Raw genomic sequence first — 72,089 nt, 5'->3', positions numbered from 1 at the left:
CGTGATTCTTTCCATTTCAAGCTCCGGACAAACTGCCCTTCCTGCGTCTTTAACTTGTTTCTTTGATTACTTTTTCAGTGTCTCTCAGGAAAGTTTTTCCTCAATTTGGTACTCACTGGTCCAAGCCCTTGCTTCTATCCCTTTCTCCTTGCTCTTTTTTCTTTCTTTCTTTCTTCCTTTCTCTCTCTCTTTCTTTCTTTCTTTCTTTCTTTCTTTCTTTCTTTCTTTCTTTCTTTCTTTCTTTCTTTCTTTCTTTCTCTTTCTTTCTTTCTTTCTTTCTTTCTTTCTTTCTTTCTTTCTTTCTTTCTTTCTTTCTTTCTTTCTTCTTCTTTCTTTTTGAATACACCATCTTCGAGAAACTGCATCAGATGGAAATCTCCTAAATTTACTGTTCTCCACTCCTCACTTTTTTCTTGGCTGTCTACTCAAATTTCTCCCTTATACTTTTGCAGTAATGTTTCATATATTCACTCTTTTCCTCTAAACGTTTGCCAAATTATGCAGCTGCTTCCTCCTGAATATTGTCAAGATCCACCCTCTTATCTATCAAAAGGGGAAAAAAGACTTCATTTCCAAACCCCAAATTCCAGTTAAACATATAAGAAATGAAGAGTCTCTAGACAACTACTATCCGGTCGACTTTTTTTTTTTTTTTTTTTCTGCTTCATTTTATAGTCCCGACTTCCACTTGCTTGGCTCAGCCTAGGCCAAGGCAGCCACAAACATCATTTCCCTTGCTTCCATTCCACTATTCACTTGGGTGCCCTGTCCAGGCAGGAGTGCAGCTAAAAGTTGTACACTGCACACCAATAGCCTTTTCCCTCTTGACCAGGGTAACCAGGACCGGGAGGACCTATAGAAGAAACATCCTCTCCATCTATTCTTTTTTTTTTTTTTAAAGATTTTATTTCTTTGATAGAGAGAGATCACAAGTAGGCAGAGAGGCAGGCAGAGAAGGGTGTGTGGGGGGGAGCAGGCTCCCTGCTGAGCAGAGAGCTTGATGCGGGGCTTGATCTCAGGACCCCGAGATCATGACCTGAGCCTAAGGCAGAGGCTTAACCCACTGAGCCACCCAGGTGCCCCCTTCTCCCTCTATTCTTATTCTTCCTGGTCAATAAAATAGACATCTCCAGCCTGTTTGTAGTAAGAGGAAGAAGTGCTTTTTTTTTTTTTTTTCTTTTTCTGGCCACTCTCATAAAAGGAGGGATGATACTTATTTGGTGTGACGGTGAGGGTGGGGCATCGAGCTGTCTGCTGCTGGGTGAAGACCTAGAAGATCGCAGGCCTTTGTGGCCTCCTTCCTCTGTCTCTGTTAATAGGACCCTTTGCATTCAAAAAGGATGAGGCAAGCCAGGATCTTCCAGCACCTCATGGGGCAAATGTCTGTTTTGCAGGTCTGAAGTCTCTGAGTGTGCGAAGGGTGAGTGAGGAGTATCCCGAAGCCTACATTGGCCTCAAGTCCAAGCTTTACCTTCAATATAGTTTTACTAGTACAAATCATATTTTTAAAAGCCCCTTTATCTATAATTGGATTTGGGCTCAAAGAAGACAGGAGGAATGATTATAATCTTAACCTCCAATAAGACCAGGTTTTCTATTTCCTTTTATTTCCTGATTATTAAAGTTATATGTATCTAAAACAATAATCATCTTTATTTCCACAACTCATTGCTTTCTCCTTAGGTATGTTCATGTCAGTCCTAAGAATTAAAAGGCATCTTATGCCCAACATGATTCTAGCAGCAATTCCATGAGAGGGATGGGGTTGCATGGAGCTAATCACATTCTACAGATGGGGAGACAGTCACAACGAGGCAAGATGAAATGTTGTCGGTGAGACCACTTCTGCGGATAGTAGAGGAGCAACTGATAACATTATCTCATTCCTAATGTAGGAGGTTGGCCTGTCTCTCTTGCTTTGCTCTGCTCTACTAAGCACAGTGAACTCTCAGACAATATTATCTCAAGATACATTGAGAGTTTTTTTTGTTGTTGTTGTTTAGTTTGGGAAAATATGAATTGAGTAATTCTACAACTCAAGAAGAGAGGAATTAAGAAAAGACATGGTAGGGCTCTTGAAGAGACTAGAGCTCATTTATCAAAGCCTAAATATAAGTAGATAGGTAGGTAGGTAGGTAGCTACATACAAATATACATATGTAATCTTCTAACTTTTCTGACTTTATTCCTTTAAATTAAGCTTCCCTGGTCTTATTTTCTTTTCTAGCATTCTATTCATGTGCTTTTGCCTGCCGAGTCTCCCTTAGTTTGTGTCTTACCTGGCTTATTCGGATACTTATTCACAACTCATTAGCCAACCTTGTGCCTCAGGCAAATAATTTCATGTTTCTGGACCTCAGTTTTCTCAAATCTAAATTGACACCATTAAATGAAACCTCTAGATTCCCTCTAGCTTGAACCATGAGCAGAGTCAGGTAACTCATTTGAGAAGGAGCTGAGACCCAGATGCTCTGGCTAGTGAATGTGGTCATACCCATTCCATTAAGTATTCCTTCTACAAATTTAAAATGGGGTTATGCAGTCTCCTGGAAAAATATTTAAATAGTACCCAAGGTTTTAATTTTAGAGGTTCACTATTGTAAAGCATGTCTAATAAGCTGGGGGGCGCTGACTAAGGCCATATCATAGAAAAAGTCATTAAGGACCTCCAAGGGAATTCACCATAAGTGATAAAAATGTGAAGCACATACAAACTCTAAATATTAAAGGAGGGTCATATTTCTGTCAATGGTTTGGTGAATGGTAGGAAAGTTCATTTGACACTAGTCATCCTTGGCATAAGCTATATGCTCTGGGAGAAAATAACATATGGGAATGGACAAAGATTTTTCACTATGCTATAATCCTTTAGGATACACGAAGTCTAACTCTGGGAACTTCTTCCAGTTAAAAACAAAAACGTTGCATTCTTTTTCATTTCTTAAAATCAGTAATGTGAATCTCTGATCTTAAAGAACGGTGGTATTCTATCAGCTTGCTGCATTCTTATCCTATCATCATCAGGGCATTGCAGAGTTCCAGCTCCAGGGACCTCATGGCACAGCAGGTATAGCCTCTGGAGCAGAGCCGTAGCTTGACCTGAAACCACTGTGAAACTGCTCAGACCGGAGTCCTCGAACTTGTCACCACAGTGACAATGATCCAGATGATTAATTAGTGCATGTAAGCATTCTAGTGGGCATTCTAGAAATTTCTTGAAGAAAGGGACTCTCTAAGACTGGCTTTCCTGTGGTCAAAAATAAGGTAAGCATTAATGTTAATTAGAGAATCTCCAATAGATCCATTCATTCCCCATCCCTTGCTCAGCTCTGTACGACATGCAGTCTCCTGCAAGCTGTACTTCTCAGTCATCATCCTCTGGCTTCTGGGGGCTTGCGCCAATGAGAGGCACTAGAAGGAGATTAGAGGGTGGAAATCGGGAGAAACCAGGGTATTTCTCCCTCTCTCTGTGTTCTTAGGTGGCATCTCTGGCAGTGATTATGTATCTTGGATGGCTTCAGTTGCCATTCAAAAGGCCTGTCAAGTTTCAAAATCCACAGGATGATCCTCAGTCTTCTTCTCTTTTTCCCTCCACTCTAGGGGTAGAAGCAGTTTCTTATTACCAATCTCTGGCTTGCCTCAATGTCCTCTGGTTGACTTCTTAGCCTTTTTTATTGAGTGATAGAACATAATCAATAACATAATCAATTCTCTGCATTAAATTTCTCTTTATTGAATAATCAAAGTGTTTTCTGCTTCCTGATTAAATCTACTGATACATTGATGAAGCCCGAGAAACCTAATGTTTTAGTCAGCTATTGCCACAGTAGTGCTGCATAACAAACTCCAGAGTTTGTTATGGTCTTAACATAACAGATTTTCTTCCTATATTGATGGATCTATCGGGCTCCAGGCTTCCAGATGAGTTCAAGTTTGTGCCATACGTCTCTCCTCTTTTTTGGACCAGTGGTTATCCAGAACATATGGTATGATTCATGTATCTTCTTCTAGAACCAAGGTTGAAAGGGCAGCAGCTGCACTGGGAACATGTTAATCTCACCATAGATCATCAAAGGACAGAAGCTCAGTTGTGCAAGCTCATTTCTGCCCTGGTCACATTACTTAATGTCTCATTGATTAAAGCAAGTCACATGTCAGGGCACAGAATCAAGAGCCAGAAGAGTCCATTCTTCCCACCATAAAGCCAGGCAAGGGTGTGGCTATATGATTTTAATATGGGGTGTGGCTATATGATTTTATTATGGGGGAAGAAGCAGTTGGAACCAGTAATCAAATCTACCACATTTGGCTGAAAGTAAGATTCATCATCTCTAAGAAAATTGAAAAATATCATTATTTATTGTATCTTGTACAAGTGGTGGCTAACTCATAAAAATCTGTTGTACTTATAATCAAGGTTTTATTTTTTTTCTGTTTCTGGACACTGATGTTGATGTGTAATTTAGAAGTTAGAGTCCATTTTTTTTTTTTTTTACCAAGGACCTTTTTACAAAAAAAAAATAAAAGAATGTCATTTATTATCTCTCAAATTAAACTCACCATTCTATCTGCTTCTTTCTGTGGCTGAGGCTGGGTCTCTGTTGACCACATCTCTCTGCTTTGCCTGCTGATTCCGTGCTTGGCTTTGCCAGCAGGGGGTGCTACAGGGGACTGCCAGACTAGGGCAGGAAGTAGGGACTTTCTCTTTTTTATTTGCTTCCTGTGGGCTTCCTTTCAGCACTCTCTCCAGGGAGTATAACCCAGCAAAACTCTTTATCTCAGCAACAGCAGTTCATTCCAGTGGCTGCCGTTGGATCCAGTTTCCAGTGTTCGCAACACTCCTAGCACTAGCAGAATGGCACCCCCCTCTGGGAAGATTTCCTCCTCCAAGTGTCTACATTTTAATAATTCCAACTTCTTCCCTCTGCTCTTTCTCTTTAAGGAGTGACAGCTGCTTCCAGCAGTTGTTACTTCATCTTACCTTAGTGTTCTCTTTTTCAGTTAGCAAATCTTTTTATCTAATTAATTATTGTTAATATCAAATGCCTTCTTTTAAAATAACAGGCGAAACCACTATCTCCTATCAGGAGATACTTTTTCATAGAATCTGTACTTTTACCTAATAAGATTCTGCTTCATCTTTAGCGAAGACACACATTGCCCCTCTGCACCCCCCCCCCCCCAAAAAAAAGAGAAGATAGAAATAATGTAGGAGGGAGAAACAGTCCATGGCTGGGGCCAGGCTGGCAGAACTCAGCTGGCTTTTACTAAAGTTCTCCAGGGATACAGATTCCTTTGCATTAGAAAAGCTGAAGATCTTTTAGATGACTCAGGAGACTGGAAATTAGTGTGGGCAAGAGAGCAAAGGGGTAACAGCCTTCTCTTTAACATAATAGAATAACTTTTAATTTCTTCTTTGGGACCTCAAAATTATAAAGTAAATAGATTTTCTGCAAAGTGGGTTTATTATGACTATCAAGTTCCAATCATCTGTGTATCCAGTAGTTGTATTCTAAATAAATTGAGGCATGGCCCATCCTGTACTTTAGGGATCTCCTGGAGGCTTCATCTTGTAGGCATGATCCACTATTAACTCAATCTCTAGCCCCCTTTTCCTCCCTTGAGGATGGCAAGTGGGGCTGAAAGTTCTAAGCTTCTTGTCATGACTAGTCCTTCTGGTGACCAACACCCATCCAGGAGCCTGCTAAGAGTTGCTTTATTAGAAATAAAGATGCTCCTATCACTCGGAAAATTCTAAGGGATTTGGGAGCCCTGTGTAAGATGCTCTTATCATTCCCATTACTCAGGAAATTATTGGGGTTTTAAAATCTCTCTGCTATATTGACATCAAAGACCAAATATTAGCAGGAACTGAGGGCAGAAACCAATATATTCTTATTTCTCACACATTCTCACTGTGGACCTTTATATATGTTATCCCTACTGCCTCAAATGATGTTCCCACTCTTTTTTAACTTTGACAGTGCTTTATTTTTTTAATTTTATATTATTTTATTTTCAGTGTTCCAAAATTCATTGTTTATGCACCACACCTAGTGCTCCATGCAATACATGCCCTCCTTAAAACCCACCATGAGGCTCACCCATCCCCCTACCCCCTCCGTTCCAAAACCTTCAGTTTGTTTCTCAGAGTCCACAGTCTCTCATGGTTTGTCTCCCCCTCCAATTTTCCCCAACTCACTTCTCCTCTCCATTTCCCAACGTCCTCCATGTTATTCCTTATGCTCTACAAGTAAGTGAAACCATATGATAATTGACTTTATCTGTTTGACTTATTTCACTCAGCATAATATCCTCCAGTCCTGTCCATGTTGATACAAAAGATGGTTATTCATCCTTTCTGATGGAGGCAAAATACTCCATTGTATATATGGACCATATCTTCTTTATACCCTCTCTTAACTTTAAATCCTTTTCCCCTGGCTAATTCGTCCTTGTCTTCTTTCACAGTCCTCCCTAGACTAGGTTAGATGCCCCAATTATGTCCTGCTATATTGGCATATTCTTATTTTTTTATAGCACTCATCACAAAATACCAAAATGACTACTTTTCACGTCTATATTCACCACTAAAATGTAAACTTGGGAAGAGAAATGTGTGTGTTTTCTTCTATTGTGCCTCTAGTTCTTAGCGCAGTGACTGACACATCGTAGGCACTGCAGACTAACAATGTGCTAGGTTTATGGGGGGTGGTAGTGGCAATCAAACACACATAGATTTGTGACTTGTCTATCATACTTTGCAGTCCGTGTATCTAGATCAGTGCTCCCCAGTGAATTTGATAACATTTGGTAAAGGACTATACTTGGAGAAGCAAAGCTATGGCAAATGTATGCAAAATGGAGCCCTGTGGCTAAGGTCTTGAGTAGGAAAGAAGTAAATGAGGCTTACATGACTCCATTCTACTAGACCTGACTGCCTTTCTCCTCATCCTTTATATCCTGGGCTTTTCAACTTTCCTTAGCCAAAATCTATTTCTTGGAAAGCATACATATTCCTTAGCTAAGGAGCAGAAAAGTGTAAACAACCATATTGTTTAATATTGTTTAATATTATTTACACATTTGAATAAGGAACAAAGACTCTGTTTTTTGTTTTTTGTTTTTAAATGAGAGAATAAAACTCTTATTGTGTGATGTCAGGTTTAAGAAGCTAGTGAGGAAACAGGAGACCACACTCACAGGCAACCACAACCTTGACTCACTTAGGAAGTACAACCCCAAGAAATGGCACCTGGGACAGGTGGGAGCATAGACATGTTTGTTGAATCAATAAAGTCAGACTAGTCTAGCATATCTTTCAGTGAAAAGAAAAAATACATATGAATTGTGTGTGCATAGACTATCTGTGCCATTGTGGGCATTCTGGATTTGTCCATGAGACCCAGAAAAACAAAACAAAACAAAACAAAACAACCCCCAACACATTCCTATCTACAAAGCACTTGCTCACTCTCTATGAGAAAAACTGAAAATAAAATATTGTTAAAATAGATGTTGTTCTGGCTGAAAATTTGCACATTTGGTAAATGATTCTCTCTATTAGGTGGGCAGAAACAGGCACAGAAAACTCACTGGGAACAACCATCAGCTATGGGATGCTTGGAGTTAAAATAGGGAGAAGCATGAAATTCTGTGCCCAATTCTTGGCATTCCCTCACCATTAAGAAAGATTTTATCATTTCAAAGTGAAGAGATTGACAGTCTCTGAGTTTTGGAAACTTTTCTTGAAGCTCTTGGTACTTCCAAAAATGGGTGGTCAGTAACACTGTAGAGAAGACCTCCATTGTGGAGGGTAAGAGTTGTCATAAGCATTACAGAGAACAGAAAGGACAACATGCTGTGCTCCTGAGCGTTCATTATTTTGGTGAGGACGCTGTCATTCCTTATGGTTACCCTGATGAGCACCAAGCAATGCTGATGGATTAGTAAGTCTCGGACCCTGACTCTAGTATTCCATCAAGGTTAGATATGCTCTACTCTGCTGCCTTTTGGTGGTTTTGTATTTGCTTCGCTCTTTTCCTGTCTTTTATACATGCCTCCATGTGACACTTATTGATATCACCGTGGCTGAGTTTGGGCATGCTTCCAAAGAAGCTTGGATTTGCTCTTACTTTTCCATCCAATAAATTCATCTGTTAAGTATTGGGAGAAGAATTCTGGAAACTCCATCACTAGTTGGCAGCTATCACATTTCTTAGGAGAAGAAAAATCTTCAATCTAGTTGGAATCATATTTCTTGCGCTGGAATGGATTTAAGACAAAAAATATATTGCACTTTTGGGCATGGACCTTGATTTTTCAACATATATCTTCCATGTGTTAGGAACTGATGATGCACATTTTTCTCCCCCTTGGGGATCTTCTTTTCCTTAAGGCATTAAATTGCCTATTCAGATGTATGAAGTACCCACTACCTTGAATGAATGTGCTAATTAGCAAAGCCAAAATTTATGAACATACACTGAGAAGAAAGAGGAGATTAAAGTCCTGTTTTATTTAGGTATTTTATGTTTACGAAAAGGAAAACAAATTAAGGTAATGTAATTCTTCGTCTAGCTGACAATTTAGAATCAAAAGACAGTCATGAATTGTGTGAAAGGAGGAGACCAAAACCTGTCTTTTTTTTATGCCTCTCTGGCAGATACTTCATAGCAATAATTCTTAGACTCTGGCATCCAAGGGCCCCTGAGAGAACCCACATGTTTAGCCTTGCCCAACCCTCTGTCCATTGCCTAAACTCCTCTATCCAATTGCAATTCAGTTGATCTTGTAGGTTACCACCACCAAACAGTTCTTAAACCTAGCCAACTCTAATTACTATTTACTTTTGTGACATTTCGTTCTCTAACTCAATGGTTCTCAAAGTGTGGTCTCTTTCCCAACAGCAGCATCACCTAGTAGCTTGTTAGAAATGCACACTCTAAGGTACAATTCCTATTACGTAATAAATTTTGGGTGGTACCCAGCAAGCTGTGTTTAACAGGAACTCCAGGTGATTCTGATGCCTGCCTTAACTAGAAAGATCTTGCTTCCTAATTTGAAAACGAAGATTAAAAGACTGTTCTTTGGCCTGACTCCAAGGTAGTAAACAAGTAACCACAGAACAAGTATTAAACACATACTAATCAATTAGTGATAGCCCCATGCTTCTGAAGGTCAGCCAATCAGCAGCGGCATCACTCCAGGAACTGCTTCTGAAAGTCAGCTAATCCCTGAACTTCACAGCTGAAAGTCAGCCAATCTCTAAAAACCCCCACTTTGTAAAGTCTGCCAATCCTTGAACACCATGTTCCTAAAACCTTTATGATACCAAGTTTTGCTTTGTACAGACAGATTACGATTTGTAAGAAATAGCTCTTGATTGCTTAGTAAGCAATAAATTCATCTTCTTTGTTTCGCCTACATGTGATTGGAAATTTCACCCATCAACAAAAGCGTTATTGGTGATTTTGAGAGTCAAGATTTATATAGTCCCCCTTATCCTTGGGTGACACCTTCCAAGACTCCCAGAGGATGCCTGAAACTGTGGGTAGTACAAACCCTATATACAATGATTTTTTTTATACATACATACATACATACATACCTCTGATGAAATTTAATTTATAAATTAGGTACAGTAAGAGATTAATAATAATAACTGATAATGAAATAGAACAATTATAACAGCACACTGTAATAAAAGTTATGTAAATGTGGTCTTTCTCTCTCAAAATAGTTTACTGTACTGCACTTACCCTTCTTATGATGCTGTGAGTTGATAAAATGCCTATGTGAGGAGATGAAGTAAAGTGAATGACAAAGGCATTGTGGCATAGTGTTAGGCTACTATTGACCTTCTGATGATGTGTCAGAAGGAGAAACATCTGCTTCCAGAATGCAGTTGCCTCTGGGTAACTGAAAGGTAGAAAGTGAGCCTGCAGATAAGGGGACACTACTGTATTGAGAGAAGATTTGCCAGCATTATTGAAATTTTGGTGGTGAGGACAATACATGATGTATCTTGCCCAAGACAAGGAGCAAGTATGAATCAGATAGCAGATTTATTTGGTAATCAGAATATGTAAGAAAAAAATAAGAAATGAGATATAATAATTATTTATTACTATACAGGCATTGTTATTATAAATAAGGACTATTCACTTTATAAAAAGTTGTGATATAATAATCAGGAGAATAGGGGGGAGAAGAAAGGAAGTCATGAGGGTGGTTTTCGTGCTAAATCATAATTTTCAGTAACAGGAAGCCAAGGGGGGAAAAAAAAAGTAAATGGCAAAGTTGAAAGTAGATAAAAATAAATGATGCCACAATGAACATCAAGTAAATTTTAAGGCAACCTGGGAACTTTTGGGTGAACACATGCCTGTCCTTTAAGATGCTGGAGATACAAAGGTCAAACTGTCAGAAGAGACAGGCTGTAATTAATTTCAGTACAATCCAAAGAAGAAATTAATTAATTCTGACAGTAGTGATGTGGTAAGAAAAAGTCACAAAGAGGAAGTCATGTGAGTTAGGCCTTTCAAAGATGAGTAGGCACTTCCTAGGCAGACTGAAAGGAGAAGAACATTCTAGGGTGAGAGAATAATGGGGCAAGGGCAGGAGTGTGAAAATAAGAAGGGGATTTGGGAAACAGTGAGTAATTGAAGGAAATGGATGGAAGTAAGTCTTTGGAAAGATGATTTAAGGCCAGGATATGAAGACCCTATACACCATGATTGGGAGTTTAAATTTATCCTGAAGGCATAATTTTCATTTTAACCTGAAGCAATAATGTTAATTTTCATGTTTTGGTATATAACCTTAAGCTGGAACAGACTCATTTTTACTGTTCTCAGTAGGGGTGTGGTATGCACTGTACTGTGTCCCTCGAAAGGCATATGTTGAAACCCTAACTACCAATGTCATTGTGTCTGTAGTAAGGAAGTAATTTAAGGTTAAATGACATCATAGGGTAGACCCTAATCTGATAGAATTAGTGTCCTTATAAGACGAGACACCAGAGAGCTTTTCTCTCTCTGTCTCTCCTCCACCCACTCCCTTTATCTCTCTCTCTCTTTCCCACCCACCCCTCCCCTGACCCCTCTACACCTCTTTATCTCTCTCTCTACTGCAAGAAGGCAGCCATCTGCAAGCCAGGAAGAGGACTCTCACCAGAACCAAACCACACTGATTTTGGACTTCCAACTTCTAGAACTATAAAAAAATAAATCCCTGTTGTTTAAGCCACCTACTCTTTGGTATTTTGTTATGGCAGCCCAAGAAGACTAAGAGAGGTACTATTGACATTGGTTGGAGCAATACTTTACTGTATAGGACTCTCCTGTATGTGGTACATTATATAATATTTAGTCTGGTCCCCAGCTATGAAATTCTGGTAGTGCTACTCTGTCACCATGACAACCAATATGTGCTCCTACAGAACTCCAAATATCCCTTAGTGGGGGATTGTAATGTTTCTGGTAGAAAACCACAAAAGGAAGCTATAAAGAAGAGTACTGTATTCAAATATGAACCATTGGTACTTCATGATCTCTTAGCAATTTTAAGGGAGGGCTTTTACTTACAGGAGTAAGACAATGTGATATAACAAAGAACAACCTTGATCATTCTTCCCAAAAATCTGTGGGGTTGGGATGAGGTCTTTAATTTTGAGAAAGCAAAAGTGATCCCTTGTCTTGTTGCCAAATGACTAATACATCATATACTAGTGAAAAACAAACAAACAAAAAAACAACAAGCCCTTTGCCTCTTGAGATAAATAAAACCAAAACAAAAGAAAACAGTAAGGGAATATACTGATTAGCACTAATCTCCACAATAAATAAAGTCTTGAGTCTTTTGTATTAAGTTGCTCACCCTTTAGGAAAAAGTTATCCCTAATTTTTCCAATACTGAATTTGGCCGATATGTGATACTTTGAAGATAGAATAATTGTATGAAGAAATTACTGTTTATCTCACCCAAAAAAAGACTGAATTTAATCTTGGTAAACTTGTGAGGTTTTTCTTTTTCTTTTCTTTTTTTTTTTTTTTTTATTTTTTTTCCAAAACTGCGGTGTCTTTTATTTGGAGAACCCAAATTTTCTGAACTCCTTTTAAAGCTCTTCAAGTAAAAATACTTTAGAATATTTTAACCACAGCTGAAACTTCATCATGCTCCTTTACAATTAGAGGCAATTATTTTCTGTTTTCTATCACCATAGATCTATTTTTCTCTTCTTGGACTCCATATAAATGGAATCAGTCACTATGATTATTTTGTGTCTGGTGTTTCTCATTCAACATGTTTTTGAAACTTGTCCATATTGATGTGTGTATTGGTAGTTTTTGTTGTTGTTGTTGTTTGTTTTTTTGACAAGTGGTATTTCAGTGAGCGGATATAACAGAGGTTGTTTACCTATTCTTCCATTGATGGACATGTGGCTGTTTCCAGGTTTGGCAATCATGAGTAAGTCTGTTAGAAACACTACTGTACAAGTCTTTTTGTGGATATAAACTTTCATTTCTTATCTAGAAGTAGAAATGTTGAGTCATGGAGTAGATGTATATTTAACTTTATAAGAAACTAAAAAAGTTTTCTGGAGTTTCTGTATAATTTTACACTCCACCAACAATGCATGAGAATTGCAGGTGGTCCCCATCCTTGCCTTATGTGGTCAGTCTTTTAAAGTTTTATCCATTTGAAGGTTGTAAACAGTATTGCACTGTGGCTTTAATTTGCATTTCCATGATGGCAATGATGCAAAACGTCTCTACATGTGCTTTTCATAAATCTCTTTTTAAGTCTTTTGTCCATTTTTATTGGGTCATTTGTCTTTATATTGTTGATTTATAAAGACTTTTTTTATATTTCTGGATACAAGCTATTTTTTAGATATTGTATTTTTTGCCCAATGTGTTACTTCCTTTTCATTTTCTTGATGGTATTTTTGATTAGCAAGCATTTCTAATTTAATGAAATCCAGTTTATTAATGTCTCCCTTTTCTGTATAATGCATTTTGTGTCCCAAGAAATCTTTGATTATCCCTAAGTCATGAGGATATTCTCCCAGGATTTCTTCCAGAAGTTCTATAGTTTTAGCTTTTACACTTAGCTCTATAATCCAACTCAAATTATTCCTTCTGGTATGGCGTTAGTAAGGTCAAGTTTGCCATGTATTGAGTTTTCCATGAAACACATTTGCATCCAGGAGCTTTATTGGGGAGCACTCACAGGAAAAATACTTCTGAGGGGTGAAGGAAACATGATTGGGCAGAGAGAGAAATTAAACAGTTATGCAAAAGAGGCTCTGGGGATTTAGGATGGCTCTTCAACATTGTTACAAATGATGCAAGAGGGCTGGGCCTTTGCATCTCTCTCTACATTAGCCAGTTATTGGATTCCAGCTCTCACCAAAGAGAGGTTGCAACATTGGTTGACAGAACAATTTCTGGAGAGGAAGGGACTCAGCTGTGAGCCATCAGCAGCCAACACTTCAGTGGTAGAGAAACAAGTCTGAAGAGGGAATCTGGAGAGTGCACCATAGCAACTAGCACCATTATAGCACCATTGCAAGGGTATTTTTGTTTTATTTTCCATATGGATATTCAGTTTTCTTCCCACTATTTGTTAGAAAGACATTTCTTTCTCCCATTAAATTGACTTGGTGCCTTAGTCAAAAATCAATTGTATGGGTAAATGCCTCTATGCTATATTCTCTTTCATTGACCTATTTGTCTCTCCTTATGGTAACATCAAACTGTCTTAGTGACTACAGCTTTATAGTAACTTCTGATATTGGGTAGTGTAAGTCTTCCATACTGTCAAATTTGTTCATTTTCAAAATTGTTTTGGCTCTTCTTGATCATTAGCATTTTCAGAAAAATTTAGGATCAGCTTGAATTTCTTCAAAACATTGTTGAATTTGTTTGAGTATCTCAAACCTATAGATAATTTTGGGGAGAACAACATTGAATCTTCCAATAATGAACACCATAATTAAACACCTAAATGTGAGACTTGAAACCATACAAATTGTAGAAGAGAGTACAGACAGTAATTTCTTTGACAACCACTGTAAAATATTTTTTCTAGATATGTCTAGAGGCAAGGGAAATAAAAGCAAAAATAAACTATTGGGATTACAACAAAACAAAAACTTCTGCACAGCTAAGGAAACAATCAATAAAACTAAAAGGCAACTCACTGAATGGGAGAAGATATTTGCAAGTGACACATCCAATAAAGGGTTAGTACCCAAAACATATAGAGAATTGATACAACTCAATACCTCAAAAGCAAATAACTTAATTAAAAAATGGCAGAAGACATGGACAGAAATGTCTGTCCATGTCTTCTGTCCATGATATTTCTCCAAAGAAGATATCCAGATTGCCAATAGACACATGGAAAGATGCTCAACATCACTAATCATCAGGAACGTGCAAATCAAAACTACAATGAGATATCACCTCACACATTTCAGAATGGCTAAAATCAAAAACACAGAAAACAAATGTTGGTGACAATGTGGAGATAAAGGAACCCTTGTACAGTATGGGTGAGAATACAAACTGGTGCAGCCACTGTGAAATACACTATGGAGGTTCCTCAGAAAGTTAAAAATAAGACTACCCTATGATCCGGCTATCATATGACTGGGTATTTACCCCAAAACTACAAAGATACAAATGCTTATAGCAGCATTATTTACAATAGTCACATTATGGAAATAGCCCAAGTATCCATTGATAGATGAATGGATAAAGAAATGATATATATGTACAAGTGAATATTATTCGGTCATAAAAAGTATAAAATATTGCCATTTGCAACAACATGGATGGAGCCAGACAGTACAATGTTAAGCCAAATAAGTCAGTCAGAGAAAGACAAATACCATATGATTTCAATCATATATGGAATTTAAGAACAAAACAAATGAAAAAAGGAAGAAAGAGAGGGAGAGAGAGGGACACAGAGAAACCAAGAAACAGACTCTTAACTATAGAAAACAAACTGATGGTTACCAGAGGAAAGGTGGGTGAGGGATGGGTGAAATAGGTGATGGGGATTAAAAAGCACACTTACCATGATGAGCACTGAGTAATGTGTAGAATTGTTGAATCTTTATATTGTACACCTGAAACTAATATAACACTGTATGTTAACTATACTGGAAGTAAAATTTAAAAGTTCATAAAAAATAATGAATATCATGCTGTTTTCTTTTTTAAAAATATTTTCTCCCATTTTATTGTTTATTTTCTTAATATTTTCAGTGTTCCAAGATTCATTGTTTATGCACCACACCCAGTGCTCCATGCAATACATACTCTCCTTGATACCTAATTTTTGTATCATATGTTTCTCCCCCTTTGTATTTTCTTTACTTTCTCTCAGCAATCTTTTGTAATTTACTATGTGTAGTCTTGCATATCTTTCATTAACTTAATTTTCAGATACTTGATTTTTTAGATAATATTACAAATAACATTTTAAACTTAACATAATTTTCCAATTGTTTATGGCTAGAATGTAGAAATATGACGGATTTGCAAATTGCGTATCATGCTAACTCTAGTTCTAGCAGTTTTTGGCAAATTTCAAAGAGTGTTGTAGTTGTAAATCATGCTTATAAATAGTGACAATTTTATTTTTTCCTCTTCAATATTTATGCTTTTTATTTCTTTTGTTTTCTTATTGTTCTAGACTAGACTTCAATACAATGTTTAATAGAAGTGGTAACAGTATACATCCTTGCCTTGTTCTGGATCAGAGGAAAAAAAGGTGTTTGTGGTTTCATGATATATAATATTACTTATAGGTTTTCCATATATAACCTTTGTCACATTGAAAAAATTCACTTCATTCCTTTGTTGAGAATTTCTGTTTTAAATAGGCATTGAATTTTGTCAAATGCTTTTTGTATATATTAAGATAATTGTGTTTTTTATTCTTTTTTTCTGTTAGTATCAATTATTGATTTTTCAAATAATAAACTAACTTTATATTCCTGGAATAAAATCTACTTTGGCATGTTTTGATGTATTGCTAGATTGAATCTGCTAATATTTTCTTAAGTCTATCCAAATCTATATTCATGCGAGATATTGGTCTGTAACTTTAAAAAACATTTTTATCAAATATTGTTGGGGTTATGTTAGCATCATAAAAATGGTAAGTGCTCACTTCTATTTTCTGAAAGAGTTTCCCTCTTAAAATCTTTAATAGAAAAACTGATAAAACTTGGAATTTCTTTGTGGAAACATTTCGATTGTAACTTCTATTTATTAGATATAGAGTTATTTAATATTGTATGTCTTTTTGTATCAGTTTTTGCAAGTTGTAATTTTCAAGGAATTTTTCCAAGTTCATCTAGTTGGTGTTGGGAGATAATTCTCCATGGATTTGTCAAATTTCTGTATGTTTTGTGAGCTGAAGCACTGATAGCATTTGTCCCAGACTGTCTTTTGAAAATATTTGTATGGCAAGTCACCTTGGAAGATAGAAATGATTTCTCTGTCTGGAATAGAGGGCAGGTTGGTTGGTTGTCTGGTATAATAAAGATAATGTCTTTCTCTGGGGCAAATGTCAGGCGGGCTTGCTTGCAGTTCCTTTTCAAAGACTGGAGTTTTTCAACCTCAGGTTTCCTCAGCCATGACACAAAACAATTGCGTGTGCAGCATCCTTGAGAATTACTGTGTCTCCTAATGGAACTTAGGATCGAGGGAGAATCTGCTCAAACATGAAGCTCATGAGACTTGCTGTGAGTAATAAAATCCTTTGTCTCTGATCCAGGAGTCTTGTGTCTTCTGCTGGCATACACAAAACTGGCAAGCTAGTTCATTAGCTTGCAAATATATTGATATCTTTACAGTTCTTGACAATTCAGTATATTTTGTATTTCTTGAAAATTGGCATAAATTACTTATAGTACCCCTTCATTATCATTTGGGTGTGGATTAGTAAAAAAAAAAAACAAAAAAAAAAACCTGCCTTTTTCATTTAATTTATTGTTCTTTGTCTCTTTGTGTGTGTGTGTGTGTGTGTGTGTGTGTGTGCGCGCGCGTGCGTATGTGTGTGTGTGTATGGTGTTTATTTTGCTAGGGGTTTATCAATGTTATTAATTTTTAATGACAACTTCTGACTTCATTTATTTGCTCAATTTTGTCTTTTTTATATCATTAATTTCTGCTTTAATATATTACCTTTATTGTACTTATTTTGGGCTTAATTTTCTCTTCTTTTCTTAGGTCCTTATGAGGAAACTTAGATAATCAATTCTTATATCATTTTTATTTTCTAATAAAGGCATTTAATGTAACAAATTGCCTTCTAAGATTGCTTTAATGTACCTCACAAATTTTAATATGTGGTATTTTTATTACCATGCATTTTCAAGTACTTTCTAATTTCTCTTGTGATTTCTTCTCTGACCCATGGGTTATTTAGGTGTGTGTAACTAAATTTCCAAATATTTGAAGATTTTCTAGATGTCTTATTATGATCAATTTCTAATTTAATATTATAGTGGTCAGTGAGCATACTCTGTATGTCTACCTTGGTGAATGCTCCATGTGCATTTGAAAAGAATATTGCAATTATTGGGTATTGTTCTAAAATATCAATTAGTTTTGGGATTGATGGCAATTTTCACACTTTCTATATCATTACTGATTTTGTCTATTTGTTTTATCAATTGGATGTTAAAATTTCCTATTTCTACCTTTTCATTTTTTATTATGTATTTTTTAAAGATTTTTAACTTTTATTTATTTGACAGAGATCACAAGTAGGCAGAGAGACAGTCAAGGGGTGGGGGGGGGAGCAGGCTCCCTGCTGAGTAGAAAATCCAATGCGGGGCTTGATCCTAGGACCCTGAGATCATGACCTGAGCTGAAGGCAGAGGCTTAACCCACTGAGCCACCCAGGCTCCCCTTTTCTACCTTTTTAAAAAAAGGTAAATTTACACATTTTGCCTTTCCTTCTCTTGGATTTTTGTCCATGCATTTTGAAATGTTTTTATTAGGAGCACGAATGTTTAGATGATTATTATGTTCCCTTGATGACTCAAGGTAATACCCTTGATCTTGACATTGACTTTGTCTGTATTATTATAGCTGCACAACCCATCTTAGAGACAGTGCTTGTATATTTTGTCTTATAGCACATATTTACTTTTCACCTATCTGTGTCTTTGTATTTAAAGTAGGTTTCTTGCATGGCACCTGGCTGGCTCAGTTGGTAAAGTATGCAACTGTTGATCTCTGGGTTGTGAGTTTGAGCCTCATGTTGGGTGTAGAGATTCTTTAAGGAAATTTTTTTAAAAAGTTATTATAGTGGGATTCTTGCAAACAGCATAGTTATGTCTTGTATTTTTAATCCAGTCTGACAATCTGTTTTTTAGTGGGAGTATTTAGTTAATTTAAAATTAATAGAATATTTGGTGTGGTTGGATCTGAGTCTATCATACTACTCTTTGTTCTGATAGTTACATTTATTCTTTGTTTCTCTGTCATTTTTGGATGACTTCTCTTGGGTAAATTGAATATGATTTTTTACTTATACATACCTCCTCGATTGACTTTTTAGCTGTACTTTTTTTAGTGTTTGCTCTAGATATTAACACATGCATCTTTAACAAACCATAGTGTGTCTACAAAAAATATGAGATCATATCACACAGTGGAAAGAATCCTACAATGGTATAAAGAAGCTTATGCCCTCCCTCAATCCTTTGTGTTCTTGTGGTTATAAGTTTTACTTACACGAATGCTATAAATCAAAGTATACATTGCTATTATTTTTGTTTTAGACAATAAATAATTATCTCAACATACCATTTCTGCTGCTCCTCATTCCTCCTTGCAGATACTCAGAGGTGAATTCTCTCAATTCTCCTGCCATGCCTCTAGTCTTCTGAGTACTAGCCCCATGAACTTAGTGAAGGACTGTGGGAAAGAGCTGTTGAATACATACTTGCTCTGTGACTGGGGAACCTTGGGGTTCAAATCTGCTGTGCCAGTATACATGTATGAAACCTCCACAAAAACCCAAAAGGACAGTGTTCAGAGAACTTCTGGGTTGGTATACATGTGATGATGTGGAAAGGTGGCACATCTGGAGAGGGCATGTAAGCTCTGTGCCCTTTTCCCACCCCTTGCCCTAGGCATTGCTTCCATCTGGCTGTTCCTGAGCTACATCCTTTTGTATTCTTATGGTAATCTAGTAATTAAAATGTTCCTCTGAGTTCCATGAGCTGCTCTAGCAAATTAGCTGAACCTGAGGAGGGAGTTATTGAGATAGGAGCACAACATCTTGCAGCTTCCAAGACTTTGAGGATGACAGATCAAGAGCCTCAAGTGCAGGTGCAGAGCATGCACTCTCCTCTTCCCTCTCTGCCCCAGGGTATGCCCAGACTTATTATAATACATTTGCATTGTGGGTACAGCCCCCATGGAGAAAGGCTGCCAGGACTATTCAGGTACTAACCTTGTAGGGTCAAAAACTCCCCACCCAACCTGTGGGAGGAGTTCCCCAAATGATTGGAAGCAGCCTCCTTTAGAGACCACCCCACTAGGAGTCACAGCACTTCCCAGCCCAGAAAGCTGCCGCAAATATCCAATCCCAAAACAATCTAGGGCTTGTTCCATCTCATGAAACCTGCCTCTCCCCACCTTGAGCCCCTCCCCCACCTTGAGAGTGTACTTCTGCTATAATAAACTGCTTTGGGCTTGCTACTTTCCTTCTGGCTATCTTTAGTCTGAGAGTAGATCCTCATGTAAATCTTCTCATGGGAATCCAAGGACCAGGACCTCCCACACAGCACAGATTGTCCTACTGATAACAAGGTCTCCAATCTATAGCCGATCAGTCAGAAGCACAGGTGGTCACCTGGGCTTGCAATTGGCATCTGAAGTGGCAGAGGAGGCAGTCTTTTAGGATTGAACCCTTAACCCATAGAATCTGATTCCATCTCCAGGTAGAGAGTATGAGAATTGAGTTGAATTGTAGGACACCCAGATAGTGTGCAGAAAATTGTTGGATATATGGGGAAGAACACCACTCATTAGAAATTGGTCTCAGAACATCCCTTGTAGGCCAATAAAAGTACATTTCGATTTTGTCTTTTTTTTTCCCTCGCCCTATCAGATAGTATATCAGATTTTCCACTCTGCCAGGGATAAAGGTGACCATAGGTCTTTTTCCCCCAAGAACGTCTGGTCACTTTGTGGAACGTAGTTCATTTAGATATCTTTGGGTTCTTATCTCTCTGACAGATGAAGACAAAAACACCCACAGCTATGATTTAGTAACTTCTCTGGAGTGCTCTTGTTGCTAGAATAAAAGCAACAGTTTCTCGTGACTTTTTACATCCTTACAGGAAGTGGCAGTCACCCGCTGTCACTTCAGATTTATTTGTGGAACTCAATCCCTCAGTGAAAATTGGTATAAGCCTATGACTTCTGTGATCATTTTCAGTTAATAAAAATGTCTTACTTACAGTCAGCAATTCAAACATTTAGTCTAAATTAATAATAAATACTTAAAATTTCATTTAAATTTCCCCTTTCTTGGGTCCAGCTTACTGCAAGCTGGATACCAGTAGTGGAAGAGGGGACATCATTGGCTTTCTCTTACCTGCCCTGTGCTTCTGCCCTTCCTCCTGTCTTTGTAATCTGCTTTCAGACCCCTGCCAGGTGGAGACAGTGGGAAGAGTGAAGAGTGAGGGAGCAGAAATGCCTCACTTTACCAACACCAATTTCTGGTTGTAGGGGATTTTTTTTTTTTTTTAAACTCAGCTCTTCCTTGAGATCTTTCATGGATTCTTGGAGACCTGTCTCTGTCTCCCTCATTATCAGAGAATCTCCCACCTGACTTATGCTCCATGAAGTTAGTTAGATCCATCTCTATTGCAATGGTTCTTCAACACTTTCCTCAGTGCTTATCACTCTGGCTTCAGTTTGGCTGTGACTTTTGCTTCCAGGTGTTCCTGGTGAACAAAACTTGAGACTTTCCATGCTGTCCTTGCCCTGAGGAAACACATTCTTTGACCAGCTTTAGGAGAGCAGCTTCCCCTGTAGCTGTCTTTGTTTGTTTCCTATGCAGCGAATCACACAACTCTTACCTTTAGGTTTTCTAGATGGACTGTATGGCCATGTATCAAACTCTCTCGTCAACCATCTTGAAACATCTTTCTTTGTCACAATGTGTAGTAAGGATCCCCAGGACTCCCCCCTTGGGTACTAGTATTCACAACCCAAGACTACAGTCTCCAAAATACTTGCTAATCTCCAAATCCCAACCTCTTTGTAACCTTTCTGTGGGTGAGAAGCTTAATAGTTACAAGCCTGATTGTTCACCTCCCTTAGAAATTATATGATCTTCTACTTCACTTTGGGATTGTGAAAAACTAGATAATAAGCCAACATAGAGTTGCTTATGCTAAGCCCCTTGTTACCAAACCAAGACTTTACTTAATTACAGTCTTGGTTCTCCCACAAATGGAATCTTAAACCAGCCAGTCAGGAATTGCCTAGTCAGCACTAGCGAGGTAATCTGCCTGATAGACCCCAGCTATCCCCTAAAGGAAAGTAACCTTGTGATAACCAACCTACTTTTGTCTAGTATAACTTCCTTATTCCTGTTCCCTTCTGCCTATAAAAGTCTTTCATTTTGTACAGCTTTTTGGAGCTTCTTTCTGTCTGCTAGATTAGAAGCTGCATGATTCATGAATCATTAAATAAAGCCAATAAGATCTTCAAAATTTATTCTACTGGATTTTGTTTTTTAACAAAATATAACATCGTGGTGCCTCAGTGAAAACTTGCATTTAAAAAAAAAAATCCTGTTCTACTTGAAGTCATGATAAATTGAAAACAACCACAGTCTGGCAATTAAAGGATACTACAGTATAACTATTCAAAATAATATTCTGTAGCACCCTCCAAAAAAGAATGAGGACATTCTTTATTTGTTGATTTGAAATGATCCCTAAAATATAGTGTTAAGAAAAAAAAAAAAAAAAAGGAACAGTGTGTAGATACAGGATGCAATTGCTATTTTTAAAAAAGTGGAAATAGATATGTTTTTGCTTGTGTTTAATAAAATATCTCTGATAGGATACACAGGAAACTGGTTGCCTCTAGGGAGGGATATTTGGTAGCCAGGGATAGCTTTTTTTGTTGTTGTTCTTTTTGAAATTTAAACCAAGCGAATATATAATTATGTTTAAAAAAAAGATAATGTTAAATTGAAAAAAAAAATGCATGTACAATGAGGAAGTGAAGATTACAACTGATTTCTTTCCAGAGCTTGCGTGTGAAGGAAAGAAAAGAGCAGGAGCCAGAACTGGGTGCAGGGTTAAGGAGCGATGTTTTATTTTTTGCAGCAGAGTCATGGCTATTCCATGACTTGTGTAAGACTGTGACAAGATTTTGGAAACGGCACTCTAAATTATGGCTTCTTGGAATATTGAATATTTTAGGCTAAAAGAATCTGAGAAAACAGTAGAATCAGGAAGGTTACTCTGACCTTCCCCCCACTGGTGTCCCCTGCTAGAGGTCATAAGATCCCATATGAGAGGTGTCCTCTCTATACCTGGAGGGAGGGAACATCCTCATCTGCAAAGACAAAGAGATGCCAAGAAGAATCCTAACAAACAGGTCTTAGTAATTCTCCCCAGTTTATTGCACTTTCTTCAAACTCTCTGACCTATCATAGTTCTACATAACTGCCTGCTCTTCAACCCAAGCATGAAAATACTCAGATCCAACTGTTTCCTCAGGTCCTCATTTCCTTATGAAGGCTCCATGTCACATAAAACTTGTATGCTAGAAATTTGTATGGTTTTCTTTTGTTAACCTTTCTTTTTGTCAGTTTCACATTCAGATTCAGCCAGGGACCCCAACAGGGTCAAGGAAAACTGGCTCATTCTCTATAGCGATTATATTGACTCATGACATCCTTCTCCCACCCAGGAGTTTATTGACACCCACTGATTTAGGAGAGACTTAGGGTCCTCCTGAGAAATCTTGAGCTGTATCCACAATGGGGATTCAGACGTATACGGATACGTCTCCCAAATGGTGTTTGACTGGAGAAGTGAGAGCAGAGACTAGAATATTTGACAGGACTACCATCAAGAGAACTCAAAGAAGCTATGTTCTGAGTTTGTCATTCACAAAGAAAATAGTGTGCAAAGAGTTGTACAAAGTTGTACAAAGCTTCAGGTCTGTTAGGGACATGCTTGGTATTAGGCTTCTTAAAAAAACATTAGGGCAGAGGTTTGGGAGCCATAACCTTCTCTTCTGTCTGCACACACAGTTGTGCAGGCACCATGCAATGTACTGCTGCTAGTGTCCACATTGAAAACATTGGCAGGCAGAATGGTAGCAGGACTCTGCACCCCAGCATGGAACCCTAGCTCAGCAGAGGTGAGGCCAGCAATTAGACATATTGCAGATTCAGCTGGAATCTTCAGAGGCTGCTGAGCTGGAGACAACAGTGCCAATAGCTCTCCAGCAGTGGATGATAGAACCTCAACACAGGGGCAGGAAGTAGGCTGGGAGAGGTAGGTCTCTGGCAAGACAGCAGCCACAAACACAGCTTTTTCATGAATATATGTAAGATCTCCCTTCCTTTCGGGGATCTCACACATACTGGAGACAGAGGTAGGTGGAGGTTGTGGTTAGACTACTTGGCAAGGTGCAGGAAAACATTTGTAAACTACTTTCTTTTTTTAACCTGGTGCAATTTGAGTTCAATCTGGAAGCTGATGAAACCTGAGAGCATTTGGGTTGCATAATATTTTTTATTTATTTATAATTTACTTTTTGTGTAATAGAGACTTGTATATGTTCATTAGCTGTGCTTGAGTAATTAAGAGGAAGAGCTTGAACATAAAATAATATAAATGAGGGAGGAAATAAACCAATTTGTCAAGGTCTCTGGTCCTAGAATTGGGGGTAATGGTGGAGAGATAGGATCCAAAAAAGGACACCTTTTCTACAGAATCAAGAGCGGAAGTGAGGAGTAGCTGCCATGGAAATAGATTTTTAAACATGGATTGGACTTCCTCAGTGCAGTCAAGGGCTGTCTCATCTGCTGAGAGAAGAGTAAGAGAGATGAGTGGACTGGGGGTCTTGAGGAGAGCCATAAAGGTTTAGCTACTCCTTTTGGGGAATTGTGGTTGACTAGACAACTATAAAATAAGTGTTGAGTGGTGCCAAGGGCCCCAATGGAGTTGAAGACCATGAATTTTAAGTGAGATAGCCTTCCCTGACCCCATAAGTCTCTAGATTAGGTACATTCCTGTGGGCTTCCACAGGTGCTGTATTTCCATATGGTAATTACTTATCACACTATCGTGTAGTTGTTGAGCTTCCCCCCTCAAGAAGGAGGAGACACTCTCTTATTCACTGTTTTATTCTTTTCTGAGTCTAGTATAATTTCTTCTACTGTTTTTAGTGCATAGCAGGTGCTCAACAAATATTGGCTGAATAAACATCAACAATATGGCAGTTGTGAGATTTCTCCCATCGCTCTCAGATGCCAGGGTAGAGAAGCAAAAGAGGTGGATGGTGTAAATGGTCCAGAGTGATTAGAAGATTTTCAGGTGGGTGTAGCAGGGGTTGAAGGAGCTGGCAAGAACCTTGTTGACGCATGCTCCATAAGGATTGGGTTGGACAGGATTTGAGAGGTGGTGCATGCCAAGGTGAGGGAAAGGTCTGGGGCAAGACCATGGGAGTGGTATGTTTATGGGAATCATTAGAGCTGGAGCAGGGCTGGGATGTGACCTTGGCAGGTCCAGACGTGCTCCTGGCCTTAACATTCTGCTTCTCAGTGCATTCCTCCCAACCTAGTAGGAACCTCCCACCACCAAGGATAAGGAGGAGGAAAAAGTTTAAACAACAAATAGATCCTACTTGAAAAACAGATTTGTGAGTGGGAGATGAAAACAGACATTGGAACTTGATTTTTAGATGACAATCTTGACATTAAATTCTTACAGAGAACTTTTCTTTCAAGTAGTTGACATGAAATTTGCAAAATCATGTCATTATACTTTGAAACTCTCCTACCCTTGGGTCAGTATTACTATATTGGCTTTGAAAGTGGGGACCATACCCGAGTCATCCTTGTAGGCCCTGGGCCTAGCATATGGGGATGTTGTCCAGTATGCTGGCATTGACCTAAAGTCTATCCCCGGGTCTTGCACCCAATTACTGTATTAATAATTATAACCTATTTCCACTGACATCCCAATCAGTTAAATTTACATGCCTGTTTTTTGAGCTATCCAAGAGCTTCCTCTCTAGCTTACAGATATTCTATTTAGGCAATACAAGTCAGAGCAACAAGACAAGCTTTGTACAGATTTCAGAACTGTATGAGTGAGGAACCCTCACAGGTTCTGGAAGATTGCATTAAGAACAAATGTCTGCTGGGATATGAAATGTCACATCACTCTAACAAATAGGTTCTGGATATCCTCTCTTGGAAAACCCTGAACAAAGGGAAAATATGTACTCTTCCCAGTCTCAAGAATTTTACAGTCAGGTGGAGAATGGTGAGAATGACACAAATAACTATAAAGGGAGCAGGATTGTGAAAGAGACAGAAGGAAGAAAAAAGGCCATGGAAATTAACAAAGAGAAACAGCACTCTGTGGTACATAAAGGGCCTTCATTAATTGTACTATTATAAACAAACAACTTTTATAAGTTGCATATTACTAATATATTTTATATTGATGAATAGTAAAATTGTAATAAAATTATGGTATTAAATTATAAAAAGAAAAGTTAGTTCATAGAATGCCATAGCAATTCCAAGGAATATAACTAATACATTATATGAAATTAATACTTGAAGATCAAGAAGCAATACAGCAGTTGAGAAAGGAGTTATTAAATGATAAAAGATGTCACAATTGAATATTAATGTGGAGGAAAATAATTTAAATCCATGCCTCATCACTAAAATTTCATTAAGTTCCAAATGAGTTAATGGGTTAAATTGTATCACAATCAGAAGAAAATAAAAGAGTCTATTTCTCCCACCTATGAAGAAGAGATATGTGTCTGTTATAAATTTTATATCATTTAACAGAATAAATCTAGGAAATATGACACCTTTCTCTTAGAATGGGAAAATGATAAGACCAACATATAATACAAACTTACTATTAAAAGTAAAGAAATTTTACATATATATATATGTAAATAAAAGTAAAGAAATTTATATATATATATATATACATATATATATATATATATATCTCCAAAATGTAGCAGCTTAAAATGATAACCATTTATTTAGTGCCTGAGTCCATGGGTTGGTAACGTGGACTGACTCGCTGCTCCTTCTGCTGGTCTCTGCTGGCTTATTCAGGCATCTGGGGTCAGTTAGGTGGTCTGGCCTCTAAGGGTTGGCTAGCTGTCGGCTGACACGATGCGGCACCTGCTCTCATCATCTGAAAGTCTCATCAAGGTTTGTTCATGTGTGGCAGATGGGTTCCAAGTGCAGCCAGAGGGCAAACTCCAATGTACAAGTGCCTTACATGTCTCTGCCTGCATCACATTTGCTATTGTTCAATGAGCTAAAACAATCACAAGGTCGGTCCCAGAGTCCATGTGGGAGGCCACTGCCAAAGTGTGTGAAATCAGCAAAGGGGCATATCTGTGGCCATTTTGTCATCTACCTTACATCATAATTGGCAAAGGAGTCTGGCAGCTGTACCAGAGAGAACAGCAGATCATGGTATGGAAAGTTCATAACAGTACTAGTGATTAAAGAAATGCACATTAATGTTGGCTTCTAGCTTTTTTTTCTAGAGCCGGAGACTGAGGCCCAAAGCTTTGTTAAGGTGGTGCAAAAGATGACTTCCCAGCCTGCTAACCAAGCAAGGTCTTTGATGCCAAGTCCAGCAATAAAGGGTAAACCTGGGTTCCAAGTTCCAGCTCCAGCATTTTCTAGTGGTATCACTTGTATAATATTACTAAGCCTCAGTTTCATTTCTATAAAATTGGAAAATAATACCTATTACATAGGTTATGAGGCTCCAATGAAATCATGTGATAATACTCTGCAAGTGTCCTGTTCCTGCTCAGGTCATGCCTCCTCCTTCCCTTTTCTATGATGTGATCTTATAAAACCAGCAACAAAGGAAAGTAAAACAAGAAAAACTCAAAGAAAACACAGGAGCAAAATAAATAGATAAGCCATAGGGGCTAAGAAGAAACCAGTAACCCTTTATACAGTTATTAATTCATTAATTATTGAGTGCCCTTTCTGGGCCTGGCCCATGCTAGACAATGGAAATATGTCCCCTGCCCTCATGGATAGTCTAATGGCAGAGACGGACAATAACCAAATCATTACATCAGTAAGTATGAAATTGTGGCCTTAATTAGTGCTAGAAAGGACTCTTTTGATTAGTGCTAATAGGACAGCATATAATAGGAAGAGATAACCCAATCAGGAGTGGGAGCTGGGCAGGGAAGACGTCCCTGAGAAATGAATGGGATAGAGTATGAAAGGGATGGAGAAGGTTATCTAAACTAGGGTAGGGCCATCAGAGGGGTCAAACCACATGGCCCTAGGAAATGACAAGTAATCATCTTACTCCTTAAAGCAATGTGAAGTCAGGGAAAGATATAGAGAAATTTGGGATTTGAAAAGCTTCTTCTGGAATCAGAGGAGAGAACAGATCAGAGGAGAGAATGAGTGGCTGTAGGCAGGTGAATTAGGAAACTATAGCCAGAGTCTTGTAATTTCTAATTTAGTTCAATTTTCCATAAAGCATTGTAAACCTATTCATTCTACTTTGATAAGTCCTAAGGAAATATACCCCAAATACTTATACATTCATCAAAAATGATCAATGACTAATATTAGACTAATAATGCCTAATGAATAAAGTTAACTAAATGGGTTTAGGCAGCCAAGTCAGTGTTAAAATCCATATATATTTTTAACGACCAACAGGTCATAATTTTTTTTGTCATTATCAATTTAAAAAATTACCTTTCCTTCCTAGCTTGGACAGCTTGATGATAACAACTTTATAAGCAATATTGCAAGTTTGAACTCCTTATTCATAGTAAAATTTGTATAGACATCTCAAAAGTCTGGGTTACTCCAGATAAAGTTTGTATTTGGGCTTTACCTTGGCTGCAGTTATATGAAGACACCATGAGCCGAATTAATCTCACAGAAATTCCTCATTAAGTGAAGCTTTTCTTCCTGATCTTCAACTAACCTTTCTAACTGCCCCCAAAAGGAATAGACCATAAAAATATGGAGCATTGTCAGGAGAAGTTGTGAAAAGCTATGTAATGGACCACAAAGGTTATGGGGCATCTACAATGGTAAAACTAGACACTGTCTAGAGCACTATTTGTGATTATCTGTTTTTCATTGTTTTTTATGTATTTTATAATTCTGTACATCATAAAAAGTAAATAACAATCCAAATGATTCTTGTTCATAGAAATACCATTGAATAGTGTTCAGTGAAAAGTAGTGACAAATTTTGCATCTTTCGTAAATTTATTTCAGCATTCCTGCTGCTAATTTATATTTGTCAGACTTTTCCTTTGAACAGGTTCTAACTTCTTATTGACTCTCTCATTAATTCATGCAGTAAATAAAACCTTTGACTTGCATTCATTTTAAATGAAACTCTTGATTTTACGTTTTTAAAAAAATTATCCTTTTTCAGTGTCTAGTTCAGAGTGTCCTCAGCATTAAGCTGGGGGGCCTGCGAGACTTGCAATTTGACACACATGAAATAGTTGCGAACTACACTGAACGGAGCAGGGCAAGTAAGTAGATTTTATAATAGAGACTTCAGGTTGCCACTGGATTTGAGAAAAGAGGGTGATTAGGTCTTGAGCTCACCAAAAAAAAAGATTTCAGGAGAAAGGTATGATTTCAGGGCTAGGACTTCAGAAAGTCCAGAAGAGATAGAAGATAGAACCTCCTATGATAAGACAGGGAGGAAATCAAGCATGATCAGTTCAGAGAGATTTGCTCTTTGGCAAGGGCCTGGCTATAAAAAATGCCAAGATGGCTCAGTCAGTTAAGCATCCCACTCTTGATTTTGGCTCAGGTTGTGATTGGGGCCATGAGATTGAGCCCTGTGTCAGGATCTGTGCCTGGTTTGATTCTCTCTCTCCCTCTGCTCTTCCTCACCTGCTCCCACTTTCTGTCTGTCTTTCAAAAAACAAAAAATAATCAAGGCTAAATTTTATTTGGCATCTACTATGTACAAGGCAATTGGTGCCAGAGATTCTCAAGCCTGACTACCCATTAGAATCACCCGTGGGAATGTAAAAATGCTGCTTCCCCGGGCCCCATTATCAGAAATCCGAATGTAATTGCTCTGAGAAGGGAAGTGCCAGGGAAAATCCTCCAGGTGATTCTAAAATGAAACCAAGTTAATGAACTACTGTGCTATGCAATTTACAAGGGTCCTTTGATTTAATTTTAACTGTTCTAGTAACCCCTCAAGAGAGGTATTTTCATCCTGGTTTTCTAGAGGGGGGAACGAAGGCTCAGAGAGACTTGGCGATTTGCCTCAAGGGGCTGCTAAGAGAATGAGGGAAATCTTGATTACTAGTGGTTGGTTTGTGGAGAACACTCCAGGTGAAGAGAAAAGCAAGAACATTAGTGACATAACATTCCTCTAGGGTGTTAAGGAAATGTTAACAGAAGCAAATAGGTCCCACAATAAACAAATGAATACAAAGGGAACAAAATGTGACTCATTTGGGAAGTCTTACTAAAATGGAGAGTCTGGGATGGAGATTCTGCCTTTCTGATGATGCTGGTGATGCTGGTCCCCAGTGTGCATTCTGATTCTTTTTTTAAAGATATATATATTTATTTTAGAGAGAGAGTGCACAAGTGTACAAGTGGGGGAAGGGGCAGAGCTAGTCTTCAAGCAGACTACCCACTGAGCTTGGTACTGCATGCAGGGCTCAATCTCATGACTCTGAGATCATGACTTGAGCTGAAACCAAGAGTCTGACGCTCAACCGACTAAGCCACCCAAGTGCCCCCACATTCTGCTTTTTAATTGTAGGTTTTAGATAACATGGTCAATGCAGATTGACTCAGTTTCTTTTTCTGTAATTGGGGTCAATAGTTGATCCTACTGATGTAGATTTTGGGGTTCAGGGCAAATGATCAAGAAAGACATCTCCGGTCCAAAAAGTGGTTTTATTAAAGCATAGGAACAGGACCCACAAGCAGAAAAAAGCTGCACTGGGGTTGTGATAAGTGTCTGATTATATACTTTCAAGTTGGGAGGGGTTAAGGACAGCACAAGCCTACAGGGAATCTAGAAAGAAGATTTCCAGGTCGCTGAAGGGGCTAGCTATTGTTAGGAAAAGGTCATTTATTACTGTTTAGTAAAAACTCAGTCATGAGACTCTAAATGTTTATCAGTGGGCCATATATCTTGGTGGGAGAGATAGAGATAAAGAATTTTCCAAAGGAATTTTTATATGTATAAAGTAGACTCACAGGATCCTAGGGAATGGGATAATGTTATGCTAAGATTGCCTTTTGCCTGTAGCAGTGTCAACACTGAGGCAACTGAGTTCCTAGAGGAAGGTCACTCTAACTGTTTCAAGGACTTGTGGATGGGCTTAAGCAGTAAGGAAATGCAATTTTTCCTTTAGCCTCTGTTTCCCACATCACTACTACATGAAGGTTGTTTATGCATTAAAGCACAGTATCTGGGTTGTAGTAATCACTCTATAAACTTTAGTGATAACTCTGTAATTTGCTTTAACTTTTAAAAGACTTCCCATCAGAACAACATGGCATCTTTCTGGGGGTTAAGGAAATGCTAATAAAAACAAACAGGACATGGGAAAGTTAGGGTAAGGGATATGCAACCCCCCTTTGCTGGAAATAACAAGTATGAGTCTTGTGAAATTTGGTGCTCCTAGTATACAAGTGGGAGCTGAACTTTTTTAATGTATTTGGGTTGATTAAACCCCATTGTAATTTTAGTAACTACTTTTCTGTATAAACTGAATCTCATATGAAATCCAGTAGGAGTCTCGCTTCTATCTTTTTATTTTAGACCTATAGTGAAATTTATGGGAATATGAATATAGGAATTATATTGAATTAGGGATATTTTATATTGGAAGTCAACTATGCTGGAATATGTTCTTAGGTCATAAACAGCAAGCTAGGATTATATAGATTGTGTAAGTTGATTTTGGTAGCTAAGATACAGCTCATTTTCAACAGATGCTCATTTTCAAAAATCTGTTTTTCTGAAGTACGTAAAGCAGAGAAGCCCCTTCATGCTTTGCTCCACCTTTAGAAAAATTCTCTAGAGAACTTTGTGTCAAGAAATTTCATGATAAAGGAGAAAACATTCTACATTTTACTGTTTGGCAGTTTGGTTTTACTCTTCTATATAGTATGGTTCTAGTACTGGAAGATTTGTGCAGAACTGTAATCTGGTTATAGATCCTTGTTATTAGTGTCAATGATAATTACGCAATATATTTTTGATAGTTTCTACAATCTGCACAGAGTTTTCACATACATTATTTCATTTAATATGTTCCACAGCTCTGAGTAGGAGGGCAGACGGTTACAACTGCTTGTGAAGGAAGGTAGGTGAGATTTGCCCCCAGTCACATGGCTGACAAATGAGGGAACAAAAATTAGAACCCAAGGCTACTGATTTTTAACCCAGTGTTCTGTACATGGCCCATCAAGTATTGTACTAAGATTCAGACAATGAATGTAATAATATTTAATAATGATTTTGCTAAATATAGTCAATAGAAATGAAAAAGTGTAAGACAATGAACCTTGGGAAAAACCAGAGAAGAGAAGAAAGTTTGTTCTAATTGTGTTGCCTTTCTTTTACATATACTTATATATATGTATATTTCAATATATATGCACTTATATTTATAGTTTTATTGAGATAAGATGGACATATAACATTATTTAAGTTTAAGATGTACAACATGTTGACCTGATACACTTCCATATTGCAAACTGATGATCACCATAGCATTAGCTAACATTTTCATTATGTCACATAATTACCTTTTTTTTTGGTGATGAGAGCATGTAAGATTTACTCTCTTAGCAACTTTCAAGTATATAATATAGTATTATTAACTGTAATGACCATGCTGTATGTGAGAATCCCAGAATTTATTCGTCTTCTGACTGAAATTTGTACCTTTTGACCAACATCTCCCCATTTCTCCCACCTCCCTTCTTCTGGTAGCCATCCTTCTCTCTGTTTCTATGAGTTTGGCTTTTGGTTATATTTCATATATGTGATATCTTACAGTATTTATTTTTTTCTGACTTATTTCACTTACAAAATGAATGGTCCATCCATGTTGCCACATGGTCCATGTTGTCTCATGGTCCATCCATGTTGCCACAAGTGGCAGAACTTCCTTCTTTCTCATAGCTGAATAATACTATGGGATATATATATATAGATATATCTATATATATATATCTATATATATCTTTCTTTTATACATACCTACATATATGTATATTTATATATGTGGTATACACACACACACACACACACACACACACACACACACCACATCTTCTTTATCCACTCATCTGTTGATGGGTACTCATGTTGTTTCCATATCTTTTGCCTTTTCTTTATACCTGAGATATCAATGGAAGCAGATTGCAAAATGATAATCCTCCTTACCAAGATTTCCAGAATGATGATCCAGGGTGATGAATCAAAAGTGTTTTTGTCTTTGTTTTTTAAATTAGTTGATAGCTAATGCTGAATGCGATACTATCCAATTGGGAAAGAGATGGAGAAGTATCCAAAGATCTAATTCCTAAGATAATTGTCCTTACCATACCTTGGTTCTATGTCCATCCCTTACCCAGGCAGGTATCTGGGGTTTCTGGACAAAATCCAGGCTCTTCTCTGGGATATCTTCTGTCTCCTTGCTCTACCATTTCCACTGTTGGCATTTGAGAGCATATATTTCTTCCGTTTTCCTCTTCCTTCCCATAATGATCTAAATAGAAGATACTTTAGCATTAGGGAAAGAGCAAAGTTTATCATCTCCACAAAAAGGTTGAGGACCCTGCCATATAGTATTGGAAACACATTAGACAGAGCAAGCAAGCAGTGAGATAGAAAATACTTTGTTTTTTTCAGGCCAACTAGTGTGGTGTGCTAAGTAGTATGAGCTAATAGTATGGTATGATAAATAGCTAGCATGTAGTTTTCTGTAGTTTCCTGGCTTTCTTTTGGGAGCCTGCTAAGGACTGGTTGTGTAGGATTGTCTCTATTCTTCTGAACAGCAGTTTGGTTTCTGTATCTAATTATCCACCCAATCCAGAAAGATCCCTATGACTCAAGGACTATCATATTCATTTATTTTCATTTGTCCTGGAGTCTGATTGATGTGTTGGCTGGATCATCTGAGAAGCAGGTGCCAAGATGAACTTAGAAGTGGAAGAGATTTACAGGGAGTAATCCTTGAAAGATAAAAGGAAGAGGAAAAAAGAGAAGGCAAGGAGAGCCTTCAGAGAATGATGCAGATCTGACACCTGTCAAAAGTGAAAGGGAAGAAAAGAGGATTGGGTACGGAGAGCCTCTGAGTGTGGCGCCACTCCAAGAAGATTGCTTCTAGAGGAATGTTGCACGGGTACCGTGGTGAGCCTTTGCACCACTTCTGTGCTCAGTCATTGGCTAGGGGAATGTCTCTTAAAGAGCATTTAGTCTCAGCTTGAATGCTGAGTCAGATTCTAAAAGTACTCACAGCCAGAGACTGGCAGCAGTTTTTCTCTTGAAAGTAGATTTCAACAAGGTGCAACCATAGCTACCTCAGCTAGGTGAAGGGAAGCAGATGGTCACAGAAAACTCAGAGCCTTGTTGCATAGGTGAGAGACTAGGTCTAGCCAATGGACTTATGCCATCTGTCAATAATATGCATTTAAATTCATGTTTCCATCCATCCACTCATGTGTGCACGCATCCATACATTCACCCATCCACTCATCCACTCCTTTGTTGTCTTAGAAGATAGCAGCAATCTCTCAAGCTTCTGTCAGAACAAGAATGTACCCTTGGTGCTGCCATAGAAACCAAATCTAGATTTTGCCTTTTCTTCTACTAAGGCCATAATCTCTGAGTGATAATTGGCTTGTGTCTCCACCTAATCTGCCTGCATCTGCTTGTGACCATAACTCAAACTATTATCCTTCTGAGACCAATCCCTTAAACACACACGGATGTTTGCCCAACAGACACACCTCTTTCTTGAGTCCTACTGATATTTTGTTTCACTGGGTGGCCTATAATTTATGTTCTAGCCCTTGGACTCAGTCATAAAATTCATATCACCAGGCATAAAAGGTACATGGCAAGTGAGGAGTTTCATTGTAGTGACCATGGGTTCAGGGTGAGTGAGAAAAAATTAGGAACAGTAGAAATGGTGAGCTGGCTTGGCTGTGTACATTTCAATTGTTAGGTCCCTGAAGTTGTTTACTTTCAAAATGACCCTGGCCTTTGTTAGTAATATTTTGTAGAGCTTCTTTCCAACTCAAACGGCAACCAGCCATGAGAAATCAGGGGTTTCATTTTGAGAGCACATTATTTTGGAGGATGAAGATGGTGGAAATGTCCAGGGTTTGGCATGGAAGAAAAATGAAGTTGATTTTTTAAACAAACATTACTGCCAATTAGAGTGTAACCTTCCTCTAAATCAGTAGTCTCAAAGGTTCTTCCATTTCTTCTATTTTATTACTCATTCTATCAAAGATAGAATAGCAACCAATTCCCACATCTTTCTTAGAAAAATGTTTATGTTTTGGCAGGTCTTCTCTCCTGTGGACTTAAAGAACTACATGTGTTTGTAGGCATGCTAGCAAAATACTTTAAAGGACATGAAGCTTGCAGTAATATTTTTGGGAGTAAGTTTTATTGCTATGGCTTTAAAACACAATCAAATAAAAACAAGAATTCCATTAGTAGTTGAATATTATAATAATAGTGTTGAGGATAAATTTTACTGTTATAGGAACTATAAAACAGCAATAATAAAAAACACTATTATTGTGAATAAATTGTTTGAGATGACTAACTAGAAAGCTATAAAACACAACAATAAGGAAAGATGTGTTAATAATTCATCCTTGTTAGTGAGGAGTCCATGGTTCCAGCTCATCGGCCTTTGGTGCTCTAGCTTACAGCTTTCATTACATAAGGTTGCAGAAAGATGATCTTTGGCTAGTGAGTTGGTAGGAAAACATATATTGCAGTGCAATTGGACATGGGGATTGAGGAAAATCTAATTATCAGTGACTTTAGGAAAACCCTGTGTAGCAAGGCCAAATGTTCTCACAACATTAAGAAATTTTTTGCAGGTTTCTACTAACAATTTGTTTGCATTGTTTGTGCATTTTGGTGCATTTCTTATTCTTATTTATGTTCTTTTGCTTCAGAATAACAGCATGGAATTATATATTTGTCAGAGGGGGAAGACTATTCTAATCTTGCCTTTTATTTGGATTACCATGCATCTTTCTGCCCTGAGTCCATCTTGGTCCAATTTCAAAGAGTAGGAAAATGGAAACAAACAAACAAACAAACACCCACTGTCAGCTCCTTCGTTCCATTCTCCCTCTGTGGAACTCACAGCCCCATTAAAACCTTTGCTTCAGAGTTAGGATGAGGTGACTGCTTTGACCCACACATGGGTGAGGGAAAGAATGTCATGGGGTTGCATTTTACCTCTTATTCTGAACATCAACAAAACTCAAATTCAAGATTTCTGAATCAACAATATCCTAAAGGGATGACAGAAGATCATAATGATGAAGTTGCTGTTATGGTGAGAGCCATGTTCTATGCTAACGGAGTTTTCTATACTCACTGCCTCCACTTTCTCACTTGGCTTTCCTTCTTTAACCAACTCCAGTCAGGCTTTTGTTTCTACCACATGTTGACTGAAATTGCTCTTTTCAAGGTCTCTGGGAACCTCTATTCTGCTGTATAAGATTGCTAGTTCTCAGTCCTCATCTGACTCCACTTCTGAACAACATTTGGCCCAGCTGGTAACTCCCACTTTCTTAAAATGCTTTTCTCACTTGGCTTCTAGGACACAACAGTCTCGCAGTTTTCCACCTACTTCGCTGGCTGTTCTTTCTCAATTTCCGTTGCTGGATTCCTCTCTTCTACCAAGACCTCTAAATGTTAGACCAGCCCAAGGCTCAGTCTTTGTTTTTGCCTTCTCACTCTGTATTCACACCCTACATGAACTCCTCATGCTGCTTCAAACACCATCTTTTACAAGCTGGAATCACAAATTTGTGCACCTCACTCCAGCTTCCCTCAGCTCTAGCCTGCCATAGTTGCTACCCACTTGAAAATCCCCTGGATATCTGATAAGCATGTCAAATTTATCAAAAGCAAATACAATTCTTAAGTTTTTTTCTCTTCAAATCTTGTCCTCTCTCAATTTTCCTCATCTCATAAAAACTAACCACTATTCACTCCATTTTGTGGCCTTGAAGTCTAGGAATTATTCTTGAGTTTTCTAATTCCTTCTCACTTCACAATTATTCCATAAGCAAATTTGCTTCTAAAGTAAACTCCCAGTGTGACCATATTGTACCGTATCACTATGACTAACTGACTGACCTGAGGCCCCATCATCTCTCCCTTGGAATGATATGGTATCCTTCCAGCTGGCTTTTCTGTTTCTATGCTGTCTGTCTCTTGCCTACACTCTATGCAGCAGCCAGACAAATTATTTAAAATACAAAACCAAAACCTTTTCAGTGATTTCTTAGAATAATATTCTAAGTCCTTACTATGGCCTATGGTCTCCATAAGATCTGCCCTCTTACCTATCTCCTTTACTTCAACTTCCATCACTTTCTCAACACTACTTTACTCAAACCTTGGCTTTCTTCCAATTTATTATTGGACCTTATTGGGACCAAGTTCATGTCTTCTCTGGGACCCCTACACATGCTGCTCTACCTAGCACACTTTTCCTACAAGCTTTTTCATGAACCACATCATTTAGAACTTACCTCAAAAATCATCTTAAATAAATCAGGACAGTCTTCTCCATCTCAGTATAGTCTTGGCCTATGATCACCCCCTATCTCCTTAATTTGATTTCCTTTACTTGAAATTGTATTATTTGTTTGTACACTTGTTAATTATTCTCAATTCTGAGTTCCATAAAGCAGAGAGATGGTCTGTCTCTTTCATCTTTTTCTGTTTTCATCTTAGTACTAATACCTGGCATAAAGTGGGTACTCGTTACATTTTTGTAACATTGTACATTTTGTAGAATGGATGAGTAAATGAATAAATGAAAGAATGAATGAATATAGATCAAAGGATTCAGACTGGGCCCCCAAATGCCAAGGACACCATTTAAATCCTTTACTTCTCTGCGCTAAATCTTGCCTTGCTCAGTTAGACTTTTAGCAATGATCTTAACTTGAACTTTTACTTTTTAGTGGTCATGTTTGAGATTCAGGCATATCTGGGTTTGTCTGAAAACACGGTGGGGTATCTGACATAGACCTTTTTGTGAGAGGGCTGTGTGAGAAAATCCGCTTGAGAAAGGATTTAAAATGTTTTCACTGTTCAGATTTGGAGAGACCTAGATTTAAGAAGCTGGCGCTGTGATCTCTCAGAACAGGAGAAGGTATATGATCCAAAATACAGCTTTAAGAGAGAAGTGGAAATCCAAATAATAACCACACCTACCAAACCCAGGGTGGAAAACATACAACCCATTAGGCCCAGAAGCCTGTGGAAGGAAGAAACTTCTTTCTGGATCTAGAGCTTGTATCTGGATCTGGAGTCCAGAGCTTGTATAAATTTGGTTTTCAAGGAGAAATGAAAAATCAAATGGTAGTATTTTCCACTATATAAGAAAAAAGCTACTTGATGACATGATAGATTTAATAAAACAACTGCTCACTTAGAATTCTGCTGACATTCATTAACTGACTTACCTTATCTTGGTTGTAAGAGCCTCTGTCTTTATGCATTCTCAGAGATGTTTGATCCATTGACCTACAGGAGAAGTCCAGGATTTTCTAGTTCTCTACAGAAGAATGAAGCCTCTGCTTGGGACCCTTTACCTCTTGGGGATCCTGGCTCCTGAGGGGCTGGGATATGATGGGTGAGTGTGAAGTGGGAAGAGGGGCTGATTATCTTGACTTAGATTGTCTAAATGGAAAGCTTTTTTCAAGATCAATGTAGCTGGATTCTCCCCTCTTCTTACCCATACACAGCACCATGAGATGAGAATAATAAAGTTTTATCATTCAGCTTTACTTTAAGTCTTTGAATAAATGAATAAATATCTAATATTTTCCAGCACAAAATATGATAAATACCAATAGATATGTCATGTTTTATGATTGAAAAAAGGAAATTATAATGAAAATTAATGAAATATAATTATTTATTATATTCATTATATTTTCATTATTATATTATATTCATTATTATAATTAATGAAAAATAATGAAAATTCTTCATTTATAGTTTCACAACTGATAAATCATATTATTCCAATTTTTTAAAAAAATGTTTAGAGTGTTTAAAATTTCACCAAGATATAGTTACTCTTAATATTTTTGGATAGATAGATAATTATGTATTCAGAACCAGTGCCAGAAATTTTCAGTTAAATTGTGTTATAGAAATTTTCCTATGACATTAATAATACATACTGCAACCACAAATAATATTCCATCATTGCTACCCTACAGTTGATTCTACTTTGTCATTTTTTTTCCATTTTATTTTATTTTTAGTTTTCTAAAATTCATTGTTTATGCACCACACCCAGTGCTCCATGCAGTACGTACCCTCCATAATTCCCACCATCAGGCTCACCCATCCTTCCATGCCCCTCCCCTCTGAAGCCCTCAGTTTGTTTCTCAGAGCCACAGTCTCTCATGGTTGTCTCCCCTTCTGATTTCTCCCATCTCACTTCTCCCTCCAACTCCCAATGTCCTCCATATTATTTTTATAAAATGCCATGGTGAGCATCCAGCCACATGAAATTTTTTGCAAATCTTTGATTTTTTTTCTTAATATAAGTTACAGGAAGTAGAATTCCTGGGTCAGAAGCTGAGAAAAATGTGAGAATCTTGCTATGCATTGCCAAATTGCCCTCCAGAAAAATTGTATGTTTACATGTGAAAATACCCAGTTGGTTTACTTTGCATTTTGTTGATTTCTAAAAAGTTTAAGTGTTTGTCTTGATCATTACTCATTTTATCAGTTTATAAATTGTCCATTCTTATTATTTACTTATGTTTGTGTTGTTTCCTATTCATAATGAATTATTACTTCTCTAAATATTTAATATACATTAAGTTCTCTGTGTGTGTGTGTGTGTGTGTGTGTGTGTGTATGGCATAATTTTCATATAAAGTGTATGTTTTTCCTTTGTTTACACATGGTCCATCCTGCTCATTTGGTGTATCTCATCAAGTGTGCATGGTTATAAATAGTATTTTTTTCTTTTGCTTCATTATTAAAAGAACTTGCAACTAACTCACTTTCCCACAACAGGGAAATTCACTCTGATTTTTGACCTGGATGAAAGTTGCAATCTCAGCTTGTCTTTTAGTTTGATAGTCAGTGTGATTTCAGATATATATAGAGATCCCACAATCTCCGTGGCACAAAAACCCGTTTGGACGTTGCCATCTCATGTTTTCCATCAGTTTACTTAGTTTCTTATAGAGACTGAATTTATTTTTCTGAGATTCTTCATTCATAAATTAGAGATAATATACTTACATATATTACAGAGCTTTGCTTGGGAAAAAGAATCACCTTGCTTAGAAATTTCAAAAGTCTTAAAACTTACACATTGTTTAAATGAAACTTACATATTGATCCCTGCCTCTGGAAACTTATTTTGAGAAAATAAAGTATGGGAAGAGTTTTATACACTGAGATGTAGCTTTATTTATAACATAAATATTATAATACTTGGAAATAACTTAAATGTCCCACATTAGGTTATGTAAATGTTGATATGTGATATATGACAATGGAATATTATTTATCTATTAGAATAATGATTACAAAAAATTAATAGTGTGAGAAAAGACATGTTTTATGCTAAAAGCAAGACACAAAGTAGAAAATGTAATAAAATACTTAGAATAATAAAAGAAAAAATATGTACCAAAGTGGTCATTGTTATCTTTGGTTGGGTGATTTTTCCCTTTTCCTTAAGGATTTTTAAAAAATTTATTTGTCAGAGAGCGAGCGAGCACAAGCAAGGTGGCGCAGGCAGAGGGAGAAGCAAGTGCAGGGAGCCTGATGCGGGGCTCCATCCCTGAACTCTGGGATCACCATCTGAGCCAAAGGCAGACACTTAATGACTGAGCCACTGAGGCACCCTTCATTCTTCATTTTGTGAATATTCTTTAACGAAGATTTGAACAAATGTTTTTCAAACCCAGGTTGAATTATGGAAGTGATGTGGCACAGGCAGGGGGACTTAAGAGGACTTCCATTGGATAACTCAAGTGCAGTTTCTGACTGTACTTGAGGACAACATCTTAAATCTTCTAGTCCTGGTCCTTAGTGGCTGTTTGTATCACCATTATTATTTACTAATAGAAAATAATGTCCACTCTTGTATGGCTCTTACCAATGCAAAACATAGTTTACCTGCCATTTTTGATACTCTATTCATTACCTATGGTGTAATAATAGTCTAGAAAATCTATGATTAACAAAGATTGCAAGCTTTGTAATCTTTATTTTGAGCATTTAGAGAGGTGGACTCTTCTATATACTGCACACTCCCAATAAAAGTGTAAATATGCAGAATCATTTGGGATTTAGCAATATGAACCAAATGCCTTGAAAATACTCATATCTTTGACCTACTATTTCTTCTTCCTGGAATGTAGCTCAAGGAAATAACCAGAAATGAGCACAAAGATTTATGCAAAAAGTCGTTAACTCCAGAATTATTTACAAGAGCAAAAAACCAAAAGGGAAAATAGATTTAAGAGCCAGTATATATGACAATATTTAAATAAATGATGTTATGTAATATATACCTACTGTCAAATATTATGCAGTCATTGAAAATAATGTTCATAAAAAGTTTTCATTGGTTAGAGGAAATGCTTCTGGTAGGATATCATGCAAAACAAAGGAGTAGAATACAAAACTATATATAGATATAACCTGCACCATGTTCAAGAAAAAATATGCACAGATAAAAGATTGATGAGAAATATGCCAGAATATCAACAGGGGACTCAGGGAAGTGGGATTATTGAAGATTTTTCCTTCTTCTCTTTTCTGTTTTTCTCCTCTCCGTACTTTCTAAATTTTCCACAATAAGTGTATGCTAATTTTGTAAGAAGGAAAAAAAAAGTTTGAAAATACATTACTGTCATGAAATATTCATATAACTGTATTCTTACGAAGTATCGAAAATACAAAATTTGCCTCAGTATTCATTAGATTCTTGCCTTTTTATACATTCCAATCAAAATTCCACTAGACAATCTTAGATCTACAATATTTATTAATAATGTACCCCAAAGGATCACTTTCTTTGTTAAACATTTTATGAATTCCTATTCAAAAAGAATACATAAAGTACAATAATCTTTTCGTTTGGTGAGATGGGACTGGTGATAATTTGGGGGATTAGCCAGCTTTTCCTCCCTCTCTACATGCATTATGCATTACCCAAGAAATTGCCTAGAAACAAGGAATTGCCTTTTCTAAGTATATGGTTTCAACATTGCTTGAACTAAGTATTTGGGTTTCTGAGGTTTAAGTATTGTGTTTAATCTCATGTAAAAATGATAAACTTTCTTAAGAACAGAAGTTTTCACTCAGATACCATACAGTTCTTCTCCCTCTTCTCCCTCTCCTCCTCTTCCTTGCCCCACCCCCCCTTCTTCTTGTTCTTTTTCCTTTTTTTGGCATATTACATTGTCCTAGTCTTTCAGTGCTGACTGGGCCTAGGCAACAAGGTACTCACACATTTGGCAGACATTAGCTGGGAGAAAACCAAATGTTGGTTCTTGATGGTATCCAGTTACCTTTAATTTCTTCCATTCTATATTATGGAATTGCCAGGGAATACCAACCCTACTGAAACAAGAATTCACTGGGACCAGCCCGGCTTTGTGTGTACTCACTTTCTCCATTGAGTAGAAAACTATGATAACTGTGATAAATAAAGACCCAAACATTTGCTGAACCGTATGAAGGATGGAACAGGGTCACTCTGAAAGTCACCATCTCTGTCCCAAAAGTGTTGTGAAAACCTCTCTGATAATCTCATTTCTGGACCGGACTGGACGGGCAGGATAGCCAGGGCGAGGACGGATGAAGTGAGGGCTGAAAAGATATCCTTCTCAGTTATTTCATTTCTTCTCCTCTCTCCTTTTTTTTTTTTAATTTTCTTTCTTTCTTTCTTTCTTTTTCTTTCTTTCTTTCTTTCTTTCTTTCTTTCTTTCTTTCTTTCTTTTTAAGATTTTATTTATTATTTGACAGAGAGAGAGAGAGAGATCACAAGTAGGCAGAGAGGCAGGCAGAGAGAAGAGGGGGGAAGCGGGCTCCCTGCTGAGCAGGTCACTGGGATCATGACCTGAGCTGAAGGCAGAGGCTTAACCCACTGAGCCACCCAGGCACCCTGTCCTCTCTCCTTTCTGAAAAAGTACTGAAATTGTTTTCTAGTTTCTTTATAATGCTGATACTTATTTTGCTTTCTTCATAGTCTGAATCAAAACCAGACAGTTTTTAAAATGAGCTAATAAATATTTTATGCTGATTCTCTAGGGTATAATAAAGCGTAATTTAGCCTATGTAACAAAATCTTCAGAACAAATCAACAACCTGGGATAATTTACCATAAGGTTTTTTTGTCAGGGTTAAATAAGTGTATATATATCAAGTTCTTTGAACAGTGCTGGCATGCATAATTACCAGGACAACACTGGTTGTTATCACTGACTATGCTTGAGTTAGGAATTCTCCATCCCTTGTCGTCAATATACTTAGTGTACCATTTAATTAGTAGGCAGTCAGGCAATTTTCTTATCAGACTTCATGCCTTATTATTTAATGGCTGAATTATTTTGCTTTTCATGTATTTGTTTCTAGTCCATTAAGTGGATATTAAGGTCTGTAAGAAAGAAATCTACTTTTCTACTGCTATTATCTATTACTGATTTCTTATACAGTACCAAGAATACCAACCTCTTGGGTTGCTGAATGGGTTAAATAAGATGATAATATAAATGCTTTTATCAATGCCTAGTATATAGTGCTCAATAAAGGTTAACTGGTATCATAAAATACATATATTTTCTGATTATTTGATAAAGACATTAACTGTGATCCTGAAAATTTATGTGTAGATTGAATTTTTATTAATTGAAACACACCAATGGTTGTACATATTTTCTTTATAAATGAAAATGTGTTTTGCCAGTCAACTTCAATGTATTGCTTCTACCAGTATATGTATTTTATATTAGAATTGCTCACTCTGAATGAAGCACTCTTGCTTATTTAACAAAAAAATCAAATGAATGATAAGTATTGGAAACAAATCCCTGAATAACATGGAGAAGCATATTGCTCCTCAACTATTATAATTTTAATTACATTTGCTTCTTTTAATCTCCTTCTAAAATTCATTTTCATTATTTTAACTGATTATTTAGGCAATCTTATCTCATGAGATTTTCATTTGAACAAGGTAAATAAGGAAAAATTCATTCAACAGTGTAATAAAACATTTACAGTTTTGAGGGTAAAGAACTCATTAATAATAACAATTCTTATTAATATTAGCTATTCTTATATATATTAGTAAAAATTAAAAATAATAAATATAGTTCCAAGTTTAAAGTCGTAGAATTGTGTTGGGAAATTGATTCTATCACAGTGGGTAATTGTGGTATATGGTGTTAAATGAACCAGATTAAAAAATTAAAATTTAGTCAAGCCAGTTACTGGAGTTATGTAACTATGAATGGAACTTGAGTTTTAATTAATTCTATCAAAATATTTTATGGTTTGGTATTGTTTAAAGACAATACCAGGTAGGTGGATAAATTATTCTCCATACAATTTTCATTTTTAAAACTGTTGCACCTAAATAGCATTTTGCTTTGCTTTGTTTTGAACTACTAGTGTGTCTTAACACTTATTAAGCATTAACTAAGTGTCAGAGTTGTGCTCACTGTAACATGGATTACATTTAATTTATTAAATTTATTTATTAAATTTATCAAATTTATTTATTAATCTTTATAAGAAACTTTTGGGAAGGTATTGTTATCCCCATTTTACAGATAAGGAAATGAAGTTTTAGGGAAAGAGCAGATATAATACCACAAATGTTCAGGGAGAAAAATGAGAAAATAGATAAAAGTCATTGAAGGGAGTTGGGGGAAATTGGAGGGGGAGATGAACCATGAGAGACTGTGGACACTGAGAACAATCTGAAGGTTTTGGAGGAGTGGAGGGTGGGAGTTTGGGTGAGCCTGGTGGTGTGTACTAAGGAGGGCATGTATTGCATGGAACACTGGGTGTGGTACATAAACAATGAATTCTGGAACACTGAAAAGAAATTAAAAAAATAAAAATTTTAAAAAAGTAAATATACACTCACACACACACACAAAAGTCATTGAAACATTAACTAATTCAATCTCTGACATATATCCTTGCAATGCGAGATCACTATCCAGAAGTTCACACTCCAGCTTCTCAAAGGCTCAGATCCTACTGCTATTAACATGGTAATCACTCCATACATATTTGTTGGGTAAATGAATTATCAGCTAGTATGTGTTCATAATGAGAATATAATCCTGTTTCTTGCCTAAATAAAGGCTTTTAGCTAGGAGACTAAAACATTCATCAAACATTCGTGCGGCTTACAGAGAGGGTACTTGCTGTGTGACTTACTGACTCTGTGACTATTTGCAAGTTACTTAAATTGCTCTTGGCCTCAGTTTTCTTATTTATAAAATATGGATGATGACACTTCACACGTCGTAATGAGAATAAATTATATAACGTGCACTAAAGTGTTCTCTTAAGTACTGGCACAATATCTGCTATAGAGGAAAGGAACTGAATAGTTTTTTTTTTTTAAACTGTTTGTCGGGGCACCTGGATGACATAGTCAGTTGAATGTCCAACTCTTGGTTTGGGCTCAGGTCTATCTCAGGGTTGTGAGATCTCCACACTCAGTGCAGAGTCTGCTTAGGTTTCTCTCTCCCTCTCCCTCTACCCCTTCCCTCCACTCTAAATAAATAAATAGATAAATAAATAAAATAAACTGTCAAAAGATAAACAATAAGTAGACAATCTGAATAGACCTATATATATTAAAGAAACTGAATTAATAATTAATAACTTTCCAAAAAAGAAAGCGTCAGGCCCAGATGGGGTCTTTGATGAATTCTATCAAACACTTAAAGAAGAAATTACACTAATTCTCTACAATCTTTATCAGAAGATGGAAACAGGGGGCGCCTGGGTGGCTCAGTGGTTAAAGCCTCTGCCTTCGGCTCAGGTCATGATCTCAGGGTCCTGGGATCGAGTCCCACATCGGGCTCTCTGCTCAGCAGGGAGCCTGCCTCCTCCTGTCTCTCTCTGCCTGCCTCTCTGCCTACTTGTGATCTGTCAAAAAAAAAAAAAAAAAAGAAGATGGAAACAGAAGGAATATTTCCTGACTTATTCTATGAGGTTACCATTATCCTAATACCAAAATCAGAAAAAAAAATATGAAAAAACAAAACAAAATTACAGACCAATATATCTCATATGAACATAGATATAAAAACCCACAAAAAATATTAGCAAATTGAAACCAACAATATATAAAAATAATTATACAGCACAACCACCAATGAAATTTATCCCAGATGTGCAAAGCTGGTTTCATATTTAATAATCAACTCATGTAATCCACCACATCAATAGGGGAAAAGTTAAAAAATCACATGATACAGAATCAATAGATACAGCAAAAGCATTTGACAAATACCAACATCCATTTGTGATAAAAACTCAGTATATTAGGTACAGAAGGGAACTTCCCCAACATCATAAAAAGCAGCTTAATAGTGAAAAATTAGAAGGTTTTCTGCTAAGACCAGAAACAAGGGAAGAATGTCCACTCTTCAAACTGCTTTTGAACATTGCATGGGAGGTTTAACCTAATACCATCAGACAAGTAATGGAGATAGTAAGTACGCATATTGGAAAGGAAGAAATAAAACTGTCTATGTTCACTGATGACATGACCCTCTACGTAGAAAATCTGAAAGAATGACAAAAAAAAAAAAAAAAACCTCCTGGAATTAATAAGTAATTATAGCAAGGCTGTAGGATACAAGGTTAATGTACAAAAGTCAATTGCTTTTCTATATACCAGCAATGAGCAAGATAAATTTTAAACTAAAAACATATTACATTGATATTAGCAACCCCCTCCCCCCAAATAAAATACTTGGGTATAAACCTAAGAAAATATGTACAAGATCTATATGAGAAAAGCTATAAAACTCTAATGAAAGATATCAAAGAACTAAACAAATGGAGAGATGTGCCATATAAATAGATAGAAAGACTCAATATTGTCAAAAGGTCAGTTCTTCCCAACTTGATCTATAGATTCAGTGCAATCCCAATCAGAATCCTAGCAAGTTATTTTGTGGATATTGACAAGCTGGTTCTGAAATATATATGGAAAGGTAAATGACTCAGAATAGCTAACATAATATTGAAGAACAAAGTTGTAGGACTGACACTACCTGACTTCAAGATTTATTATAAAGCTACAGTAATCAAGACAATGTGGTATTGATGAAAGAAGAGATAAATAGATCAATGGAACAGAATAGAACGCCCAGAAATAGACCCACATGAATATAATTAATTGATTTCGACAAAAGAACAAAGAACACAATAGAGCAAAATAGTCTTTTTAACAAGTGATACAGGAACAACTGGACATCCACATGAGAAAAAAAAAAAGTGAATCTAGATGCAGACCTTATACCCTTCATAGAAATTAACTCAAATTGGATTGTAGACCTAAATGTAAAATGCAAAACTAAAAGACTTCTAGAAGATAATATAGAAAACCAAGCAATGTGATGCCCCAGTTTTGTTTTTGTTTTTCTTTTTTTTAAGATTTTATTTATTTATTTGACCGACAGAGATCACAAGTAGGCAGAGAGGCAGGCAGAGAGAGAGGAAGGGAAGCAGTTTCCCTGATGAGCAGAGAGCCCGATGTGGGGCTCGATCCCAGGACTCTGGGATCATGACCGGAGCTGAAGGCAGAGGCTTTAACCCACTGAGCCACCCAGGCGCCCCTTGTTTTTCTTTTTCAACATTTCCTTACCAATTTGGGGTCTCTTCTGGTTCCACACAAATTTTAAGATTGTTTGTTCCAGCTCTTTGAACAGTGCCGGTGGAATTTTGATCAGAATGGCATTGAAAGTATAGATTGCTCTAGGCAGTATAGACATTTTAACAATGTTTATTCTTCTGATCCATCAGCATGGAATGTTCTTCCATCTTTTTGTATCTTCTTCAATTTCTTTCATGAGTGTTCTGTAGTTCCTTGAGTACAGATACTTTACCTCTTTGGTTAGGTTTATTCCAAGGTATCTTATGGTTCTTGGTGTTTTAGTAAATGGAATCGATTCTCTAATTTCCTTTTCTATATTTTCATTGTTAGTGTACAAGAAAGCAACTGATTTCTGTACATTGATTTTGTATCCTGCCATATTACTGAATTGCTGTATGGGTTCTAGTAGTTTGGGGGTGGAGTCTTTTGGGTTTTCCATGTAAAAAGTATCATGTCATCTGTGAAGAGAGTGAGTTTGACTTCTTTGTTGCTAATTTGAATATGTTTTATTTCTTTTTGTTGTCTGATTGCTGTTGCTAGGACTTCTAGTACTATGTTGAATACCAGTGGTGAGAGTGGACATCCTTGTCGTGTCCCTGATCTCAAAGGGAAGGCACTCAGCTTTTCCCCATTGAGGATGATATTCACTGTGGATTTTTCATAGATAGATTTTATGAAGTTGAGGAATGTTCCCTCTATAACTATACTTTGAAGAGTTTTAATCAGGAACGGATGCTGTATCTTGTCAAATGCTTTTTCTGCATCAATTGAGAGGACCATGTGGTTCTTCTCTCTTCTCTTATTGATTTGTTCTATCACATTGATTGATTTGCGAATGTTGAACCTCTCTTGCATACCATGGTTAAATCCCACCTGGTCATGGTGGATAATCTTTTTAATGTACTATTGGACCCTATTAGCTAGGATCTTGTTGAGAATCTTAGCATTCATATTCATCAGGGATATTGGTCTGAAATTCTCTTTTTTGGTGGGGTCTTTGCCTGGTTTTGGGATCAGGGTAATTCTGGCTTCATAAAGAGTCTGGAAGTTTTCCTTCTGTTTCTATTTTTTGAAACTGCTTCAGGAGAATAGGTATTATTTCTTTTTTGAGTGTTTGGTAGAATTTTCCAGGGAATCTGTCAGGTCCAAAGCTGTGATCGCCAAGACAGCATGGTACCTGCACAAAAACAGACACATAGACTAGTGGAACAGAGTAGAGAGCCCAAATATGGACCCTCAACTCTATGGTCAAATAATCTTTGACAAAGTAGGAAAAAATATATAGTGGAAAAAAAGACAGTGTCTTCAATAAATGGTGCTGGGAAAATTAGACAGCTATGTATAGAAGAATGAAACTTGACCATTCTCTTACAACATACACAAAGATAAACTCCAAATGGATAAAAGACCTCAATGTGAGGCAGGAATCTATCAAAATCCTAGAGGAGAACATAATCAATAACCTCTTTGACATCAGCCACAGCAACTTCTTTTAAGATAATGTCCCCAAAGGCAAAGGAAACAAAAGCAAAAATGAACTTTTGGGACTTCATCAAGATCAAAAACTTCTGCACAGCAAAGGAAACAGTCAACAAAACAAAGAGGCAACCCACAGAATGGGAGAAGATATTCACAAATGACACTACAGACAAAGGGCTGATATCCAAGATCTATAAAGAAGTCCTCAAACTCAACACATACAAAGCAGATAATCACGTCAAAAAATGGGCAGAAGACATGAACAGACACTTCTCCAAAGAAGACATACAAATGGCTAACAGACACATGAAAAAATGTTCATCATCATTAGCTATCAGGGAGATTCAAATCAAAACCACATCGAGATAGCACCTTAAACCAGTTAGGATGGCCAAAATTAACAAGACAGGAAAAAACATGTGCTGGAGATGATGTGGAGAAAGGGGAACACTCTTACACTGTTGGTGAGAATGCAAGTTGGTGCAGCCACTTTGGAAAACAGTGTGGAGATTCCTTAAGATACTAACAATAGAGCTACCCTATGACCATACAATTCCACTACTGGGTATTTACACCAAAGGTACAGATGTAATGAAAAGAAGGGCCATCTGTACCCCAATGTTCATAGCAGCAATGGCCGCAGTTGCCAAACTGTGGAAAGAACCAAGATGCCCTTCAACAGATGAATGGATAAAGAAGATATGGTCCATATGTACAATGGAGTACTATGCCTCCATTAAAAAGGATGAATACCCAACTTTTGTATCAACATGGACAGGACTGGAAGAGATGATGCTGAGTGAGATAAGTCAAACAGAGAGAGTCAATTATCATATGGTTTCATTTACTTGTGGAACATAAGGAATAACATGGAGGACACTGGGAGTTGGAGAGGAGAAGTGAGTTGGGGAAATTGGAGGGGGAGACAAATCATGAGACACTGTGGACTCTGAGAAACAAACTGAGAGTTTTGGAGGGGAGAGGAGTAGGGGGATGGGTTAGCCTTGTGGTGTGGGTATTAAAGAGGCCACATATTGCATGGAGAACTGAGTGGGGTGCATAAACAATGAATTTTGGAACACTGAAAATAAAATGAAATAAAATGATAATACAGGAGAAAACCTAGATGACCTTGGATATGGCAATGATTTTTAAATATAACACCACAAAAGCAATCCACAAAAGGAATAATTAATAGCTTGGATTTCATTAAAATTAAAAACTTCTGCTCTGCCAAAGATGATATCAAGAGAATGAGAAGACAAGCCAAAAACTGGGAGAAAATATTTGCAAAAGATGCATCTGATGAAGGACTGTTGTTTCAAATAAACAAAGAACTCTTAAAATTCAATAATAAGAAAATAAACAACTTGAGTCAAACTCTGAAAAACACCACACCAACAAAGATATGCCAATGGTAAGTATGCCTACAAAAAGATGTTCAACATCATATGTTATTAGGGAACTGCAAGTGAAAACAATGAGACACCACTATACCCTATTAAATGGCCCAAATCCAAAACAGTGACAACACCAAATTCTGGTAAGGAAGTGGAGCAACAGGAGCTCTCATACATTGCTGGTGGGGATACAGAATGGTCCAGCCACTTGGGAAGACAGTTTCTTGGAAGGTAGTTTCTTATAAAACTAAACATACTTTTACCACATGATCCAGTAGTCAGGTTTCTTGGTCTTTACCCAAATGAACTGGCTGGCAACTTATACCCACACAAAGCCCTGCACACAGATGTTTGTAGTATCTTTATTTATAATTGGCAATTAAGCAATTAAGAAAGATGCCCTTTAGTGAATGAATGGATAAATAAACTATGGTACTTCCAGATAATGAAATATACAACTCTAAAAAGAAATGAGCTATTAAGCCATGAAAAGGCATGGAGAGAAGTTAAATGCATGTTACTAAGAAAAGAAGCCAGTCTGAAAGGCTACATACTGTATGATTTCAGTTACATGACATTCTGGAAAGGGTAAAAACAATGGAGAAAAAAAAATTTCATTGGTTGCCAGTGATTGGGCGGGGGCAAGGATAAATAGGAAGAGCATAGAGGATTTTTAGGACAGTGAGACTGTGCTCTATGATATTACAATGGTGGATAAATATCATTATACATTTGTTTAAATCCATAGAACATGCAACACCAAGAGTGAACTCTAATGTAAAGTTTGGACCTTGGGAAATAAAGATGTGTCTGTCAATGTCAGCTCACTGAATCTAACAAATGTTTGACCATGGTGTGGGATAGTAACAGTAGAAGAATATTCTCTCTATATATATTTTCTCTATATATATTCATATAGAATATTACTCAGCCACAATAAAGAATGGGATCTTGCAATTTGCAACAACATGAATGGACTTAGAGGGTATAATGTAAAGTGAAATAGATCAGACAGAGAAAGATAAATACCATGAGATTTCACTCATGCAGAATTTAAGAAATAAACCAAATAGCAAAGAAAAAAAGAGACAAACACAAAAACAGACTTAATTACAAAGAACAAAGTGATCCAATTGAATGGTGAAAGGGGAGATGTGTAAAATAGATAAAAGGAATTGAAAGTACACTTGTCATCATGAGCACTAAAAAATGCATAGCATTGTTGAATGTGTATTGTATATCTGTAACTGAAATAACATTGTTTAACATACAATGTTATATATATTCATACTTCAATAATGTTTTTAAAAATAATTTTAAAAATATTGCAGGCTCTTTAATCAGGTTGTCCATTATTGTCAGTTATTGTCAATTCCAATAACGTTTTTCCTGTGACTTGATTTCTTCATCTCTGTAATGGGGATAGTAAGAGCACCTACCTCAGAGTTTTCAAGAGAAGTAAATGAGATTTAAATTGTGTGAATGTCTTGTAACACATTTCAGTTCAATAAGTCTTAGCTATTATTTCTTTTACAAATTTAAAAGTATGTTTATCTACCACATCTTACTGAATTACCCAGCTTCCCTGCAAGATTGGAATGGCTGTCCTCACCTCACTCTATTGATGAAGAAACTACCATTTGGAGGGATACAATTATTGCCCCAGTTCTCACAGTCAGTAAGTCACAACAAGAAGACTCTTAACACTGGCTTTTCTCCTCCAAAGCCTGCTCACAGTGTTTTCTACCACCTTTTCATCAGCTTTCCAATCCTCATTGTATTCTAGTTTCTTCACTGATTTGAGTCTGACTTTCTTCTGCAGATCCCTAGCACAAACCAGACGAGGTGTTTTGGAAGAGACAGTGAGCCCATGGAGGAACCTGGACACCTATTCCTATACCAAATATCACCCCATGGAAGAGGTGAGCAAGGACACATGGAGTTTGGTGGTGGCCACAGCCTACTTTAGGATGGGCAAGGGATGGTTCACTATAAATATCCATAGGTTAGAGAATCTCAAAATATGAGGTAGAGATTTGCCTGTGCACTGAGTTCAAGGGATTGCAGAAAATCATCTATTGGTTGAATATATAAATCCTTTCATATGAAATAAAAAGGCAAATAAGTAGAAATTAAAGGAAAAGAACAATCTAGCTCCTGTGAACATGGACTAAAATTAACCCTTATTCTTGTTTGTCAGATTGTTAGCCAGTTTAAGCAGGGCAAGGCCAACATTTATATGGCTGTGGGACATGGAATGGAGAAGCCTCTTGAGTCAATCACATTTACCTGAAAATGTGGTATTTCTTGTAGGGTACAAAGGATGCAGGCAGTAGTTCTTAAAAGGGGAAAATTTCTTTTAAAGAAATACTCGTATTGTTACTAAGATGAATTTGGTTATTTTTGAAACTGGATATGGTAAAAAATTAGCTACTATACATGTATATTTGTGAAGTGTGTGTGTGACTTCATGCAAAGCTTTTTTTGAAGTATAAATTTCTAAACATAGAATCTTTGGGTTAAACGATAAGCACATCTAAATTTTTATATAAATGTTCAAGTTGCTTTCCAAATAGGTTTACCGTTTATTCTCTCAGCATTTGGGAGTATATTATTATTTTCCATATTTTTTTTAAAGAATGAAAGAATGAATTGACACATTCTTTTGTAGCTATCACCCCCAAGTGCTAAAGATTCTAAAAATTTGAACAAGATCCAGGAAGGCCCATGGAAAGCTTAAGCTCCGGTATGGGAGATAGATCACACCTGGCTTGACCACTTGCCCTGTGACCTTGACCAAGACACTTAACCTCTTTGGTCTTTGGTTTCCTCACCTGTGAAACAGGAAGTCAGTACAGATCTTGCAGCTTTTCTGTGACTGTAAATAGAATACACTACACTACTTCTGATTAAACAACAGATAAATAATTACTACTGTTGCCCTGCTGTTTGTAGCTTTCCCAGGGCTTTTGACACCTTCATCTGAGTCAGCCCATCATGAAGCATGCACAACACCCATGTGAGAAGTTGTCATTCTCCTCCTTTGACAGAACTGAATCAAAAATACTCCACTGACATATTATTACTGTTATATTAATGGGCTTAATCTGTTAAGATGAATGCCAATTGAGATACTATAATTTTCAAATAGAATATTTATTATCTCAAGTCAATTATGGTTATTTACCATAACTTATTGTATAGCTATTTCAACTATACAGAAACTGAGTGTGGGACTATCCTGTCATGTGTTGATGACTATCTTATGTTTATGAATTCCCTCAGTCTGTTTGTCATTACAGAACCCCACATTATAGACTTCCAGGTGAAGGTATAAGACTCTTCCTTTCCAAGCATGGTGTAAGACTTTTAATTAATTCAACATCAATTCAGGTCTCCTCAAATGAATCAAAATGACTAATTTGGGTTTGATTTAGAAACTTCTATTGGCATGCTCTATGAAGGGCGTATCCAACTCTTCTCTAATCTTGGGTCCACAGGCATTAGCAAAGGATACTGTTGGGATCCAAAAGGATCAACCCAAATCAGTGTGACCTGAAACTGCTAGCATGATTGGGTACCCATTATTGGGTCTAAGTCCAGAGGTGTGTGGCCATTTGAAGGATATGATGTTTCTGAAGTGTTATCAGTGGATTATTGACACTATTAATGCTCAATAACTTATTTGTAAAGTTCAACAGAAAATGGGAGGAGGTGAGCATAGTTCATTGTTTTAGTCCTGTACTTTGTTTAGCACACAGTCGCAATGTAGAGCAAATAGTCCATAGTTCAGTATCTTTTTTAAAAAAATTTTTACTTCTTTTCAGTGTAACAGTATTCATTGTTTTTGCACCACACCCAGTGCTCCATGCAATCCACCCTCTCTGATACTCACCACCTGGTTCCCCCAACCTCCCACCCCCACACCTTCAAAACCCTCAGATTGTTGTTCAGAGTCCATAGTCTCTCATGGTTCACCTTAGGGGTTCAGTATCTTAATGAGAGAAGCAGTTATCTTAATTAGAGGCAAGCAAACGATTTTCTTATTGATAGCCACAGTCCTTCCTGGCTCTTTCAGATCTATCAGTGGATGGTCCAGATAACTGAAAAGTACACTGGAGTGGTGACACAACATTTCCTAGGAATGACCTATGAGACCCGGCCCATGTATTATTTAAAGGTGAGTGAGAAGGCTGGGAATTACCTTAATTACTTAGTTCACTGCCCTCTTACCACTTACTGTGGACATGTTAATTTACAAAATATGTTCCCAAATTTGAGAGTTATATAGAACTACAACTATTGGCTCTGAAATAGAATTTACCCAGGAGTTGAGTGAATGATTGCCTAATATGTTAAGCATTGGGTGCCTACCTACCTAATTTTCAATAGGCCATCAAACTGGGAGCTGAGCCAGCCAAAAGAGATATCTAAACATCCTCTGCCTAGAGGCATATTTTAAAGAGTAGAATTGGTATTAATAAGGAAGCAATAAAGATAGATATACAATCAAATACACATACTTATAAAAAGGGTAATCATAAGAGGGAATGAAGGTAAAAGCTGGATTAGGAAATATGCTGACTGGATTAGGAAAATGGATCAGGCTCTAAGGAAAAATCTCCTTGAATATGATGGATCCAGTCTTGTCTTTATTCCAATTTGTAAATTTCTCACTGATAAATAGGTAGAGCCTTCATCAGCCCAGCTTCCATTGGCTTTCAATGAATGGCTGGAGTCCAGGTCATTTACATTCAAAACAGATGTGACTGTGACAAACTTGGAAGTGTTCACAAACTTTTACCCATCAAAGAGAATCCATACTTGCCAGGTTGAAAGAGGAGTGGATCTTTCTCGCTGGAGAGAGGCTGAACTGCTGCACAAGAATGGCACAGGGAGAAAGGAAAGATTGGGTTGACCAGGAGTGGATAGTGAAGGGTGTGTCTCCCACTATCCCTCCCTCATTCTTGGAATCACAGAGTGGAGGAAGAAAGGACCTGTAGGGGAATAAAAAAACTGAAAACTTTAAACAGCAGTTTATGATTTTAAGCAATTCTTTGGTAATAGAGAATGGATGTCTCCTCCAGATCAGCCAACCGTCTGCTAACCACAAGAAGATCATTTGGATGGACTGTGGAATTCATGCCAGGGAATGGATTGCCCCAGCCTTTTGCCAATGGTTTGTGAAAGAAGTAAGTGTCCTTAGCTTTCTTATAATGGTTAACTGCCCAACAAAATACCTGTCAAATCTTAGCTATTTAGAAAGCATGCTTTTTCTCAGGTAGGCAATGCAGCTCTCTACTGAGTTATTCCTTCACCCCAAGGGAAATGGAATTTATAAGTAGCATCACTGAAAGCTGAGTTAGGTGTTATGATCTCTTTTTAGTGTATCCACAATAATTTGTACTAGAAGGTAAGTAACATATCTAAGTGTAGGAGACAATACTTCATGGAAGTCAGAGATGAGTAAAGCTTGGTGCTGTGTTTTGCTGAGAGTCTTGGGCAAATTTTCTAACTCCAGGACCCCTAGTTTTTCACCTGCAGAAGGAGCTTGGAATGGCCTCTTTAGAGGGTCTGTAGTGTAGACGAAGAGACTTAGCATGTGGAAATACCTAGTTCAGTGAATTGTTATGTATTAGCTATACCCTATAAGATACTTTTTGTGTTAATCTTTTCAGAAACCACAACAGAAAGAAACCCACAAAGAGCAGTTCTCAAAGTGTGGTTCCTAGACCCATAGCATTGCCATAACAGGGAACTTGTTAGAAAGGCAAATTCTGGGGCTTTACCTCACATACCACATTAGACCTAGTGAATTGGGGCCCGGGGTGGGGGGCGGGGAGGAGAACCAGAATTTGCATTTTGGACAGCTGAGGCAGGATTGGAGGGCAAGAAGGTAGATGTTCCATGTGCAATCACCTCTTATAATTATGTTGAAATTACTAGAAAATTGAAAAAAGACCTCTCCCCAGGAGCATTTCAAATGTTTCTCTCTTAAATTTCCAGATTCTACAAAACTATAAAGACAACCCAAGGATAGGAAGGCTCCTTAGAAACCTGAACTTTTATGTTCTTCCTGTTCTTAACATCGATGGTTATATCTATACTTGGACGACTGTGAGTACATCAAGTGTGGTTGTGGGATGAATCCATGAACTAGATCTTGACTCAGGTTCATTTTTCTGACCTTAGTCATTGTAGAAACAGAAATGTTTGTGGCCATGTAAAGAAAGAAACCCCATTTGGAATAAAAATTAACTCAGTATTGTTAAGCCAAAAATCTACATCAAGTTTAGGATGGAGAAAGTGGAGGCCCTGTTAGAGTTGAAATCCAGCACATGTTTTTATGTTTGTTTGTTTTTGACATATTCCCAGTTTTGCAGCCAGCCTTAACTTTTCTCCAAGTCCACCTCCTTCAAGTTTGTGGACTGCCTCTCAGATTGGTATAAAATTCATATACTACCCTGTAACCACCCAGTTTTGAAGCACGAGGGGCACAAATGGTGTATAAATTCCAACCCAACTTTCATTTTCCACTGTGATCATTTATACAGGGGGAAAACATCTCTGAAGTTTTTTGGTTAATAGGAAACTGTCTCTTGGTTTACCTGGGTGGTTCAGTAGTTTAAGTATCTGCCTTTGGCTCAGGTCATGATCCCAAGGTCCTGGGATAGAGCCCTGTGCATCTGGCTCCCTGCTCAGAGGCTTGCCTGCTTCTCAGCTGTCCAATTTGTTATGGTAGTGGTTCTCAAGCTTTATTTTGCATCAGAATCACCTGGTGGGGGCTTGTTAAAATACTGACTGCCTGGTTCTCCCCCTCTGCCCCCCGCCCCGTCCCTCCCCCACTAATGCTTGCTCTCTTTCTCTCTATCTCTCAAATAAACAAACAAACAAAAAGTCTTTTAAAAAAGAGAAAATTTCCTCTTTAAAAGTGTCTTGAAAACAGATACTCCCTTTTCCTTTTTGCTCTCCCAAAAGTGGTTCCTGGGAACCCTTCTCCTGCAGCAGCCTTTTGGCTCAGGTATGAATCAAATTCTTCCCTCCAAGCTTGTCTGGAGAAACTTGTCTTTATGCTCATCTCCACTCATCAGTCTTCTGCTTCCAGAAATGTGCAGAGACCATCACTGATACACCTGGAACGGCCTCTTTCCATCTGCCAAGCTATTTACCTTTCATCCTATATCACTTGGACATAAAAAATGACTCTCTGAAGCTTTCCCTGATTAAGCAGATCACGTCCACCATGCACTGCTAATCTGCTCATGAGGAAAAGGCCATACTCCCTCCAATTTGATCGTGTACATGTAGGTACACTGGGGTTGGACAGATGTTCCTGTTTTGGGGTGTTGCTGGTCCATCTGTGAGACTAAAAAATATATGCACGAGCTTTGTTATATTAAAGGCAAGTTTTCCCAGACAATCCTACGGACTATTTTTTTATGCTCCAGGGCCACCCACTTATCACCAACACTGTGATTTATAAGACCCCAGAACAGCAGCATTTCTATGTTCTTCTGTTGCAGGACCGGCTTTGGAGGAAATCCCGTTCATCCCATAATAACGGCACATGTTTTGGGACAGATCTCAATCGAAATTTCAATGTGGCCTGGTGTAGTAAGTACACATTTAGTTGATGACTTGATGAGCAAAAAATGGAGAAGAGAAGCTAGGACAGAGATGAATTACTAGAGATATAATTTTCAAAAATAAACACCTAATTTTGCACAGCTCTCTGGACTTTTTGACCAGCGTTTTCACCCTAAGGGATGACATTATCTATGCAGTAAGAACCAGCAACACTCAAGTGCAGGACACTTTTCAAGTGGAATTGGCTAACCAAGGGCAAAGAAGACCTAGATCAAAGGGAATATGTTTGAAATCTATCACTTTATTTTTAAATATATGAATTTTCATAAAGAAAAGAAAAAAAACAGAGAATTATCCTTGCAGATTATTTTTATAGCAGGGAGGCAGGAGTAAATAAGGCAAACATTTCCTTCTCCTTAAGGCATGTTCTTGTTTCTGAATCTTAACATACCCTGTGAATCAGAAGCAAATAAGGAGATAGAAATGGTTAAGAGCAATCTGATTAAAAACCAGATGGTAAGGGTAAAAACTCAGACTTGGCTGCTGTGTGGTCTTGGAAAAATTGCTTCATCTTTCTGCTTTAGGTTTCTCTTATTTAAAATGTGGGCCATAGTCCTAGCATCCAATCAGTAGGTAGTTGTGGGAATTTGATGAGTTGCCACAGAGGAGGGGCTAACCACTGTGCCCAGGTGCCCAGGGGGTATACGGTGCTCAGCTGGTAGTCCTTATTATCATCACTTAGAACAGACTACTGTGTCCTTGCAAAATAGCTCAAATGACACAGAAGCCAGTAGGACAGTGAGAGAGACTTAGCCTGACCTTGGAACCCAAGAACTGATTCCCAAACATCTATTTCAGTAGTAAAAGATTACTGAAAACACCATTTCATTCTGCATCTTCCTTTGTGGGCCATGGAAGCATGGAGGTTGTCTCTAAATCGGAATGTCAGCACTCCTGCCTGTCCGAGCTCGTCCTTGAATGACTATCCCCGTTCACTAATTTAGCCAAAACTAACTTAGACAAGCCGGGGCAAGCCCCAGTTCCATGCACAGGTTGCTCTGAGCAAGGGTGACTCCCTGCCCTCAGTCCCTTCTAAACTAGGTATCATGTTCACTTCTTTCTGGTTCTCTGTGTATTCCAGGTATCGGTGCCTCGAAAGACTGCCACAATTTAACATTCTGTGGGACAGGACCAGTATCGGAACCGGAGACTAAGGCTGTTTCCAGCTTTGTAGAGAGCAAGAAGGAGAGCATTGTGTGTTTCCTGACCATGCACTCTTACGGGCAGCTCATTCTCACACCTTATAGCTACACTAAAAATAAGTCCAGTAACCATGAAGAGCTGGTAAGACCATAGCACCAGAGGCTTTACAAAAGCCTCCGTGGGACTCTGGCTTTCCTTTCCCTGGTTTCCATTTTCAAGATTTTGGCTCCAGCCCTGCTTTTGTTCTCTCTGCTCTTCCTTATTTTCTTTCTTCTGCTTTTTGCACCTTGCCAGACACCTGCTGGGAAGGCTTCAGGTTAAATGCTGCTTTACCTACATTAATTAACTACCTGTTTCGTAAAGTGTCAAGTTGGGAGACATCTTAGGTATTCGTCTATAATATAAATGAGACGATTATGTTAATAATCTGCAGGAATGTGCTTTCATTTCTGTAAATTCTCTTGAAGCTCCGTTCAGCAATTATAGCTTTTGAACCGTGCTTTAAAGAACTTGCCAGCTGTTAGTAGAATATGGCATATCTAAAATAACATGGCTAAATAATATCTGCTCTCTTCTCTGCTAAACACAATGCTTTATTTTCTTCAAAACTCTGCTTCTAGTATTTGCTTAGGGATATGTGTAAGGGGAAGTGCCAGCAAAGCCCAAGCCCGGGCAGGGAAAGTGCATTTTGTTACATCCATGTCCTCTGAAGTTGTGCTTACGCAAGCACCGGGCACAGTTGCTGAAAAGGACTGGTCTCTTTGCCCTTTCTTGCACTTAAGGACAGCAGACACAAATCAAAGGAAGGGTAAATTTAGAATTGTTGGAATATTTGTTATCTTTTTAAAAACAGTATTTTTTCCTATGTTTAATTACTGCAAAATTTGCATAACCTAAATTTTATCATCTTCACCATTTTTAAGTGGACAGTTCAGTAGTGTTACGTATGTTCACATTATTGTGCAACTAATCTCCAAAACTGTTTCATCTTGCGCAGTGGACACTCAATACCCACTAAAAGCAACTCTCGGTCCCTGTTGTTTCTGTGGACCCCCATTCTACTTTCACTTTCTGTGACTTTTATGCCTCGTACAAATGGAAACATACAGTATCTATCTTTTTGTGACTGGATTCTTTCATTCAGCATAATGTCCTCAAGGTTCATTCATGTTGTATTATATGTCAGAATTTCCTTCCTTTTTACGTCTTAATAATATTTCATATATGTATATCTCACATTTTCTTTATCCATTCGTCTGTCCATGTGTATTTGAATTGTTTCCACCTGTGAGCTACTGCAGATAATGCTTCTAAGAACACAGGTATACAAAGATCTCTTTGAGATCCCACTTTCAAATTTGGGAGGATATAACCAGAAGTAGAATTGATGGATCATATGACAGTTCTGTTTTTAATTTTTGGAGGAAGAATCATAATGTTTTCTATAGTGGCTTTACCATTTTTTATTCCGACTGACAACGCACAAGCATTCCAATTTCCCCCACTTGCTCATCAACACTTGTTATTCTCTACTCATCTTTTTTATTATTTAGAACAAGTCCCTCATTATCAACAAATGTTGGGATGGATGGAGGCTAAGCTCACTCTGTTCTTGAGGTCGTAGAGGCTTGTGGACCCTTCGATTCTCTTACCTGTCCTGTCCCTCTCCTGCTGGAACATGACCTGGAGAACACATGTCTGGGCACAAAAAGAAAAACCAGTGTCTGTCTTTGCTGAAGGGACCCCATCCCCCAACAATCAAGTACCTCCAGTAGTATCCCAAAATCTTTCTTGCAGTGTTTTCAGATATTTGTACTAAGTGATCATTTTGCAAGATGTGGCAAAAACTAACATTTGCTTAGCACTTTGCAATTATAAAGGGATTTTAGGACCATTATCTCATCTGACCCGATGAAAATACAATAAGCTCACTTTGGAGATGTGAAAATTGAGACCTTGAGTTAACAATAGACAGTGATTGTTAGAGCCCAGGTTGGAACCCATGTCTTCAACTCCAGAGGCTACATTCATTCAGTCTCCTCATACTGCCTCTCTGCTCAGAAAGGGCATACTACTTCTTGGAGCACCTATCAACTTTGATGACAAGATCACTATGTTCTATTTCCTCCTATTCCTGAGCTCTAGAGATTTCGTTTCCTCATTAAAGGAAACTGCAGAAACAGAAATTTCAGTTGAAAAGCCCAGAACCTGTTTTATTTCCCTGTTCCTGTGGTATTGTTAGATGTCCTACCTTCTAGTCAAAGGGATCTGTGACAAATACAAATGAACCACCATAGACAGGCCATTGTAGATCCTTAATGGGCCAGGCCTTCCACCAACAGAAAAAAGCAGTCTGTAACCCTTGGTGTTTTTTTTTTTTTTTTTTTTTTTTTAAGAATTCTGTTCTCTTCTTGGCTCAGGAAAACAGATACTATATGACCATTTTGCAAAGTTTGTATTCAAAGGTGAGAGGGTCTTGTGCTATTGGTTTTCTGGTTAGAGCACTCTGACCACAACTAAAGGAGGCAAAAGGTCAGGAGAGACCTGTGGCACTAACATTGCCACGACTGGAAGGTAATTCAAAAGGTGGAAATTAATGAGAAACCTTTAGAATCGTATGCAGAAATGGGCACATTGAATTGAGAAAGGGTACTTCAGTTCTGTATTTCTTACAGTCTGAGGTGCTGAAGAGTTAGCATAAACATTCATCTCCAAGGCTTTTCAATAAAAAAGTGTGAAAATTTTGCCACCTTGTGTCAATCTCACAGAAGCTAGATAGCAGTGGTTTTAGGTTCTTATGAGTAAGCTTTGATAGAGTGCACAAAAGACATAGAATCAAGCCAACTGTTGAAGGAGATCTCCATTTTTGGTATTATTTACAACTACCAGAGACTAGTAATTAATCTTTATATATTTACAAAACCAAAAATTTGTAGAAATCATGATAAATATTATACTGCATGATAGACAACTTGGCAATCACTATGTAGGGGAAACATAACTATATATAGCCCTGTTCTAAATTGCTCTGGAAATTAGAATAGCTATAAAAATTCTAATGTTTTAAATGCTGACATTCTTTCCATTTGAACTCTTCCCATATCAACTTCTAGATCCCATCCCAAGCTCCTTCCTCCTACACACATGCCAGGGTCCTCATCAACCTTTTTGTGTGCCTCCCTGTGAATATATGCCTATAGGAAATTCTCTGGGAGTTATTAAGGAGGCTCAAGGTCTTTAGAAATGTAAATTATGTACTAGTAGCAAAGGGATTTTTATTATTTTGACTAACATTCCTTTGGGCTGAGAAGAAGGGCAGCAGAGAAATTGGCTTTCTATGGCCCTATGGTATAGTGTCAAAAGGAGAGGGAAGAATAATCAGGAGGTCCACCCTTAAGGATAGAAGTCAGAGTCTCTGGATTTTATTTCATCTTCTTGGAAAGGACCAAGTCTACAAGCTAGGGTCCCAACTGTATACTTCTTATATACCTGATACTTCCTACTCCTATCAACTTCCCCGTAGTAATTGCTAATGGAATCATTGAAAAAAAATCAAAATTTCTTATAACAATAAAGAAGAGGAAACTAGAAAGAATGTTTCCATTCCAACAGGATGTGAGGGAAAGGAATTACATAGGATAAAATAAGTAAAGGCTGGCAATCAGAAGAAAGAAATAGTTGTCTGGGCTGAACTGCAGAAGAGAAAAAAAATGCAAGAGCCGTTTGGAAGGAAAATGCAGCCTGGAGCTGGTGCATATAACCCAAGGAAAAGTTAAGGTCCCACATGGACCAGTTAGCATGGAGTTTCATTAAGAGAAATTGAGAAACATATGGGAATTAAAAATAATTAAAAGCAATTCATGTCTCTACCAGACTTTGAAAGAACTTCAAAATGGAGTGTAGCTGGTAAATCCTAGCAACTCGTTCCCCCTCCCCGGCTCATGCTCTTCATTTCGCTCACGGATAGCAACTACCCCTGATCTTTTCTCTTCACTTTTCATTTTTATCTCCTTCGCAGAATTTCTCTCTCCAGAAATCTTCTTTCTGATTCTCTTCTCCTTCTTACCATCATTTTCTCTTCTATCTACAAACAGCTCATATACCTTTTTGCAGTGTAAAAGATTCAAACCAGCTTGATTTCATGCACTCCTGAAGCCCTTCCTACCCATGACGTCATTCTGGACAACATGAGCCCAGGAACTAAGCCAGACTTAGAACCCTTTATTCAGGAAGAGAGAAGGAAAGTGAATGGCCCATGACAGAATTCTCAATAGTGAGTAAAGAGGAGGCAAAGCTCTTGAAAATATGTTCAGTTGAATGCTTTTTCTTTCATCTCCGCCACACTCAGAAAGTCCCAAGTGCCCTAAGGATACTGCTCACAGCTGCTGTATATGACCTACCACCACTTACACCCTTTTCTACTCTTCCTTTTGAACTTCATCATACCTATCCCTATTCTGCCCAAGCACCACTCTGTTATACCCCAAGATTCAGCTGGACAATGCAGAGCAATGCAGGACAATGCAGGACCAAGAAGCTTTAAAGTTGGACTCATCACTAGTCAGAAGTCAGGGGAGCTGATGCACCTGCAAAAGCAGTCAGGCTGCCCTAAGGGATGGAGAAAGCAAAGATGGATCACAGTCCAGGCAGGGAGTGGTCAAGGAGACTTTGGTGGTGTTTGTGTAAAATTGAAGGGGAAGTAATAGGGAGTCTGGGGTTGGGAATATTTAGAGGAGACTATTGAAAGACGGTTGAAAGGATATATGAAAAAATGTATCAGAAGGTTAATAAACACAGCAATACACTTGGATCTCTAATTGTTAGTGGCTCTGATCTCAGGAAAAGGTTTTCAGAGAGCAAGGCTGAGACATTAGAAATAATTCAGTTCTGAGAAATTTCCAGTGTAGTCAGGTGACATGGTGGTAGATGTGGGGAAGGGTGTAGCTTCCGGCTCTAAAATTCTATAAGCCTATAAGAGATAAGTATTAAATACCTATAAGGAAAAATAAGAAGTGAGTTAGAAGTATGAACAAAGGGCCAAGGTGGGAGGGGCAGGGAGAGAGGGGATTTAGTTGAGGTGATGAGGAAAGGCCCCATGGAAGAGTCAGCATTGGAAAAATTCTTTTGAGGTTGGATAGAATTTCAACACGCAGAGAAAAGAGGTAAGGTATGCCAGGTAGAGGGAATATCTGGAGAAAAGGTCGGAGTCTGAGGAAAGGGGCATGTCTGGGGAACAGTGGGAAAACTTAAGTGTGACTATCATCTAGGGTAGGATATAAAGAATATGGTGTTGGAAAGGTAGGTTAAGGCCATATCGCAAAGGGTCTGTGAATGTGAAATTGAGAGGCTTGTGGGCAATTAAGAATAAGGCTTTTCAGCAGGATTGTGATCATAATTCCACTCCACCCAAGTTCCCCTGGAATCCAGAGATTGATTGGGATAAGGATTGGTGAGAGGAAGGGAAACTTACTAGAAGATGACAATAGTCCATTTCAGAGGTAATGAGACCAAAATAGGATAATGCAACTTGGTAACCATTTGAAAGAAGGAGAGTCAAAGGTGACTGCAGGATTTTACGTGTGTTTGGAGGAGCATGATAAGTCAGAAATTTGGAAATCAGAATAGCTTTATTAGTGGGGGAATGATGAAATTGGGTGTGAGCGTGTTGAGTTTAAAGTACCAGAAGGCTATCTAGGTATAGAGGTCCAATGGGAAGTTAGAAAGATGGTCTGGAACTCCGGAGATGGATTTGGACAAAATACCCAACCCTCTGGATTGTTGGATTTATTTTTAACACCAGATATCTGTCTCTGCATTTCCCACCTACAGATCCAAGTTGGACAGAAGGCAGCAAATGCATTGAAAAAAAAGCATGGAACCAATTATAGAGTTGGATCGAGTGCAGATATTTTATGTAAGTAGGTTTTTTTTTTTTTTTTGCCTCTTCAATAGTATCTAAGGCACAAAAGAAGCCAGTGGACTTTGGGGAGTGGAGTGGGTTGGAGAGGGACGGAAGAGTTCCTGGGGTCAACAGGAAGTTATACAAATCAAAATGACCAAGGATAAAAGGGAGTCTGTACAAATCCAGAATTATGCTCTCTAGGGATAAGGTGTGAGCTAAAAGAAAAAATTAATACCCTGGCTCAGACCAGAACTCCCTCTGGCTTCAGTTAAAAAGAGCTGGCAAGTGAGAAGGCACAGGAGTTAACAGGAAGGACGTTTTCCAGCGACCCTGGTCAGTTGAATCAGTTCTCAGAGGACCCATTGGGCTGAGAAAGCAAAGCAGGTGGGGCCTGGAGAAAGGATCTAACACAGAAAAGAATTTAGTTAAAAGGATAGTGCACAGCCTTCCCCCATCCCCAGCCACCACCTCCTCCATCCACCTGAGGACCACCTGGATAATATTTGCATAATATTTTCCCTGTTGCTCATTTTCCTTCTGTTCCCTTATATGTCTGTTCACTTGCCTTGTAAAACTAGGTTGTCTAGTCTTTGATTCAGCAGGAAACTTTAACCAAACTTCTGCTATGTGCCAAGCATAATGCTAGATATTCAGGGAGGTGGTGAGGGGAGACAGAGAGTCTAAATGAGATATAATTCCTGCCCTGTGGGGCTTCAAATCAATGAGAGGGAGAAGACAGCTACCCATGAATCCTTAATATGAAAAAGTTTACTCATGTTCTTGCACTGGAACTTTATTCCCTGAAATAACCATAGAAACTTATCCTTTCCCAGTATAATTTCTACCTCTACCTTCATGCTTTTGTTTGTAGATACCACATCAGGGTCTTCAAGAGACTGGGCTCGGGACATTGGGATCCCCTTCTCATACACGTTTGAGCTGAGGGACAATGGCACATACGGATTTATTCTGCCAGCATCTCAGATACAGGCCACCTGCGAGGAGACCATGGAGGCTGTGCTCTCAGTCCTGGATGACGTCTATGAGAAATATTGGGACTCAGACAGTGCTGTGAAGATGACATCAACTGCTATGGTGCTGGGCCTGCTGGTCTCCTTCATGTCTGTTCTCTGAGTGTATCCTACCCAGGCCTGCTCACCCCAGTCATGAGAATGTAGCTGCAGGGAAGGTGTTTGTCTGAAGTTAAAGAGAAATCAGATAATTCAAATATATTTTCCATTTCAATAAAGATGAATCATGTTTGCATTTTCAGGTGTGTTTTGCTGGTAATTAATTTTTTTTACTTTCAAAGAGTGTACTATTAGTTATTGCTACAACAATGCCACACCAAACCACTCTAAAGTTCAGTGACTTGTGAATCTACATGTCAGCTGGGAAGTTCTGCTGATTTTGGCCCATCCATTTTTATGCATCTATGGTCAGTTTCAGGGCAGCTACCCTAGGGTCTAGAGATGATTTTTCTTATCTAAATTTTTTAAAAATTTGCTCATTTTTTGGAACCAGGTTCACATTTAATTTTTTATTACTGAATTAGTAGCAGCATTCAGAAGATGTTACATAATCTTTCTATATAGCCATTCCTGGCTTTATTTATTTATTTAATGTTTAATTAATTAATTAATTAATTTCAAAAATCCTTTTTGAGAATCTGCTAGGTACATTTACTAGGCTCTAGTGCTACTGTGGTGAATAAGATAGACATGGTCCCTATCCTCTTGGAATTTCTATTCCAGTGGGTGAGATTGGAGATGAAAGCTATAAATAGTTGGAATGGACACACTGTTGCATAAGGGCAACTCTTGGCTCAGGGGGGCCATAATAATCAAGAACACAAATAAATAAACTGAATATTGCAGCTTGTGACAGGTACTATGAGAGAAATAAAGAGTAAGTAGAGATGTAAGCAAGGGCCAGATTGTACATATACAGGAATATAGGCATTTAATTGTGCTATCTTGTCTATTAAATTGCAAGTGCTCTTAAGTTAGTGTCTATGATTGTCATTTCCTATGTATCTCCATGTGACACCTTGAAATGTGCTAAGCACTTGTCAGGCTTTTGAACAAATGTTGTAGCTGTAACCAAGCTGACAGAGCATCCTTGGGTGTTCAGTCACCCATTTCTAAATTTTCTTGTTAGTCACAGTCACAATACACTTCTTGGTTGTAACCCCGTTATTGCCTTTCTTTGTCCTCTTTATTTCTTCCTGTTTTGCCAGTGTGTGGCTGATAAGGGTCAGAAAGAAAAAAAAAATGTCAGGGGCAATAGGGCTTAATGAATCAGAGAACAGCTATTTCCATAAAAATGCCAACCCCACAATTGTGGCATTGTCAGGAGGAAATGGTATGGTCTCATCAGTAATCAGCCTAAGAGGGAAGAAAACTAGTGTGACCACCAGTGCCATATTCAAGAAGAAAGTGAGGGAGCTGTGCCTTGGAACCTGGGTTATCAGCTTTCATCTAGCTTGTGTTTTATTTTCCATCACTGTCTTTTAACAATTTGGACCTGTAAGTATTATAGTAACTCTGACCTACAAAGCTTAATTTATGTCGAAAGATTGATCCTATGGGCAAATAAAATTGGAAGGGAAGAGATGGAGATGCAAGCTATTAGCTTGCCTGAAACCTCTTACATGGATTCTTCCAAGAGTCTAGGACACAATCATAGCTTTTTGGTGGGGGACTTCACATGGCTCTGAGGCCATGAAGGGGATCTGAGGTCCAGGACATGTTTTTTACTTCTTCTGAAAGTTTTATACTTCCTGTGACAGGATCCTAAGAGCAAGGGTGGAAAGGTGATAAACAACCACACAGATCTTTCTTAAGGAAGTTTTAACTTCCTGGTCGTAAGTGGCAATAGATTGGGAAAACTTCACAACCGATTCAATGAATGAAATCCTGAGAGTCTCTTGTCCTGTGACTGTTGGATCTGGGATTTGATATTACCCTACTTTAAAGCTAAGAAGTTACCTTGTTACTGTTTCATGGATGTTGAAAGACATGAGACTCCAGAGTCAGGGACACAGGACAGCAGTACTCACAGCACCATAAGCAGCTTGAGCATCAACATATTCACATTGATTCCTCTTGCTCTCAAGTTTCCAAAGATCCCAGATGATACCTGCTAATGCAGTGAGTTGTGTTATAGGAGAGAAACACTAAGCTGGAGGATTTCACTGCTTTTATAGCAAACAGTAAGCAAGCCTGCTCTTTATTGTAGTAGGAGACACTTCCTCAATACTCACAGTTGCTTGCTTGCTTCAAACACAACTCTGAAATTGGCCAGAGCCTCACATCCTTAGCATAGCTAGCAGGATGTGTAGGAGCAAGAGAAGCCCACTGATGACTGTCTTCCAATAGGTTTGATATATTAGATCAAATCATGCAAAATTGCTGTTTTCCGAGGTCAAAAATGTCCAACTACTGGTGATTTTATATGGTTTAACATAATTTCTCAGTATTAATAAAGGTGCCTCCATGTGCCTTTTAAAAAATTTTTTAGAAAGTTTGAATATACTGCATTTTATGTTACTATTTCTTTCCTTCCACTAAACTCTGTTGGTGTTTTTTTTCCATAAATGTTCCTACAAAGGATCTAAATCTTCTTGACTTATAGGTAAATTTAGAGTTTAAAATGATGCAAAATGGTAAATTCAGATGGTATCCAAGCCTCTAACTCCTATTTTTTTCTACATCAGTGTCAAAATGAGTTATATTTTTGTTTCGGCTATGTATGACCAAGCTCCTGTTTCCCTTCTTTTTCTTATGTAGTTTAACCATCTTTTGATATGTTACTAAAAATATATTCTTCATATCACCCCAGTATTATTCTTATCTCATACATGTAATTTGAAACTGGCCTAAATGTATCATGGCACTAAGAGAAGCCCACTGCCCCAAAATTACAATACTAACTATAAAGGAGTTAAAAAATTAAAATGAATAATTGTTAATTTCTGTTATTCTATGAGGTGATTAAAATACTTTATGTATATCACCTTGTGTAATACTCATAAGAATCCTGAGTTAGGTACTTTTATTTATTTGATGAAGAAATCGAGATAAAGAGAAGTAGCATGCCAATTTTCACACTGTTCTTAGTAATTGTTGACTGATCAAATAATTATTGAGAGTTTCATATTTATAAGAATTTCCTGGCTCTGGGATATCAGAAGCACTGTCCAGTGCTCACCGTCAATACTTCATCCAGATACCTTTAGGCCCCTTCCCCTGTATCCCTCTCTGTCCTTGACATGTTTTTTGTCTTTAACAGCTCACACATATGTGGCTCTTCTTCTGATGTCTACCCTTGGGCTATTCCACATACTTTGGGTGCAGCCACTGAGAGTGAGACATGTATGGGGTTTTTACCCACCACCAGAAACATCAGCACCTGCCCAGATGGGGACTGACGAATTCACAAGTATAACACCCTATCCCTTTGCAGAGGGTTGGGGAAAACTCTGAAGCATAACCCATGTTGCAGAGATTTTGTGGGATGGGTTCGGAGTTACCCTCCAAAGAACTTTCTCCGAGGGTACAACTGTGCAAGGCTTCTTCCCTTCTCTTGTCCTGCTGCCCCCACTTCCTTACCAGCTTCTCTTGGGAGCACCTCCTGAGTAAACCAATTGTATATGAATCTTCACTTTTGGGTTTACATCTGGGGAACCCAACAGAGGACAACCCTGTTTGGAATTATTACCAAAACAAAATATGTTCTTAATTTCCTAGAATGACCTTTAATAAAAGTCATAGTAGGATTTCATAATCAGAATATGTCTGGGGATTATGAATGTCATATGGACAGAAATATTCTTATTTTGAAGACTTATCATTCTAGAATGTGAGGAATCTTGTTCCAGATAAGACTTTTATTTCAGGAAAACATGCATTTCCCATTTTGTCTTTATTGAAAGCAAAGTAAAAAAAGATCACCCTTTATGAACTTGTAAATTTTGAAGTATTTGGTGTTATGATAAAAGTTTATGAGAAAATAATGCCACTTACCATAGTTTCCCACTCTGCTGTAATCAAGACTGCACCGTCTTTTCTTAGCTATCCTGAAAAGGAATTTTATTTCTTTCTAAGGAGTCATTCATTTAACATAATAATAATAAAAAGTAAAGCTCCAAATAGCTGAAATGGTGAGTGTACTAACTCCTTCCCAAACTGCAAATACCTTTCCCATTGATCTTTTATTACGTTTTTTTTTTTTCCTGAGAACTTGTTCTTCTTTAAAAAAATGAAAACAAAACAAAAAAAAAAAACATTTGAGCAAGTCATCCCCCAAATCATAGTGCAAATCAAAGGTGAACACTGTCCTTTCTCTTCACACAGATGATGTAAAAGCAGCCACAGAAACACAGAGGAGGCATAGAATAATATGTATTCATGGGTTTGAACTCCCTGAAAACCCAGTTAATTAGGTAGAGGATCCTGAGAATGTGAGGTAGAAAGTCTAAGTGGAATCCGGTGGTTGAAGATCCTGAATGCCAAACAGTTTGGCTATTATCCCTATAGGCTGCCTGGGGTCCTGATGTTTTTGCACAGGGAGGATAAATAAACACATGTTGTGTAAAGATAAGTCTGGGAGGATGAATTAGAAAGAGACAGTTGGAGTGGAGAAGTCTGAGGCAAAGAGTTCAGAAAATATACTGAGCACAGATAAACTGAATGAGATTCAAGTCAAGTTGGGGGCTATAAAAATGGAAACTAGAGATAGAAATCAGAGATATTGTTCAGAAAGATTCAATGTGGGGTCTATTAGAACACAGAGATGTGGGAAAGGAAGGTGGAAATTATTGCCAGTGAGTGATTAGAAAAATTATGGCATGATAAGATCATGAGAACTTAAGTCAAATTTGTTTCATCCCTACCTAGGAAGGTACAACAGACCAATGCTGAAAGTGGACTTACAGATCCATGGAAGCCAGAAGGGAAGGGAAGCAGTAGGAAAAAAGAGGAACCACTGAGTTTCAGACAGGAGGCAGGAATTGCAAAGTTGCCATGTTAAGGTGTCAGTTGAAACTCGGGCTTACTTTCTAACTTTAAACCAGGTCTCTAGTCGCAGACAACCTTCTTTTCAATCTCATGTTTCAAAAAATTTCCTTCAATATGGAAACTTGGTAAAAGCCTTTAAAAAAATTTAAAAACATAATATCCACCAGCTTCCTCCAGCACATACGCTAATGTACCCTATGACATTTATTTTATAATTAGGTTTGCAAGTCTATCACTTTAAAGGTTGACTATTTTCTCTAACGCAGTTGCTCCAAAGATTTGTTTTGCAGCAGAATTCCTATTTCAAATAAAAATGTACCTTAAAGTATGACGTATCAATCAGGCAAAACCAGAATTACTCTGCTGATCTGGAGAGAGGGGTGGTAGCAGGTCTAGAGATACCCCTTGCCCCCCTCCACAAATTCCCCAAAGTCCTGAAGTACTTTCTGTTTTCTCTGTAGGCCCTTGCTACTCAAACTGTGGTCCATGACCTGGTAGATCCGGTCTCACATGGAAGCTTGTTAGAAATTCAGATCCCTGGGTATCAGAATATGGATTTAATAAGATCCCTAGGTAATTTGATGACCTTGAAAATTTAGGAAGCAGTGCTCTACAGTACACAAATCACTCAAAAAGCATATTAAAACACAGATTCTTGGGCCACACCAATAGATCTGTGGCAGAGCATAAAATTTCCATGTTTAGCAGGCTCCCCAGTGATGTTATTGGGGGGCAATGTTAGAGCAGTAGTTCTCCAGCATTAGCGTGTATCAGAATCATCTAGAAGGCTTGTTAAACATGGACTGATGGGTCTCACCTCAGTTTCTGATTCAGCAAATGGGGCCTGAGAATTTGCATTCTGCAAGATTCCCTGGTGATGTTGATGCTGCTGGTGCAGGGAACACAGTTTGGGAAACACTAAATTAGAGCCCTTGGCTCATAATCAGGGTAAAACTGTCACTAGGTAGACAGAGAGTACCTTGATTTATTTTTTGAGTAAAAGGAGGTAAAATGTGAAAGACAA

General features: G+C 37.8%; 1 protein-coding gene across 4 annotated transcripts; it reads left to right on the top strand.

Annotated features, from left to right (window-relative positions):
• The first annotated feature begins 16,660 nt into the window (after window positions 1-16,660).
• On the top strand, window positions 16,661-66,217 carry CPO (carboxypeptidase O). 4 transcript variants are annotated; one of them, XM_032859969.1, is made up of 12 exons: window positions 16,661-16,771; window positions 24,475-24,622; window positions 26,844-26,945; window positions 38,108-38,210; window positions 52,176-52,275; window positions 54,432-54,533; window positions 55,441-55,545; window positions 56,360-56,470; window positions 57,877-57,967; window positions 59,082-59,284; window positions 64,973-65,057; window positions 65,917-66,217. In XM_032859969.1, exons 3-12 carry the CDS (start codon window positions 26,888-26,890, stop codon window positions 66,177-66,179), a joined length of 1,221 nt encoding a protein of 406 aa, XP_032715860.1. In that variant the 5' UTR covers window positions 16,661-16,771; window positions 24,475-24,622; window positions 26,844-26,887; the 3' UTR covers window positions 66,180-66,217. The 4 variants fall into 4 exon arrangements, with proteins under 4 accessions (XP_032715860.1, XP_032715859.1, XP_032715862.1 ...); XM_032859968.1 differs by lacking the exon at window positions 24,475-24,622; XM_032859971.1 differs by lacking the exons at window positions 24,475-24,622; window positions 26,844-26,945.
• Window positions 66,218-72,089: the final 5,872 nt, after the last annotated feature.

Source organism: Lontra canadensis, unplaced genomic scaffold (genome assembly GCF_010015895.1).
Source record: "Lontra canadensis isolate GAN:19392208 unplaced genomic scaffold, GSC_riverotter_1.0 scaffold18, whole genome shotgun sequence".
Classification (NCBI taxonomy): Eukaryota; Metazoa; Chordata; class Mammalia; order Carnivora; family Mustelidae; genus Lontra; species Lontra canadensis.
Note: the sequence above shows the minus strand (reverse complement) of the source record. Positions and strands in the feature narration are given on the sequence as shown.

Coding starts and splice junctions, on each gene's coding strand:
- CPO (XM_032859968.1), top strand. CDS start 26,888: ATGACTTCCCAGCCTGCTAACCAAGCAAGGTCTTTGATGCCAAGTCCA. Junction 54,534..55,440: donor GGCCCATGTATTATTTAAAG/GTGAGTGAGAAG, acceptor TGTCTCCTCCAG/ATCAGCCAACCGTCTGCTAA. Junction 56,471..57,876: donor ATATCTATACTTGGACGACT/GTGAGTACATCA, acceptor CTTCTGTTGCAG/GACCGGCTTTGGAGGAAATC.